This window comes from Erinaceus europaeus, chromosome 8, assembly GCF_950295315.1.
Source record: "Erinaceus europaeus chromosome 8, mEriEur2.1, whole genome shotgun sequence".
Taxonomy (NCBI): domain Eukaryota; kingdom Metazoa; phylum Chordata; class Mammalia; order Eulipotyphla; family Erinaceidae; genus Erinaceus; species Erinaceus europaeus.
Genome location: NC_080169.1, coordinates 99293624 through 99365474, shown reverse-complemented (window position 1 = coordinate 99365474; position 71851 = coordinate 99293624). Strand labels below are relative to the sequence as shown.

Genomic DNA, 71851 nt, shown 5'->3' with positions numbered 1-71851 from the left:
GAGAGAGTTAGTATCCCACCTCTTCAAAAGAAGAGCTCAAGGGGGCTCTGTAGAGGCAGCCCGTGTGCCTCCCACATAGCCTAGCTGAGAGGAAGGGTAACTCTCACTCCTGCAATGTCGTTCTAGAGCCAGTCTCTTTGGGGCTATTCTCAGAAGTCCCTGTGTGTTGCGGGGGTGGGGGAGCGGAGGTCAACTCCAAGGCCTGTCAGGTGAATCCCATTCTCTTACCTATAGGTGGGGCCCCAGGGGCCCCATGGAGGCTGCCAGTGTGCTGAGGAGTGAGAGGGGCTGTGGCCCAGAGGGGTTCTCTCTTTCCCACTCTCCATAGGTGAACGATTCCCTCCAGCTGAGGTCTCGGGTACAAGGGATGTGGTCTTCAAAGGGAGTGTCTTCCTCTGGGTCTATAAGAGAACACATTTGTTTGCACTTTAATTAATTAGTTAATTAATTGATGTATTGCCAGAGCTACTCAGATATGGCTTATGGTGGTGCTGGAGACTTGAACCTGGGGCCGTTGTTGCCTCAGGTATCAAAGTCCTTTTGCTTTTTTTTTTTTCAAGTCCTTTTTCATCACCATGATGCTATCTTCCCAGTCCCATTTGTTTGCACTTGAACATACAGAATATGAGCCACAGATGATGGCTGACATTTGTGGGATGCTTAAAATGTGCTAGGCACTGTTCCAAACCATTACATGCAGTAATGTCCTTTAAATTTTAAAAAATATTTATTTATTTATTTATTCCCTTTTGTTGCCCTTGTTGTATTATTGTTGTAGTTATTATTGTTGTTGATGTCATCGTTGGATAGGACAGAGAGAAATGGAGAGAGGAGGGGAAGATGGGGGGGGGGAGAAAGCTAGACACCTGCAGACCTGCATCATCATCTGTGAAGCAACTCCCCTGGAGGTGGGGAGCCAGGGGCTCAAACTGAGATCCTTAAGCCGGGCCCTTGCACTTTGCACCATCTGCACTTAACCCACTACACTACCGCCTAACTCCCAGTACTGTCCTTTTAATCATCACCACAACCCTGAGATGCCAGTGCTGTCATACTCTCTGTTTTCCAGATGATAAATCAGAGGCCCAGGGAGGTAACAAATTTGTCCTGGTCACTCACTGAGGAAGTAGGGTCAGAACTCTAATCCAGAATCCACTTTTTAAAAATTTAACAATTTTTCATTTTTTAAAAATATTTTTATTTATAGGATAGAGACAGCCAGAAATCAAGAGGGAAGGGGGTGATAGAGAGGGAGACAGAGAGACACCTGTAGCACTGCTTCACCACTTGCAAAGCTTTCCCCCTGCAGGTGGGGACGGGGGGCTCAAACCTGGGTCCTTGCGCATTGTAACACATACACTCAACCAGGTGCGCCACCACCTGGTCCCACCCGCCTTTTTCTTTTTAAATGAATTTTTTTTTTTTTTGCCTCCAGGGGTACTGCTGGGGCTTGGTGCCTGCACTATGAATCCACTGCTCCTAGAGACCATTTTCCCCCCATTTTGTTGCCCCTTTGCTCTTATTGTTATTTTTGCTGTTGTTGGATAAGACAGAGAGAAATCAAGAGTGGAGGGGACGACTGAGAGGGAGAGAGAATAGACACCTGCAGACCTGTGTTACTGCTTGTGAACAGACCCCCTCTCTGCAGGTGGGGAGAGCCAGGGGCTGGAACCCGGAGTGAGTCCTTGCACTTTGCGTCATGTGCACTACTGCCTGACCACCAAATGAAATATATTTTTTAAGTATTTTATTATTTATTGGCTAGAGTCAGAGAAATCAAGAGGGAAGGTGGGGGGGGGGTACAAGAGAGAGAGGGAGGGCAACTGTACTTGCCCATGAGAAAAAATAGAAACCTGCAGCACTGACTGCTTCACCGACCAGAGGTTTGACCTGGGTCTTTGCATATTGTAATATGTGTGCTCAACCAGGTGTGCCACCGCCTGGGCCTACACCCACATTCTTTTATTTATTTATTTATTTATTTATTTATTTTTAACCATGACATCTTATGAACCAGGCAAGACCTATGAAAGGAAGGATTTAACACGGCTTGGGAAGGTCAACTGAGTGAATTTACCTAAGAGGTTCAGTTAGTTATACTGAACTGGCAATGCCCTCGAGCCCAGATGGCCGTAAACCAGTGCCAACTCTTGGTGTACTTTACTTGTGCCACTGAAAGTCTGACTCATAAGCCAGCGGCTCTGGCACCACCCAGGAGTATGTCAGAAAGATAGTTTTTTTTTTTTTTCCAAACCCATTCAATCCCCAGGGGACCACACACTTGAGTTCAGGAAGCTCTGCCATGGGTCACACCACCCACTGCGGGGAGGTGAGAAGCCTGGTTCCACAGGTATCCTTTGGGATGCAGCTTCTCTCTAAACAGAGAAACATCTGGAATATATTTCCATTAGAAAGTTCCAAGAGTCTGGGATGTGACTATCCTTCCAAACCGGACAGGCATACTTCCTGCCTCAAAGAGAAAGCTAAGGTGGAGGTGGAGGGCTCTCCACCCTAGGATTATTGATTGAAATCAGCCCAGAGACATTTTGAGGGTGGTACTTCCTGGGGCTCCAGATGTTCCGTGACTCTTCAGGAATTCTGTTTTCTCAAGAGCCCCTGAGTAAGTCTAAATTGGTCCTTCTTTCTGTTTTCTTCAAGCCTATGCTCTTGGATATGTTGTGTGTGCATGTGCGTGTGCGTGTGCGTGTGTGTGTGTGTGAATGTTTGTGTGCCTATGTTTGAACATTTGTGTAAGAACAGAAGTGAATCGTTATTACCAGTCACACAATTCGAGAAAGCATTTATAGACTTGGAATAAGCAAGGTGCAATGTCAAATCTATTCATCATTTAGAACCAGGGTTCCAAACTGGCAACCTCCCAGGCTGATGTTGATCTGCAAAGAGGTTTCATTTGCCCATTAAATGTTAGCTTATACTGTGCTTTCATTTTTTAAAATTGTATTTAATGTTTATCTTCTCATGTATTTTTTTATTTTTAAACAATATTTATTCCCTTTTATTGCCCTTGTTGTTTTATTGTTGTAGTTATTGATGTCATTGTTGTTGGATAGGACAGGGAGAAATGAAGAGAGGAAGGGAAGACAGAGAGAGGGAGAAAAATATAGACACCTGCAGACCTACTTCACCGCCTGTGAACTGACCACACACACACACACACCCCCGCAGGTGGGGAGCCAGGGGCTCCAAGTGGGATCCTTAAGCTGGTCCTTACACTTATGCCACCTGCGTTTAACCCGCTGCGCTACTGCCCAACTCCCTTCATTTTTTTTTTAATGGAGCATGGTGTATGTCACATGAAAATTCAGATTTTGATAGAGAAAGAGAGACCGAGACCACACACTGAAGCCTCTTCCAGTGCAGTGGAACCAGGCTTGAGCACATGGCAAAGCCACACACTAGCCAAGTGAGCTATCTCCCTGGCCTTGAGTTTCCTTTGAGAAATCAGGATACCTGGGGGGCCGGGTGGTGATGCACCTGGTTAAGTGCATATGTTATAATGCACAAGAACCCAGGTTTGAGCCCCTGATCCCCACCTGCAGGGGAGAAGCTTTGTAAGTGGTGAAGCAGTGCTGCATCTCTCTCTCTCTTGCTTTTTATCTCCCTTTCCTCTCTCAATTTCTGGCTGTCTCTACCCAATAAATAAAGATAGTAAAAAAAAAAAAAAGACAAATCTGGCAGGGTAACAACTGAAGTTTTAACTGAAATCTTCACTTTCTTGTTGCAACTGGCCCCTTCACTCCCTATGACTTTCTTAGGGCCCAAAACAAGTGTCAGTGCAGCTGCTATTTTATTTACAGCAGTTGAGGGAGAAGCCCAGGAGGTAGTGCAGTGGGTAAGGCGTTAGACACTCAAGCATGACATCCTGAGTTCCATCCCTGGCATCTCGCATGTGCCAGAGTAATGCTCTGATTCTCTCTCTCTCCCTCTTCTTCTCTCTGTCTTCTCTCTCTCTCTCTCTCTCTTCTCTGCCATTAATGAATAAATCTTTTTAAAAAAGACAGTTGACAGAAGGTTAACCATTTCTTCCCTACTTGTTACTAGACCCTTTAGTTATACAACCTGCAGCTATTTGGGCTTATAATTCTTGGTTTGGGTGGAAAAGGGCTGGGCTTCTCTGGGACCTGTTATAAAAGTTTACTCTAACTCAATATTATAGATGCCTTCTGGACCCATTTTGAGGACTCATTCACTAGGATGCATAGATACTTGTTGAAAAAAAAAATGGTGTTGGTTGAAGAAAGAAGATTACTATCTATAGGACAGGAAATAATATGAGATTGTGGCAAAGGAAAGATTCCTTGGCGGTGCTGGAGATTGAATTTGGAACCTCTGTGCCTAAGACATGAAGGTCTATTTGCACAAACATTACCCAGCCCAAATATTCCCCCTTTTCTCAGGTGTGACTACAACAGAAGGGTTGTGCTGGAGAAGATGAGGCAGAGGGTTTCTATCTGAGGAGTGAGTGAGTGAGTGAGCAGAAAAGATAAAGTGGGGGTACTAGTCATACAGAATTGCAGGCATGCCAAACTGGGTAAATGTGGGGGTACTTCCGAACCAGGAAACAGAAAGTGGCTGTTGCTTCCCCAGAGACCCACCCTACTAGGGAAAGAGAGAGGCAGACTGGGAGTATGGACCGACCAGTCAACGCCCATGTTCAGCGGGGAAGCAATTACAGAAGCCAGACCTTCTACCTTCTGCAACCCACAATAACCCTGGGTCCATGCTCCCAGAGGGATAGAGAATGGGAAAGCTATCGGGGGAGGGGGTGGGATATGGAGATTAGGTGGTGGGAATTGTGTGGAGTTGTACCCCTCCTACCCTATGGTTTTGTTAATTAATCCTTTCTTAAATAAAAAAAAAATAATAATAATAACTACAACAATAAAAACAACAAGGGCAACAAAAGGGAATAAATAAATAAAATAAATACTAAAAAAAAAAAAAAAAAAGAAAGTGGCTGTTGCTTCCAGAATGTGCCATGCTTTCTCATACAGACTCTATTTCTACAATAGGATGGCCTGTTTCATCTGTTTTGACCAGCCTACTTGTATTCAGCCTCCATGATTCAGCTCAGGCTAACCCAGGGTGTCAAACAGTGGCAAGGAAATGAAGCTAAGTTTGGGAAGGGTAGCTGTGCTACCTGTCAGCCCTAGGGAAGTCACCTCAAGAGCTGGAGGGGACCTCTCTTTTCTCTCTCTCTCTCTCTCTCTCTCTCTCTCTCTCCCTCCCTCCCTCCCTCCCTCCCTCCCTCCTTCCAGGGTTATTTCTGGGATGCAGGGCTTACACTGAGAATCCAATGCTCCCAGTGACCATTTCACTCCTCCCTTTTTATTTCCTTCATTTTATTCAACATAACAGAGAGAAATTGAGAGAGGACAGGGAGATAGAGAGAGGGAAAGACCCGCTTCACGGCTTGTGAAGCAGACCCCTTACAAATAGGGAGTGGAGGCTTGAACCTTGGTCCTTGAGCATATTACTATGTGCATTTAACCCGGTAGCTTAACTCAGTGGAAACCACCCTTCCTCATCCTCATGACCCCCTTTGTCAGTAGAGAGAAAGTCCACCTTTATTTGGGGCACCCTCCCTTACCTAAGAGGTCCTTTATGGTCTTGGCCTTCTTGCTGCTCCTGGAACTCCAGCCATTTTAGGATCAAGGCAGGGCAAGTGGGAAGGAAAGAGAACAGAGTATGAAGCTTTCATCCAAACTGAGTTCTGACTCCAGATATAAATATGAAAAGGCCAGCTGGGGGTAGATAGCATAATGGTTATGCAAAAACACCCTCATGCCTGAGGCTCCAAAGTCCCAGGTTCAATCCCTTGTACCACCATAAGCTAGAGCTGAGCAGTGCTCTGGTAATAAATAAATAAATATATGAAAAGGCCCAGCTGTAGTTCTGTGGGGTGGACGGGATGCATATTAAAGAAACAGAAAAAAAAATGGAGGGCTGCAGGAGGTGGGATAGGATGCAGATTCCAGACTGCTGACTTTGCTGGGGGAGGAGTGGGTATGACTCCGTCTGCCTCTCCTGTGCCCCAGTCATTTCTCTTTGATTTGGTACAAGTTGCATATTGTCACCAAATGTGCAAAGATCTGACATAATTGTAACCAGAGCTAGAACCTGCCTGAATGAGGAGGAAAAGCCTGATCTCAAAGCTGCACTCTGGGGAATTCAAAGGGAGAGATTAAATGTGGGTACCCAGGAGTTACTGAGAGGCCAGTGAAGTGAGCTTGAATTCCCACCCCCACATGGTCTTCCTTGCAACCCTTTGATCTGCTTCGAACTTGACAGCCCAGGCTAGGTGGCCATAGCTGCCTGCCTGCTCTTTCCATGCCACTCCCCCACCTCCTGCCCCCTTCTCACGGAATCAGCTGTCAGTGCCAGCATGACCTTTTCAAAATGGTAACTGGATCACGTCACTTCCCCATTGAAAATGCTACTGAGGCTGCCATTAGACCTAAAGTCTAAATTCATTTGCCTCACTTCCCAGATCTGTCCTGGCCTGAACTCTGCCTACTTCTGCTTATGTCTTTTCTTTTCTAAAAAAAAGAACTAAAAAAACTAATTCTGGGGAGCCGGGTGGTGACACACAGTAAGTGCACATAGCACAAAGCACAGGGACCCACACAAGGATGCTGGCTCAAGCTCCTGGCTCCCCACCTGCAGTGTGTGTGAGTTGCTTCACAAGTAGTGAAGCAGGTCTGCAGATGTCTCTCTTTCCTTCTCTACCTCCTTTCCTCTCTCAATTTCTCTCTGTCCTACCCAAATAAAAAAAAAAATGACTGCCAGGAGCACCTGAATCACAGTGCCAGCACTGTGCCCCAGTGATAATCCTGTTGGCAATAAATATTATTTTTAAGGGGGCCAAGCAGTGGTGCACCTGGTTAAGCACACATATCACCAAGCACAAGAACCTGGGTTCGAGCCTCACCCCCACCTGGAGGTGGTTTGCTTCACAAGTGGTAAAGCACTTGTGCCCGTCTTTCTCCTTCTATTTCCCTTCCCTTTTCAATTTCTGTCTGTCTTATCAGATAAAATAGTAAGAAAAAAAAAAAGGAAAAAGAAATGATCATCAGGAGCAGTGGATTCATAGTGCTGGCACTGAGCCCCAGTGATAACCCTGCAGCACATACAGAAAAACAAAAACAAAAATACATATTTTTTAGATATACACTGAGAAATATCAGAGCAGTGCTCAGCTCTAGTTTATGGTGGTGCTGGGGATTGAATCTGGGACTTTAGAACATCAGGCATGAAAATTTTTTGCAGAACCATCATGCTATCTCCTCACTATGGTAAATTCTTTCCAACAGGCAGTTAGCAAGTCTCTTGTGTTAAAACTTTCTAGCTCCAATCCAGGTTTAAGTTAGTAATACAAGCTAGTATTTATTGCATGCTTATTTTTTTATTTAAACTTTCTAAGAGGCTTTTAAAATTATTTATTTATTTTTCCTTTTGTTGCCCTTGTTGTTTTTTATTGTTGTAGTTATTATTGTTGTTGTTGATGTCATCGTTGTTAGACAGGACAGAGAGAAATGGAGAGAGGAAGGGAAGACAGAAATGGGGAGAGAAAGACACCTGCAGACCTGCTTCACCACTTGTGAAGCGACTCCTCTGCAGGTGGGGAGATGGGGGCTTGAACCAGGATCCTTACACTGGTCCTTGTGCTTTGCACCACCTGCACTTAACCCACTGCACTACCACCCGACTCCCAATTTAAACTTTTTTTAAATAAATGCACTGCTCAGCTCTGGCTTATGGTGGTACAGGGTTGGGGGGGGATTAAATCTGAGACCTGGGAGGCTCTGGCATGAGAGTCTATTTGCATAACCACTATGCTATCTCCTCCGCCCCTTACAATTATTATTTTGTTAGGCACAACAGACTTGCATGCTTGAGTTCCCAGGGCCACTCCTCAGCACCACCAAAAGCTAGAGCTTTGGTCTCTATCTCTGTCTCTCACTCATCAAAATATATTTTATTTTAATGTCTGAATATTTACTTATGTATTAGGTAGTGACAGACACTGAGAGGGAAAGGGACATAGATAGGGAGAGAGAAAAAGAGACACAGCAGTGCTTCACCATTTGTGAAACTTCCCCACTGAAGGTTGGGACTGGGGGGCTTGAATCTAGGTCTTTGCACATGGTAATGTGTGTGCTCAACTGTGGGTGCAACCACCAGCCTAAATATAAATATATATATTTATTTGATAGAGAGTCAAATAATCACCAGGTCCTGAATTGGTACCTTGATGCCTGAATTTCCTTTTCCTTTTTTAAAAAAAATATTTATTTATTTTCCTTTTGTTGCCCTTGTTGTCTTTTTATTATTGCTGTTGTTGTTATTGATGTTGTCATTGTTGTATAGGACATAGAGAAATGGAGAGAGGAGGGGAAGACAGAGAGGGGGAGAGAAAGATAAGACACCTGCAGACCTGTTTCACTGCCTATGAAGCGACTCCCCTGCAGGTGGAGAGCTGGGAGCTTGAACCAGAATCCTTATGCTGGTCCTTGTGCTTCCTTTCTTTTTGATAGAGGGTGAGAGACACAGAGATGGAGCAGAAGGGGGAGAAAGATAGACAGAGTAAAGTAGAGATGTGTGCAGCATTGCAGGTAGGAACCGTAAACTTTTACCTGAGTTCTCAAGCATGGTAACATTTGTGTTCTACTAGAAAAAACCACTACCCAGTTCCTAATTTTTTTTTAATGAAAGATTCAGCCCTGAGTTATCTATCCATACAGGGACATTTCCCCCATGGGAAGTTAGATCTGTACAGTGGAGCTTTCCAGAGCCAAATCTATATCTGGATATCAACCAGAAAAGCTTCATGAAGTCCAGATAGAGGTTTGGCGAGCTGGTGAGTTAAGCCAATGGAAAGAACACCCCTTAAGCAATGATTTAGTTATTTCTCTGCCAGATTAGGATCTCAGTCAGAAGGTAGGTTTCAACATGCAGGTAGGTCAAGGGAGATGGTATCAGAGGTGGAAAAAGGACTTAGAAAGCTGCATCAGGGAAAAGAGTAGCTCCCAAATATGGGAAAAGTGTATAAATATTGTTAACTGTAAACCCCAATGATTTGATCTGGGACCCATATTCACTGCAGGAGCCTGTGTAACCTCTGCATCTCTGTAGGTCTGAGCTCACATTCTTTAGTCATAGCTAGGAACATTCTAGGCTGTACTAATCTCCAGGAATCATCTTCCTGTAGTGGTACAGTATATCGCCTACCCTCTCTTCAGAGAATGGAGCAGTCTCTACCATTGTTGATCCACATTGAAGACAAGGTCCTATAGGGTCCCACAGAGGGGTCCATTATGTTGTTCCTGATGGAGATGACCAGTGACCGTGGTGAGAGGGATCTGCTAGAGGTCTAGGCCCATCATGTCTTTGTGGGAATCCCAGGACTCCCTGACTAGGGCCCCAGCTGATGGGGTGGCCTGGCAGTGACCAAAGAGCCATATTTAAAGTATGGTGGTCTCTTGCCCTTATTCAGCTTTTGTAGTCCTTACTTTGTCTGACAAGATTAGCCTTGGAGTTGAGAGAAGTGAAATAGGTAGTAGGTGAGGAGGGTCTCTAGGTCTAAGTAGAAACTAATTAGGTACCTTCATGATAGCTGTCAGGCGCAGGCAAAAACTAGTCAAGTCATGTGCCCCTTGGAATATACCTAAAATAGACCTACTAGCTTTCTCCAAAACAGAGACCCCAAATCTCATCTGCTGTAATCTTAACTTTAGGTTCCTGACTATTCAACAATTTGTTCTGCCTTACATCTTAATGCTTCTTTAGCCACCAAGTTCCAGATGACACCATGATGCCAACCTGACTTCCCTGGACAGACAACCCCACCATCGTGTTCTGGAGCCTCACATCCCCAGAGCCCCGCCTCACTGGGGAAAGAGAGAGACAAGCTGGGAGTATGGATCGACCTGCCAACGCCCATTTTCCCATTTTGGAGAAGCAATTAAAGATGCCAGACCTCCCACCCTCTACACCTCATAATGATCTGGGGCCATGCTCCCAGAGGGATAAAGAATAGGAAAGCTTTCAAAGGAGGGGAGGGGATATGGAACTCTGGAGGTGGGAATTTTGGGGAATTGTACTCCTCTTATCATATGCTCTTGTCAATATTTCCATTTTATAAATAAATTTTTTTTAAAAAAAAAGAAGGGAAGTTTTACTTCCCCGCCTGTATTAGTTCTCTCTCGCACTCATCAAACCCCTTTCTGGAGGCAAGCTTATTCTGCATGCTGTGTGGCAGAGCAAAGAGAACCAGAAGGAGCTGTGCTGGGTGAAGGGTAAAAGACCCAGAGACACCTAGTGGCATGGATGGCATTATCTGGGCGACAGAAGCGAATGCCAGGCTGGCCAGATTAAAACCATGTACCTGATCTGAGGCCCCATGTTCAATTCCAATAAGCCAGAGTTGAGCAGTGCTTTGGTCTTTCTTTCTCTCTCTAAGTTTTTCTCTCTTAAAAGTTGTGGTCTGGGAGGGGGCGCAGTGGATAAAGCATCAGACTCTCAAGCATGAGGTCCTGAGTTCAATCCCTGGCAGCACATGTACCAGGATGATGCCTTGGTTCTTTCTCTCTCCTCCTATGTTTCTCATTAATAAATAAATAAAATCTTTTTAAAAAGTTATATATATATTTAGTACCTGAACTGGTTCTGCTGGTGCAAGTCGGCGAAAATCTGAGAGATGGCCTCGCTCTCCCCTTTGGCCATCAGCTGCATGAGGCTCTCACTTGGTTGGGAGGATTGAAGTGTCTTTTTTACTAACTAGATACAGAAAAAAGAAAAAAAAACATTGGATGCTTAAAGCTGTAGGGTTTCTGCATTTCCCTAGTATCAGGTAGCAACATTCACTCAAACTGTTCCATTGGGTTTCTGTGGCAGCTCCTCAGAGAGGCACTTCTGAGACCCTGGCTGTTTATTTACTGTCATAAATGTCCTTTGGAGTCCTAAGAATAAAATCGTCTTTATTATAGACAACATTTAAATTTTTTACTTTTCTTTATTTATTTGTTGGATAGAAACAGCCAGAAATTGAGAAGGGGTGATAAAAGGGAGAGAGACAGAGAGACACCTGCAGCCCTGCTTCACCACTCGCAAAGCTTTCCTCCCGCAGGTGGGGGCTGGGGGCTTGAACCTGGGTCCTTGTGAATTGTAATATGTGCACTCAAGCAGGTGTGCTACCACCTGCCCCAGATAGACATCATTTTGTAGATAACCTATTTTTATTACTATACCATGATATGTTATTAAATTGTTGGGGATAAGATATTCACCATAGGAATGTAATGAATGCTTAGGGAGATAGCATAATGGTTATGCAAAAAGACTTATATGCCTGAGTCTCTAAAGTCCCAGGTTCCCTGGTTAAATCCCCACCACCACCATAAACCAGAGCTGCAGTGCTCTGGATAATGTGTGTGTGTGTGTGTGTGTGTGTGTGTGTGTGTGTGTGCGTGTGCGTGTGCGTGTGCGTGTGCGTGGAGAGAGAGAGAGAGAAAAAAATTCTTTAAGAAAATATTGGAGGCCTACTCAATGGCAAAAAACTGGAAGCATTTCCCATATCAGGTACTAGACAGGGCTGCCCACTATCACCATTATTATTCAACACAGTGTTAGAAGTTCTTGCCATAGCAATCAGGCAGGAGCAAGGAATTAAAGGCATACAGACTGGAAGAGAAGAAGTCAAATTCTCCCTATTTGCAGATGACATGATAGTATACATAGAAAAACCCAAGGAATCCAGCAAGAAACTTTTGGAAATCATCAGGCAATACAGCAAGGTGTCAGGCTACAAAATTAACATTCAAAAGTCAGTGGCATTCCTCTATCCAAATATTAAGGTCGAAGAAGTTGAAATCCAGAAATCAATTCCTTTTACTATAGCAACAAAAAACAATAAAATATCTAGGAACTATACCTAACCAAAGAAGTGAAAGACTTCTATACTGAAAATTATGAGTCATTACTCAAGGAACTTGAAAAAGACACAAAGAAGTAGAAAGATATTCCATGTTCATGGGTTAGAAGAATTAACATCATCAAAATGAATATACTACCCAGAGACATCTACAAATTTAATGCTATCCTCATCAAGATCCCAACCACATTTTTAAGGAGAATAGAACAAATGTTACAAATGTTTATCTGGAACCAGAAAAGACCTAGAATTGCCAAAACAATCTTGAGAAGAAAGAACAGAACTGGAGGCAACACACTCCCAGATCTCAAATTGTATTATAGGGCCATTGTCATCAAAACTGCTTGGTACTGGAACATGAATAGACACACTGACCAGTGGAATAGAATTGAGAGCCCAGAAATAAGCCCCCATACCTATGGACATCTGATCTTTGACAAAGGTGCCCAGACTATTAAATGGGGAAAGCAGAGTCTCTTCAACAAATGGTGTTGGAAACAATGGGTTGAAACATGCAGAAGAATGAAACTGAACCACTATATTTCACCAAATACAAAAGTAAATTCCAAGTGGATCAAGGACTTGGATGTTAGACCACAAACTATCAGATACTTAGAGGAAAATATTAGCAAAACTCTTTTCTGCTTAAATTTTAAAGATATCTTCAATGAAACAAATCCAATTACAAAGAAGACTAAGGCAAGCATAAACCTATGGGACTACATCAAACTAAAAAGTTTCTGCACAGCTAAAGAAACTACTACCCAAATCAAGAGACCCCTCACAGAGTGGGAGAAGATCTTCACATGCCATGCATCAGACAAGAGGCTAATACCAGGATATATAAAGAGCTTGCCAAACTCAACAACAAGAAAACAAATAACACCACCCAAAAATGAGGGGAAGACATGGACAGAATATCCACCACAGACGAGATCCAAAAGACCGAGAAATACATGAAAAAATGCTCCAAGTCTTTGATTATCAGAGAAATGCAAATAAAGACAACAATGAGATACCACTTCACTCCTGTGAGAATGTCATACATCAGAAAAGGTAACAGCAGCAAATGCTGGAGAGGTTGTGGGAGCAAAGGAACCCTCCTGCAGTGCTGATGGGAATATAAATTAGGCCAATCTCTATGGAGAACAGTCTGGAGAACTCTCAGAAGGCTAGAAATGGACCTACCCTGTGATCCTGCAATTCCTCTCCTGGGGATAGATACTAAGGAACCCATCACACCCATCCAGAAAGACCTGTGTACACATATGTTCTTGGCAGCACAATTTGTAATAGCCAAAACCTGGAAGCAACCCAGGTGTCTAACAACAGATGAGTGGCTGAGCAAGTTGTGGTATATATACACAATGGAATACTACTCAGCTATAAAAAATGGTGACTTCACTGTTTTCAGCCGATCTTGGATGGAGCTTGAAAAAAATCATGTTAAGTGAAATAAGTCAGAAACAGAAGGATGAATATGGGATGATCTCAGTCTCAGGAAGAAGTTGAAAAACAAGATCAGAAGAGAAAAGTAGAACCTGAACTGGAATTGGCATATCGCACCAAAGTGAAAGACTCTGGGGTTGGGGGCGGGAGGAGAAAAGACTCTGGGGTTGGGGGGGGAGATGATAGTGGGGGTTGTATTGTTATATGGGAAACTGAGAAATGTTATGCATGTACAAACTACTGTATTTACTGTCAAATGTAAAACATTAATTCCCGAATAAAGAAATAAAAAACAAGGACAACAACAGGGAAAAAAATAAATATTTAAAAAATCAAAAATAAAATCTTAGAGGCAGAGCGATAGTATAATGGTTCTGAAAAAGATTCATTTCTGAGTCTCTGAGGTCCCAGGTTTAATCCCTGGCACCATAAGCTATAACTGAGCAGTGCTCTCGTCTCTCTCTCTCTCTTATAAAGATAAATAAAATACATATATATTTTTTTAAAGTCTTAGGTTTGCCAGAGGCTAAGCCTGAAGTAAAAAGTCTAAGTGGCTTCACTATCAGATTTTATCTAGTATCTAAAGAATGATATAGCTGTTTCATAAACTGAGAAAAGAAAGGAAGGAGTTACTTCCCAAGTCATAAAATGAAGCTAACATTATTCTGATTCCAAAGCCAGTGCATCATAAGAAAACTAACAATCAATTTCTCTAAGGCATATAGATATAAAATCATTAACAAAATGCTTAAAAGCCAAATGTAGAAATATGATCACACAAACCGTGGAGATATATGACTTCTTTAACCTCTAAATCAATTAATACACAATCTTAGTAGAATAGAGGACAAAGTACATTGTCATCTCAAAAGATACAAAATAAAAGCATTCAACAAAGTCCAATACCTGTGCATGATTAAAAAATAAAACAAATCTTTAGTAAACTAGTAATAGAAAGGAACTTCTCCAATTTGATAAAGGGTATGTACACAGAACAAACACACACACACACACACACACACACACACACACACACACACACACACACGATCCCATACTTAGCAACATCCTTAATGAAAGATAATGCTCAGAAGTAAAGACTGGAAGTAAAGCAAGAATGTCTGATTTTTCCAGTTCTATTAAACACTAGATTAGCAGTTTTAGAAAAATTATTTATTTTCCCTTTTGTTGCCCTTGTTTTTTTTTACTGTTGTTGTAGTTATTGTTGTTGTTGTTATTGATGTTGTCATTGTTGGATAGGACAGAGAGAAATGGAGAGAGATGGGGAAGACAGAGAGGGGGAGAGAAAGATAGACACCTGCAGACCTGATTCACTGCCTGTGAAGCGACTCCCTTGCAGGTGGAGAGCCGGGGGCTCGAACTGGGATCCTTATGCTGGTCCTTGCGCTTCATGCCACATGCGCAAGTTTAGCAGTTTTAACTAATCTAATAGGAAATAAACAAATCAATCCAAATTGGAAATGAAATGAAATGAAACTGTGTTTGTTTGCAGGTGACATGAATATACATACATATATACATATATATATTTCTAAGGAAGACACAAAAACTACAAATCTAATTAACAAATTTAATATGCAAAAATTATAGTGTGCTTATGTACCAGCAATGAATACTATAATCATGAAATAAAGAAAACACAATTTCAGGGACTGAGGAGACAGTATAAGGGTTATGCAAGTGATTTCATGCTTGAAGTTCTGAAGTCCCAGATTCAACCTTCAGCACAACCATAAGCCAGAGCTGAGCAGTGCTCTGGTAAAAATAAAATAAATAAATTCCGCGGGAGTCGGGCAGTAGTGCAGTGGGTTAAGTGCACGTGACCCAAAGTGCAAGGACCAGCTCAAAGATCCCTGTTCAAGCACCTGGCTCCCCACCTGCAGGGGAGTGGATTCACAGGCGGTGAAGCAGGTCTGCAGGTGTCTTTCTCTCCCCCTTCTCTGTCTTCCCCTCCTCTCTCCATTTCTCTCTGTCCTATCCAACAACAACGGTATCAATAATAACTACTACAATAAAACAAAAAAGGCAACAAAAGGGAATGAATAAATATTTTTTAAAGAAAGTCTTTAAAAAATAAATATATTTCTCATACATTAACTCAAAGGGGAAAAAAAATTAAAAAAAATAAATATATTCCATCCACAATAATATCAACGACAACACTTGAAAATAAATTTAACAGAACAGAGTAAGTGCAGAATTAGTATATCAAAAACTTCACAGATGATGAAGTAACACTGCAGGTGTTTCTTTTTCTCTCCCTCTCTAACTCTTCCTTCCCTCTCAATTTCTCTCTGTCCTATCAAATAAAATACTACTAAAAAATCAGGGCATTTGCTCAGTGACAAAATGCAGGACTTGTGTGCTGGAGGTCCTTGGCTTATACTATACTGCATATGTCGAAATGGCATGCTCTTTCAGTCTCTCTCTCAATCTCTCTCTCTCTCCCTCCTTTCTCCCCTCCCTCCCTCCCTCCCTCCCTCTAATAAAATAAATCTTGGAAAAAATGTGTAGGGGCTGGGCTATGGCAAACTCAATAGAATGCTCATGTTACAGCGCTCAAAGACCCAGGTTCCAGCCCCAGGCCTCTACCTTCAGGGAGGAAGTTTCATGAGCATTGAAAAGCAGTGCTGTAGGCATCTCTCCAGGTGCAACACTGCTTGGCCTCCCAGGTCTCTCTCTTTCTTCCTGCTTATCTCCTCCTCCTCTCTCATGTTTTTTCTCTGTCCTACCAATTTAGAGTAAATAATTAAAGGAATAAATGGTAACCAGGAACAGTGGACCCCTTGTTCAGGCACCAAGCCCCAGCAATAACCCTGTTAGGTTTAACCAAAACAGTAGAAAATAGTCATGTTGGAAAAGAGGGGGAGATTAGATTATTGCATAGACTGTATATTTGCTGAAAGTGCTGAACTACAATGTTCACAACAGGTGACTAGGAATTAGTAAAGGTGACGTAGGAAGTGACACTGGATAAAACATTGGACCCACAAACATGAGGTCCTGAGTTTGATCTCTGGTACTACATGTACCAGAATGACTCTCTGGTTCCCTTTCTCTCTGTGTTTCTAATAAATAAATAAATACTGAAAAGAAATCTGTGAGGGGGAAGGGGCATTGACACACCAGGTAGAGCACATGAGAGAGGATCCAGGTTCAGGCCCCTGCTCCCTACTCCCCACCTATGAGGTGGGGTGAAGTAGTTCTGCAGGTGTTTCTCCCCCCCCCCCCCACCATTTCACTCTGTATCTCTATGAAAAAGGAAAAAAAGAAAAAAAAAATGGCTACCAGTAGTGGTGGAGTTGGAAGTTGTGTGTGCACTTAGCTCAAGGCATTACCAGGTAGCAAGAAGGGGGAAAAAAAGGAGGAAAGAGAGGAAGGAAGGAAAGAAGGAATGGAAAGAGAGAGAGAGAGGGAGAGGAGGAGGGAGAGAGAGAGAGAGAAGTAATGAAGGAAGGAAAGAAAAAGAAAGGGAATCAGTGAAGGTGGTTAGAAAGGCCCAAGGCAGGGGTCATCTCCCCAGGTGCACATAAACTGACTCACTTAAGCTCTGCACCTGAGTCCTGACCTTGACCGGAGTGCCTCCCCATGCCCCACCCCTACCCTCAACGCTGCCCACTTACCTGAGAGTCTCCGGAGGGGCTGCAACAGCTCTTGGGGACCAGACAGTGAGTGACGGGAATCCTAGGGTCTTTGGTGGTGATGGACAGGCCCTGCTGCAGAATCTGAACCAGTCGGATCCAGAAGTAGAAGACAGCCTCGGGATGGTCCTGGTGGAGCCGCAGGTAGTAGATCTTTTCTGTGACCGTCCGCAGCCGTAGGACGCGCTGGGGGCGGTCACACACCTGCAGCTCCACGAACTTCAGTGGGAGAATCCTGAAGGCATCGGGGAGGCTCATTCTCACCACCCACTCCCCTCGCTTCTCAGCAGCCCCCTGTCTTCATGCAAATGGCGAGTGTCTCCAGTCTCAGAGCAGGAGTGTTTCGAGATGGAGTGGGGGTGGGGTCGGGGAGACGGTGCCGGGTATAGGGCTGTGCAGACTGGGAGTCTGTTGAAAATGCTGACACCGAGGGAAGGCGGTGGTGGCCCACTTGGTTTAGTTACATGTTACCATACACAAGGTCCTAGGTTCAAGACCTCTGGTCCCCACCTGCAGGGGGGAAGCTTCATGAGTAGTGAAGCAATGCTGCAGGTTTCTCTCCCTCTCTCTCCCTCTTCCCTCTGAATCTCTCTCTGTCCTGTCAAAAAAAGAAGAAAGAAAATACACCTGAAGACACCTACCACCACCACCTGGAACTCTGCAGTCTAACCTCCACTTTCCCTGCCTTGCTTCTCATGCAAGGTTTTTGTAATTTCCACCTCCCCCCTCCACTACCAAGGTTATTGCTGGGGCTCAGTACCTGCAAGCCTTCACTACTCTCTCTCCTTTCTTTCTTTCTTCCTTTCTTTCTTTTTTCCTCTCTTTCTTTTTTTGGTGGAGGGTGAGAGACAAGAGAGAGGAGAGCTACCTGCAGCATTGCTTCACTGCTTGTGAAGCTTCTCTGCTGCAGGTGCAGACCAGGGGCATGAGCCCTGGTCCTTGCACGCAGTGATGTGTGTACTCTACCAGATACAGCACTCTACCCATCCCCTGCAATCTCCTTCTTCTCCTTCCCCTTTTCCTTCCTCTTCCTGTTCTTCCACTTTTATCTAGAGAGGGATAGAGAGGCAGAGAAGGAGAGAGAGAAAGAGAGAAGAGACCACAGCACTGAGACTTCCTCCATTGTGATGGGGGCAGGGCTTGAACCGAGGTCCTACACATGACAAAGGAGCACACTACCCAAAAGAGTTATTTTCTTCTTGACAGCAAAAGGTAAGCTGCCGTTCTTGGCCACAGAAGTGGCCCCTTTGTCTGGTCTGCCCCTTCACTAACCTTAGTACCTCACCTCCTCTTTTCCATGAAATCTAGCTTCAAAGCTAGAGCTTTGGATGCAACATCCATCAACTGAAGCTGTGTTACACTTGCTATCAGGGAACACACTGGACAGGTTTGTCAATGAGCCAACATGGGGAAACAGGGGTTTCTCTGGATTTTCAGAAAGATCCTTTGGAGAGACTCAAACATCAAAAAAGACCACTTAATCCCAGGCCAAGTTTGATGTTCTTACACAGTACTAAGACTTAGGCCCACTCATTTTATTAGTAGAAAAATTGAGACAGTTGAGTAACTTGAGTTTCAAAGATTGACTCTGTTGCATACCAAGGACTGGAGAGAGTCACAGCTCACACCCAGTGCTCCCACTGCCAGACCCACTGCTTTCCTGCTCCAAGCCAAGGGTGAGAGAGTTCCCGAGAATTTGCTGAGGTAGGCTGGCAAAATAGCTCACTTGGACAGTGCACTGCTTCACCATATATGTGACCTAGGGGTGAGCCCAGCCCCCACCGTATTGAAGGAAGCTTTGGTGCTATGGGCTCTTTCACTCTCTTCCTCTGCCTTCTCTGTCTCTAAAAACAAACCAGCAAGCAAACAAACGAACAAAGAAGAACAAAGAAAAACAGAATTCATCAAGGTAAATAGAGTGAGAAGGCAAGTGGACAAACCCCATCAGCAGCCCAGACTGGACAAAGCACTGGCTCCAACCTCCTTCCTACACTCTAACTGGATGGAGCTCTCATTAGGGCTCAGATTGTAAAATGGCTTTAGTGTCTCAATCCAGGAAATTTGAGTCCAATTACTAGAAAAAATATCCAATCAACTATTTGATTCAGCTATGTGGCAGGAGTGTTATACAATCAGCTTCAAAGAAGGGTGTGCCAGGAGACCAGTACTAGCAGAGAAGGTCATGACCTTGCCTACTTGACCTTTGCCCCTCCATTTGCACTTGATGTTTCCAGTGTGAGGGCCGCTGTTACTCCATATTGTCTAAGGCAGCCAAGAAAAACCTCATAGTCCAACTGCTGCAGTACAATTGCACTTTACCCTTGAAAAACGTTTCTACCTATCTACCTAGTCTCAACGTTTCTACCTATCAGCAGTTGTTCTGTAAACAGAAGTCATGATAGCCCCGAAACCCAAAATTTGCTTAACTGACAAAAACTGCCAGGGACTGTGGTCAAAAATTCCCTGACAAACAGGTCTGAACTTTAAGTGACCCCTTAAGTCCCCCCACCCCAAGACCCCCCTCCTGATGTGGATAAAAGGAATCTCTCTGCATCTCTTCAGAGCTCACATGCTACTATTGGGAAGTGCATGGAGCCCAGGCTTAAGTTTCCTTCAATAAATGTTCTTTGCTTTTACATGTGATTCTGGCCTCCTCTCTGCGGGAGCGGGACCTGAAAACTTCGGGCATAACATCCAGTGCACCTCTTGTTTTGAATTACCAGTGCTTGGAAAAAATTGATGTAAGCAGTCCTGGAAGTAGCGATGTGGGTTAAGTGTTGGACTTGCAAACATGAGGTCCTGAGTTTAATCCCCAACAATGCCAGAGTGATTCCCTGGTTCTCACTCACTATTTCTCATTAATGAATAAACCTCTGGGGGTGGGGTGGGGAGAGAACAAATGATTCTGCAAAAGTCTTCCATGCGTGAGACTCTGAGGTCCCAGGTTTAATCCCTGGCACCACCATAAGCCAGAGTTGAGCAGTGCTCTGATTAAAAATATTAGGTGGGCTAGGCCTGGTTAAGTGTAAATGTTATAATGTGCAAGGACTTGGGTTCAAGCCTCTAGTCTCCACCTGCAGGGTGGAAGCTTCATGAGTGGTGACACAGTGTTGCAGGTGTTTCTCTTTCTCTCCCTTCCTGTCTATCTCCCTCTTGATTTCTCTGTCTCTACCCAATAAAAATAAACAAAAATAATAAATCATTTTTTAAACATTTAATGAGAGAAATACAGAGGGAAAGAGAGACCAGAGCACTATTCAGCTCTAATGGTGGTTCAGGGGTTGAATCTGAGACCTCAGAGCCTCAGGCATGAGAGTAACCATTATGCTGTCTCTCCAACCCAAATAATAAACTTTTTAAAATAAATTCTTTTTTATTTTTTAATTAATGTTTTTCTTATTTATTCCCTTTTGTTGCCCTTGTTGTTTTATTGTTGTAGTTATTGATGCCATTGTTATTGGATAGGACAGAGAGAAATGGAGAGGGGAAGACAGAGAGGAGGAGAGAAAGATAAGACACCTGCAGACCTGCTTTACCACCTGTGAAGCGGCTCCCCTGCAGGTGGGGAGCCTGGGGCTCGAACTGGGATCCTTATGTTGGTCCTTGCACTTTGCGCTATGTGCACTTAACCCGCTGTGCTACAGCCCAGCTCCCAGTAAACTTTTTTTTTGTCAATGTCACTGCTCTCGACTGCCCTGTTTTCTCCCTCACTTTGAGTTGAGTCTCAAGGTCACCATGACTTTGTGTGGAACCAGTACCCCATCCACCAACCTGCTCCCACCTGGCTGGTTTTACCTCTTCAAGATGATGTTTGGGACTGTGGATGGTCTGTTCCATGTCTGGCTCTGGCCCTGGTGCCACTTGACGCTGGCCATAAGGAGGATGTTGGGGAGGGGCAGGCAGGGCACGGAGGAGGTGACACCGAGGGCCATGGTGTTGGAGGCTTTGCAGATGTCAATCCAGTCCCTGCTCTTTTTAACCTGCAATGCAGCCCCAAGGGCAGTCTCAGCAGCTGGTAGATACATGGTGTGTGTGTGTGTGTGTGTGTGTGTGTGTGTGTGTGTGTGTATGTGTGTGTTTATTCAACAGAACAGAGAGACACTGAGAGGAGGAGTTAGGGAGAGAGACAGAGAGACACCTGAAGCATTGCTTTTACTGCTTGTAAAGCTCCCCTCTGCAGATAGGAAGCGGGGACTTGAACCCAGGTCTCTATTAATGGTAATGTATGCTTAACTGGGTGTGCCACCACCTGGCCTCTGTGCTGTGTTTTTTTACTCAGAACTTGAGCATTATCCAAGAGCTAGAATGGGTTTTTTTTTTTTTTTGTAATTTCTTTATTGGGGAATTAATGTTTTACATTCAAAAGTAAATACAATAGTTTGTACATGCATAACATTTCCCAGTTTTCCATATAACAATACAACCCCCACCAGGTCCTCTGTCATCCTTCTTGGATCTGTATTCTCCCCCCTACCCACCCCAGAGTCTTTTACTTTGGTGCAATACTCCAATTCCAGTTCAGGTTCTACTTGTGTTTTCTTTTCTGATCTTGTTTTTCACCTTCTGCCTGAGAGTGAGATCATCCCATATTCATCCTTCTGTTTCTGACTTATTTCATGTAACATGACTTTTTCATGGTTAGAATGGGGTATTTTTATTTTGGGGGTGGGGTGAGGGATGTCCTCTGTATTGTAGACTATCTAGCAGAGTCCCTGGTCTCTACCCATCAGATGACAATAGCAACCCTCCCCCCAAGTTATGACAACCTTCTATGTCTCTAGACATTGCCACATATCCCCTAGTTTGGGGAGGGAAGCAAAATGTCATCACTTTAGTGACCAGGCAAGGACACAACCAGTTAAGCACACAAGTTACCATGCACAGGGACCTGTGTTCAAGCCAAAGTCTCCACCTGCAAGGGGAAACATCATGAATCATGGGGCAAGCAGCAGGTGTCTCTCTTTCTCTCCCCCTCTTATTTTTAAATATATATATTATTTGTTGGATAGAGACAGAATGAAATTGAGGACAGAGGAGATGGGGAGAGAGAGACACCTGAAACACTGCTTCACCACTCATGAAGCCTCCCACCTGCAGCAGGTGGGGGCGAGGGGCTTGAACTTAGGACCTTGCACATAGTAATATGTGTGCTCCGGTGTGCCACTGCCTGGCCCCTTGAGTTCCATTGATTTAGCCTATAGGGATTAGACAACTGAAAAGCACTCATACTGCTTAGTGTTAACAGTTGTTCACAGAAACTACAACCAAATAATTCTCTGATGGGTATCACACTCTGGGGAGTCCTCCCAGACTACTCCTAGTTTTTGTTTGTTTGTTTTTGTTTTGTGTTTTAAACTTGTCCTGTGAACTTGTGCTCCTTTCTTGAACCATAAGGCTCATTTCAACTCCTAGTGTTGCCTATTCCAGCTTCCTTCTAGCCTGAGGCAAGTTCAGGCAGGGATACAGAAGTTCACTGAGGGGTCTGCAAATAGCTTGTCTGAAAGGCACACATGACCCAGGTTCCAAGCACGGCCCAGGTTTGAGTCCTGATATACCACTTGAGAGTACTATGGAATTGGGAGAAGCTTCAGCACTGTGGTAGGCCTGTCTGTCTGTCTATCGGTCAGTCTGTCTGAAAATGTTATCCTGGAACAGGGACCCCCATCAAGCCAAAAAAACATCCCAAAGAGCATTCTGGGAAGTAGCACCATGAATAAAACATTGGACTCTCAAGCATGAGGTCTTGAGTTCAATTCCCAGCATTCCACGTGCCAGAGTTCAATTCTTAGCATTCCACGTGCCAGAGTGGTGATTCTCTCTCTCTCTCTCTCTCCCTTGCCTTATTAGTAAATAAGTCACAACTAAAGATGTATCAAGTGTTTGTTGCAGGAAGGTCTTAACATCCTGTATGTGTGGGATCCTCAGGTCAATTCCACTCCCTTCACAGCTAAGAAACTCGGGTTCAGAGTGCTTTGGTTTTGCCCTCAGGAGAAAGCAAAGAATTGCATATACTCTGAGCCCTAGTTTCTCTGGCTCCCAGTCTACTATTCTCTCACAAAGCAGCATTTTTCTTCTTACCCCCCTCCAAAAAAAGGATTCTTCTTATCATTGCCCCTCAGTCACCTGCTTTGTGTGGGGGGGATAGCCCCAACTATAGGAGAAGCCCTGCTCAGTGCCCTGCAAGGTCAGGGTCAGGTGGGGATGAGTTTTCCTTGCCCCCTGAAACACTGCAGTCCCAGGGATAGAACTCCCTCCCCCTGCCTATGTCACTTCTTGGAAGGAGGTTAAAGGAACTGAGGATGGCTGGTCTGAGCAACCCACAAGTACCTGGACAAAGTTGCTCTCAAACACCGCGGAGTCTGGGAAGAGGTTGAACTCTGGAGAATGCAGTGTCTGGCTGAGCAGCCCCTCCTCTACCCCCAGGCCCACTCCAGGGTTAGGCTCCCTATCCACAGGCAAGAGGCCCTGGAATTCTTCCCAGGCATTCAGGGCAGGCAAGATGGGATAGGATCGTGTGACTTTGGCTGCCTTCTTCAGTCTCCAAGTCTTGCTAGGTGGAGCTGGTGATAACATTTCCACACATGCTCAGGGCCTGTTTCTTTTGTCTGTCCTGGGATCTCTCTCCTCCCTCCGGCCTGGGGCAGCTGGCCAAGCCCTGGACTGCTCAGCAGCTCACAATGATGAATGGATGACATCATGAGAAACCAGGGCCAGCTTGCAGGAAGGGAATGTGCAGGGAGGGGGGATGCCTTTCTTCTCTAGATGTTTCAGATGGCTGGCTTTTGCCCTGACATTCCCCAGCCCTGTTCAGGACCCAAGGATACAGCTTCCTTACCCTCAACCCCTCAACTTGAAGAAAACACCCTCCTCATGCCTTCCAAGACCTTCTTTCTTTCTTCTTCTTATTTTTCTCCTCCTCCTCCTTCTTATCCTCTTCTCCTCCTCTTTTAAATTGCCATCAGGGTTACTGCTTGGTGGGTGACAGCATGACACATCAAACTGCTCAGGTTGGCCATTCCCTCAGCCCCCTCCCTTTTTTCTTCTTTTTACTTGTTAGGACACAGAGAAATCGAGAGAGAAGAGGGGGCGATAGGCACAGAGAAAGAGAGGCACCTGCAGACCTGTTTCACTGCTCCTGAAGTGTCCCCTCTGCAGGTGAGGACTGAGGTCTTGAACTCGGGTCCAAACACAGGGTAACAAGTACACCACCGCCTGTAACCCCCTTATTATTTCTTTTCTTCTTTTCTTCTTCAGATGGAGACAGTGAGGCTGAGATGGTGGGAAGAGAACGTGAGAGAAAGAGACCATAGTACTTCCAATGTGGTGGGAACAGGGCTTGAACCTGTGTTGTACGCATGGCAAAGCAGCACACTATTCAAGTGAGCTATTTTGCCGGCCCCTGAGCTTCTCTTCCTGTTCTTGTTCTTTTAAAAATATTGTCTACTTTATTTAAAAAATATTTAATGAGAGAGATATAGGGAAGGGCACACAGAGAAAGAGAGAGAGAGACTACAGCACTGTTCAGCTCTGGTTTATGGTGGTGAATGGAATTGAACCTAGGACCTCAGAGCCTTAAGCACAAAAGTCTTTTTGCACAACCATTATGCTATCTCCCCAGTCCTTTAAAAAAAATTTATTTATCATTTAAATTTTTAAAAAATTATCTTTATTTATTTATTGGGCAGAGACAAACAGAAATCAAGAGAGAAGGGGGTGACAGAGAGGGAGAGAGACAAGAGACATCTGCAACACTGTTTCCCCACTGGCAAAGCTTTCCCCCTGCAGGTGGGGACCAGTGGCTTAAAAGCAGTTCTTTGCACATTGTAACATGTGAGCTCAACCAGGTGTGCCACCATGTGGCCCCTTATTATTTTAAAAATATTTTATTTTACTTTATTTTAGTGAGTGAGAGAGATACAGAGAGAAAGACTGGAACACTGCTCAGCTCTGGATTATGGTGGTGCACAAGGTTAAACTTGGGACCTTGGAGTCTCAGGCACGAATGTCTTTTGCATAACCACTGTGATGTCTTCCCAGCCCCTACTTATGTATTTTGGATCGAGACAGAAGAATTAAGAAGGAAGGAGGAGATAGAGAAGGAGAGACAGAGACACATAAGTAGCACTATTTCATCACTCATAAAACTTTCTCCCTACAGGTGGGAACCGGAAACTTGAGCCTAGGACCTTGTGCACTTTGCTGGGTGTACCACTGCCTGGCCCCAGTCCCCCTTATTCTTAATACAATAAATCCCTTTCACGTATTAGAGAAATAGATGTAGTTTTTTTTCATGTTATGCTTAGTCAGACTTCGAAGTAGCTGATGCAACTTAGTGAAATTCCTTCTAGCTACTCTTCTCAAATGATTTTTGCCAGAAGTGAAGGCTCTCTTTAACAATACTTATAAGCAAGGAAGAAAACTGAATTGACTTGGAGGGGCAAATAGCTTACCTGATAGGTGCACCTGCTTGGCCATGTGAGTGACTCACATTTGAGCCCGATCCCCAACACATTGGAGGAAGGTTCAGTGCTGTTATCTCTCCATTTGTGTCTCTCTTTCTGTATTTATTTCTGAAAAAAGTCGGCCCAGATTGGTGATAACCTGGCAATGACAAGAAAAGGAAGAACAAAAGAAAGAAGAAAATAAAAGGAGGGAGGAAGGGAGGTTAGGAAATAGGGCTAACTTTTAAGAAAGTAGGATTTAGGGCAGCCATAAATAGCATAATGGTTATGCGAAGAGATTTATGCCTGAGGCTCTGAAGTCCCAGGTTCAATCTGCTACACCACCATAAGCCAGAGCTGAGTAGTGCTCTGGTAATAAAACAAATAAAGTATAAATAAAGCAGGTCCTTAAGAATGACACAATTGAAGCTGGGAGACAGCTCCCCTAGAAGGGCACCACTTAACCATATTCAAGGACGTGGGTTCAAAAACTCAGCATTTCACAGGTGTACCACACACAGCAGGGAAATCTCACAAGTAGTGGAGCGGCGCAGTGGTGTCTTTCCTTCTCCCTGTCTCTCTTCCCTTCTCTTGTCTTTTCACTCTCTGTAAACGTACAGCCTCTGGGGAATGAGTGTGTATGTGTAGCACTGATAGAATAAACTCATTGCTTTGGCCATTCTGTGTATTCAGTGATGTTGGCACTGCCATCATTGCTCTTGGCACAGGTAGTGATGAGGCCTATGGTGGCAGTTTCCTCAGATGTGTTAGCTATTCTTTGGTCTGAGGTTGAAGTCACTTTGGACTGCAGAAAATGACTGGGATATCTGATTGTCAAGTTGGTCTGAACCTGAGATATACAGGAGTTAGTCTGTACAATCCTGGAGACTCTTAAAAGTAAAAAGATTGGAGGCTGGGTGATAGCACAACTGGTAAAGCACACAAGTTAGTATGTCTAGTCTACCGGTTCCCACCTGCAAAGGGGAAGCTTCACAAGCAGTGCAGTAGGTGTCCAGTTCTTTTTTTCTTCCTCCTCCTCCTCCCTCTCTCTCCTTTCCTTCCTTCCTTCCTTCCTTTTTTTTTTTTTTTTTTTTCTTTTACAGAACACTGCTCAGCTCCGGCTTATGGTGGTGCAGGGGACTGAACCTGGGACTTTGGAGCCTCAGGCATGAGAGTCTCTTTGAATAACCATTGTGCTATCTACCCTTGCCACCACCACAAGCCAGAGCTGAGCAGTGTTTCTTTGTGTTTCTATCATAAAAATAAAAAGTAACATGATTGGCCATGTGTATGACCAGGTTTCAGCCTGGCCTCATCACAAGAAGAAAGCTTCAGTACTGTGGTCTCTGTCTCTCTCCCTCAACAAAATAAAATATTGAAGGAAGGAGGGACTAGGAAATTAATGCTGAATTGGCAGACAGGCAGAGTTATAGACACAGCATCCAAACTTCCTTTAAGGTAGTGAGGGCAGGGTTTGAACTTGGGTTACACACACAGCAAAGCAGAGCGCTATCCAATGAGCTATTTTCCTGAACCCGCATAAATGCCTTCCATTTCTACTGTTTTCCATGTAGGCACTTTCTTCCTTTGCAGTTCTTGATAGGTTTCTGTCATCCACTCAAACCCATCATCTGCATCACTGTCTCAGTTTCTTGCCATAGCAGTTCTACTTCTTGTAGCTGTCAACATTTAGTGGTTTTTTGTTTTTTTTCCTATCTTTCCTTTTTTTCTAGTTCTCTTTCCATCTATTTTAACAACTCTTATTTGCATTGGTTTGTTTCTTCTTCCATCTTATTTTGGTATCTCTAATGTTTTTTTTTTTTTTTCATAAGGTCTCACTATGTATTTAATTTTCCCGAGAAAATTATGTGATGGTAGCAGAGAATGGGGAGGGGGCAGGAGAGAGGGGCTGGGTGTTAATGGGAATTCAGTGAATTAATGATCTTTTTCTTTCTCTTCTTTTTCTTTTCTTGATTCTACTTCTTGGAGTCTTTGTGTCCCCTCCCCCGCCCTTTCTGATACCATTTATTTATATATTTGTTTTGCCTCATCAGTGAATCTTTGGCCTTCATGATGTCAATACTCCTGGTGTAATCATTTTCTTTGTCTACCCCTCCTCTTACTCTTTCTCCTCCTTTTTCTTTTCTTTTTCCACCAAATAAAAAGTCAGAGACAAAGAGAGAAGAAATAACGTAGCACTGCTCAAGAAGTTTCCCATTTGTGTGGTGCTCCCGTGTAGCAGCTGAGGACTTGAAATTCATTCGTGAAAATGCAGCAAAATAATCTTAAAACTCTAAGCACACCAGAGTCACTAATTCCATAGGTTAGTCTTCTGAAAAAGAAAAATTAGATGAACCACTAGCTTATCCATTAGGTAGTAAAAAGGACCCCAAATGACTTAGAATTTTGATTCTCTCTTACATAGTAATCCAAAGGCAGTCCGAGTGCTAGTATAGTATAACAGTTAAACTGAACATGTGAATACCACCTCTGGGTTCCAAGGTGGCCGCTCCAGCTCCTGCCATCAAGTTCACCTCAGAGTCAGTGAGGAGGAAAGGGGAATGGAAGAGCACACTCATTCCTTTTGAGGCCATGATGGCATAATGACTTGCTCACACCCCATTGGTTGGAATTTAGTCACATGGTCACACCCAGGCTACCCAAGGGAAGCTGGGAAATGTAGTTTTTAATAACTAGATGGGTGTGTAGCCACCTGGAACTGGGGACCTCTGTTATATATGGTGGATAATTAGTAGTTTCACCAGTGAGTCTGGCGGTAGTGCAGCGGGTTAAGCGCACACATGGCGCAAAGCGCAATGGACTGGCGTTAAGGATCCGGGTTCGAGCCCCTGGCTCCCCACCTGTAGAGGAGTGGCTTTCCAGGCGGTGAAACAGATCTACAGGTATCTATCTTTCTCTCCACCTCTCTTGTCTTCCCTTCCTCTCTCTATTACTTTTTGTCTTATCCAACAACAAGGGCAACAGAAGGGAATAAATAAATTTTTTTTAAAAAGCCCAAAACTAGTAGCTTCACCAGAAAAACCACATTACCACATTATTCCCACAGATCAATAAATGCATAATAAATGAAATAAATGATAAAACTTAATGATTTATGAGACAGAGAAGTTAGAGTACCATGATTAGAAGTTAGAGTATCATGATTGAACTCAGGGCACCTGCACATACAAAGAATGTAACCCACCTTCTGTGACACCTCCCCATCTGGTCACACGATCATGTTTCTAATAGCAATTAAAAATACTTTGTCCATTTATTTTAGATAGAGGCAGAGAAATTGAGAAGGGAAGATAGAGGCAGAGAGAGAGAGAGACCTACAACACTGCTCCACAACTTGTGAAGTTTCTCCCCTGTAGGTGGGGACTGGGGGCTTGAACCTGGGTCCTTGTACATGGTAATGTGTGTGCTCAACTCAGTGTGTCCCCTTCACTGTTCATGAAGCTTTCTTCATTGTAGGTGAGGACCTGGGATTTGAACTTAGATCCTTGAGCATGGTAATATGATTCACCATCACCAAGACCTGGTAAACATTTTCTGTATCAAAATTTCTCCCTGTGGAGGAGCTTTGTAAAATGCAAAGCAAAGCAATAACCCAGGAGGTAGTGCAGGCATTAGAGTGTTGGGCTTAAAAGCATGAGCTCCTTGTCGAATGTAAAATATTAATCCTCCAATAAATAAATAAATAAATAAAAAAGCATGAGCTCCATAATTCAATCCCTGCTAATTGCACTTACAAGAGTGATGCTCAGGTACGTCCTCTCATTTAAAAAATAAAAATAAAAAAATAATTTAATGCAAAGCATTTGCAAATGAAATGTTCTGAGTGTGCATGTATGACAAACCCACAGCACTGGTTAACAAACTCTTCTTGTGTCCAGATGTGGCTCTGTGACAGGAATATTAGTTTGTTTGTTTATCAGAGCACTGCTCAGCTCTGGTTTATGGTGGGTTAGGGGGATTGAACCTCGGATTGTAGAGCAGATGTGGCTCTTGAGTGGCAGCAAGAGGAGGGGTAGATGTGACGTAAATTCCTTTCCTTTGTTCATGGTAATGTCAAGTGGAGTCTTTAGGAGACTACAAACCAGTCTAGTATAAATTGTGAATATTTTTCTGCCAGGTAAGGAGACACTGTTTCAGATGACTTTCACAACCATTACTGTTGCAGGGAGGAGCCGCAGGTTTCTACGCTAAGGAAACCAATGTGCTACCCAGTGCAGGAAGAGGTGGTAGGTAGTGTGTGTTGGGGGGGAGGGGGGCCGGTTTTGCAGAATCAGGTTCCCAGGTCCAGAGGTGTGTTCCAGCTTTCATTAGGAAGCCCATTGATCTGCCACAATAGTTGCCAAGAAACTTCAAGCAAGCTAAGCTTAGCTTCATTTGCATGGAAACAAGCAGGAAAGACACATATCTGTGCAAGACAACAAGGTGAGCCTAACTACTTACTTATCAAGCTGTTGGCAGACCTAACCAAGAGCAGGGTATCCCCTTCTGCTATTGGTTCCTGAGTCTGGTCAGCAGTGACTGGTCATTCCAGGATGCCTCATTTGCATAGGAATCTGTTACAGTCTACCCCATAATAGTTGCTTTTCTCCTGAACAGGATAGTATCATTCAAATGAAGTGTTTTGTGGGGAACATAATTTGAAAATTGATTTTTTAAAAAATTTTATCCATGTTCTACCAGGGAGCCAGCATAGTGGTCTGTCTACACAACAAAGTTTCAGGGTTGAGGCTCTGAGGTCCCAGGTTCAATCACTTGTATCATCATAAGCCACAATTGAGCAGTGGCCTGGTCCAAAACAAAACAAAGAAAGAAACAAAAACTATTTTCTTCAGGTGGCAGATAGAAGATGAAAAATCCTAACTTTTTTTTTAAGATTGTATTTATTTATTCATGAACCAGACATCACTTCTGTTACATGTGCTGCTGTGGACTGAACTCAGGACTTTATGCTTGAGAGTCCATTGCTTTATCCACTGCAACACCTCCTGGACCACAAAAAAAAAATCCTAACTCAATTTAGTAAAAATAGCAAAGCTTGGAAGGCAAAAAAAAAAAAAAATCATATTCCCAATTGAGAAACTTTTATCCCAAATCATCCAGGAAATCAGAGAGCAAAACCTATAATTGTCCCCTCTGAGAATCACTTTATTATATTTTATTCTTTAAATGAGAGAGATACAGAAAGAGTGAGGTCCTAGTGCCATGATACATAAACACAGAAGTAAATAGAAACAGTAACACACTAGAAATCTAAGACTAGGGTTTTAAAAGAGAGTGAGACACCTCTGTAAAACAAGTATGTTTGTTTGCTTGTTTACTGGATAGACACAAAGAGAAATTAAAAGGGAAGGGGGAGATAGAGTGGGAGAGAGAAAGATGGACACCTGCAGACCTGTTTCACCACTTGTGAAGCTTTCCCCACACAAGTGGGGACCAGGGCTTGACCTGTTACATATGTGCAATGTTACATATGTGCGCAACTGGGTGTGCCACCGCCTGGCCCCTGTTTTTTTTTTTTTTTAAGATTTTATTTATTTATTAATGAGAAGGATAGGAAGAGAAAGAGAAAGAACCACACATCACTCTGGTACATGTGCTGTCGGGGACTGAACTCAAGACTTCATGCTTGAGAGTCCAGTGCTTTATCCACTGTGCCACCTCCCGGAACACATCTGCTGTAAACTTCCCTGCAGGGAAGTTTACAGGGTTTGTTGTGTGTGTGGAGATAGGGCTGGCTTCCAAAGGTAGCAGGAGCAAGTAGGAATTTTTTTTCTTTTATCAAGGAACAAGGGGTCCAAGGAGTGAAGTTTAATAGGCAGAATATTGCTGGAAGGAAACAGCAGAGTTATAGGGGATTCTAGCTGACCTGACCTAAGAGGTTTATTGCAGAAGACTAGACCCCTGTCTTGTTTGCTTGGTAAACCAATAGTCTGTGGTTCTGAAGGTTCATTACTGAGTTTCTTGGGGTCTACTACCCCTTGGCAGGTCTGAGCCACTAAAGGTCCCATCTCTGCATTTCCACCATCCCCAGGTGCTCTGCTCCCCCTTACCTACCATCTCATTAACACCTCTAGTTTTTGTTGTTGTTTTATTTTGTTTTTGTTTTTCTGGATAGCTATAAGAGGTAAAGTGTGGGAGTCTGGCGGTAGCACAGTGGGTTAAGTGCACGTGGCGCAAAGTGCAAGGCCAGTATAAGGATCCCGGTTCCAGCTCCAGGCTCCCCACCTGCAGGGGAGTCACTTCACAAGCAGTGAAGCAGGTCTGCAGGTGTCTACTTTCTATCCCCCTCTGTCTTCCCTTCCTCTCTCCATTTCTCTCTGTCCTATCCAACAATGACGACAACAATAATAACCACCACAACAAGAAACAAGGGCAACAAAAGGGAATAAATAAGTAAATAAATATTTTTTTAAAAAGAGGTAAAGTGAGGAAAAAAGAGGAAGATGAGGGTGAGGAAAAAAGGAGAGAGAGAGAGAGAGAGAGAGAGACCTGCAGCACTGCTATACCACTCTTGAAGCTTGCCCTCTGCAGCTTGAACCCAGTTCTTGTGCACTATAATGTGTGCACTCTACCAGGTGCACCATCACGTGGCCCCTAACACTCCTAGTCTTAATTGACCAGCTGCTGGCTCTTTTTGTTAAGATTTTACAAGAGCATTTGTGAAGCTTTGATCACACTCCTTAAGCTGAGCTCACTTTGGTATTATTCCTTAATGAGTCAGTCTCTCTCTCTCTCTTTCCCTCCCTCCCTCCCGCCGAGCTCCTTTCCAGAAGCCTCTAAAAGCCATCTTCACACTCTTTGGAGTGGGAAGATTACTTTTTCAAATGTCAAATTCTGGTGGCCTCTGACTCTGAGTAAACTGCTATATTTATTTTCTTCCTTAAGTGATGTGTTTATTGACTATTAAAAGTGTTAGCAGTGTTGTTTTCATCTAAGCAAATAGTTTCTGGGGAGAGAATTCCAGTGAGAAACCCTTTCAGCTATATATTTATATTCTTCCCTAGTTTGGGGAAAGGAACCATGTGTGGGCAGCCATGGTAGAAGTGAGTTTCTTTTTTTCATTCTTCTCTCCTTCTAGAGACAGAGAAGGCAGAGAGGCAGAGAAAAAAAGGGAAAGAGACCACAGCTCCAAAGCACCCTTCAGTGCAGTGGGGGCTGGATTTGAACTTGAGTTACACACATAACAAAGCTGTCGTCAAAGTTCACGACGCTAATAGGCCAGGCTAGCTCCGCGGCGGTAGACAGACGACCAGGGACACAAGGCTGAGCAGAGAAGCTGTATTTCTTTATTCACGAGCCAAGGATTCAAAAAACTAAACTAATCTAATCACCACACATTCTGTCCTGCATCTTTCTCTTCCAGTGGCAGTATCAGGAACCCAGGAAGTATCTATGATAGGGGGCGGGGAGAGGCAAGAAGCCCAAAAAGACAAGGACTAAACCAAAATCTCTCTGAGGCAGGGGGAGTGAGACCAAACCAATGTAACAGAATGACCATGTAAATAGACCACAACGTCAAGCAATGTAACAGAAGAGATCACAGAAGCAGAACTAGAAGCATACCAACACAAAGCAGTACACTATCCAAGTGAGCTGTTTTGCTGACCCAGAAGTAAATTTGCCAGTTTTTCATTGACTGTCTAGCAGGAACCAGGCACTGCAGGACACCGGTGGCTGCCATGTTTGCTTACACAACACCCACTTTTCTGGGAACAGCACCCCCATCAATTCGACTTCCTAGTTCTAAGTGCAGGAAGTAACAGGCCAACCTAGACCAAAGGGACTTTGTTGGGAGACTACAGGGTAGGTGTAGGGGTTCTTGACATCAACTGAAAATTAGGAGAAACAGCCTTGGGGACAACTGAAAATTAGGAGACAGGAATCAAGAGAGGAATGATAAGCTGGATGGAACCTAGCAGCTGTCACAGAGTCAGAGCTGCTTTGTTAGGGCTATGGCCCACTGTCACCTTTTCCATGAAATGTCTTCTGCTCCAGATAGAAATTTCTAGAGAGGGAGTCGGGCACGCAGCGGATTAAGCGCACATAGCACGAAGCGCAAGGACCTTTAAGGATCCTGGTTCGAGCCCCGGCTCCCCACCTGCAGAGGAGTTGTTTCACAGATGGTGAAGCAGGTCTGCAGGTGTCTATCTTTCTCTCCCCCTCTGTCTTCCCCTTCTCTCTCCATTTCTCTCTGTCCTATCTAACAACAACAATAATAACTACAACAATAAAAAACAAGGGCAACAAAAGGGAAAATAAATAAATATTTTAAAAAATTTTTAAAAAACAAGGGCAACAAAAAGGAAATAAATATTTGTGGTCTGGGAGGTGGTGCAGTGGATAGGACATCAGACTCTCAAGCGTTAGGTCCTGAGTTCAGTTCCCGGCAGCACATGTACCAGAAAGATGTCTGGTTCTTTCTGTCTTCCTCCTATCTTTCTCATTAATAAATAAAATCTTTAAAAAAAAAAAAAAGAAAGTTCTAGAAAGGTAGAGAGGGGCCAAGTGCTGGTGCACCTGGTTGAGTGCATATGTTACAGTGTGCAAGGACCCAAGTTCCAGTCCCCAATCCCCACTTGCAGGGGGAAAGCTTCACGAGTGGTGAAGCAGTGCTACAGGTGTCTCTCTGTCTCTTTCCCTCTCTATTACCCCATTGCTTCTCAGTTTCTGGCTGTATCTATCCAATAAATAAACATACTTTAAAAAATTTTTTAGTGCTCAACTGTGGTCTGGGAGGTGGCACAGTGGATTAAGGCTTTGGACTAAAGCATGAGGTCCCGAGTTCGATCCCCGGCAGCACATGTACCAGAGTGATGTCTGGTTCTTTCTCTCTCTCCTCCTATTATTTCTCATGAATAAATAAACTCTAAAAAAAAAAAATTTTAAAGAAATTAAAAAAAAAAATTTCTAGAGACCAGGGAACAGATTGCTTTACTGGTAGAGCACAGAACCTGCAAGCATGAGGTCCCATAACACTCTGGTTCTGTCTCTGCAATACATACATCAACAAAATAAAAATAGAAAATTCGTGGTCCAGGAGGTGGCACAGTGGATTAAGTGTTGGACTCTGAAGCATAAGGTCCTGAGTTCAATTCCCGGTAGCACATGTGCCAGAGTGATGTCTGGTCCTTTCTCTCTATCCCTATCATAAATAAATAGAACACTAAAAAAAAAGAAAATTCTGGAAGGGGCATTCAGTTAGTAAGTCTATATCATGGTCCTGAAAGGTTAGAAAAGGGAATGTTTGTTGGAAGCAGCAAAGCATGTTGACAAGAAGGCAGGAAAGGAACAGCCATGCATCAAGGAGGGAAGAATATGTCATTGTTGGGACTTTACTATTGCAGGTTGGGGGATATATATATATATATCCTTCAGGGTTATCTCTGGGGCTGGGTGTCTGCACTACAAATCCACTGCTTCTGGCGACCATCTTTATTCCACTGTTGTTATTGCTGTTATTGTTGTTGGATAGGACAGAGAAATTGAGAGGAGGGTAAGACAAAGAGGGGAGAGAAAGACACATGTAGTACTGTTTACCGCTTGTGAAATAACCCCCCTGCACATGGGAAGCCATGGGCTAAAACCAAGATCCTTGCACCAGTCCTTGCACTTCACATTATGTGTGCTTAGCCCGGTGCACTACCACCTGGCATATATATATGGAGAGAGAGAGAGAGAGACAGACAGACAGACAAAAAGACAAAAAGAAAGGGGAAACCACAGGACCAAATCTTCCTTCAGTGTGGTGGGTACTAGACTCAAACCTGGTTTGCACAAATGGTAAAACAAAGCACTATCCAATGGAGCTATTTTGCCAGCCTAATAAAGGTGATTTTATTGTTAATGATATTCCTCCCAGAGATTACACAATGATCATGGTATTTCTCACAGCCCTGTATGTTTCTGATAGTTTGCTGGCATTGACCTGATTCAGATTAAAGAACAGAGGCCTTCCTTGATGTCAGATTGGAAAAGGCATTCTAAGGCTTAAGGCAGGGCCCAGAAGGTGGCACAAAGAGTAAAGTGCTGGACTTGGGTGCACAGGGTCCCTACTTTGATTCTTAGCATCCCACGTGCCAGAATGCTGCTCTGGTTCTCTCCCACCTTATCTTGCATAAACAAACAAACAAACAAATGGCTTGAGAAGAATGCTGACTTAGAGCTATAGTGTACATAAAGCCTTCCTCTCCCAGCTCTGCCCCTTTGAAAAGGCCCTGAACCAGAAGCTGGTGAAATAACTCACTTGGATAGTGGCTGCTTTGCTATGTCCTGGACCCAAGTTCAAACCCAGCTCCCACCACATAGAAGGAAGCTTCAGATCTGTGGTCTCTTTTACTCTCTCTGTCTGCCTCTCTGTCTAAATCATAAAACAAAATAAAAACAAAAATCCTGAACTTGTGAATCTCCGGGCTTTGAGAGAGCTCTAGAATGTTTAATAGGATGGTTAACATCACATGAGCTCTGTGATGTAAGCAGAGAAGAGAGAATCTCAAGAAGCACACAAGGACCAGAAGACAAGGTAAGCAGATCTGAGAATGGTTTGCTCTTTCAAAACCCGAATCAGTAGCTAATTCCTCAAAGAATTTTGGGGACATTTTGCTTACCTCCTACTGCTTGTGCTACACTGAACTTCTCTGTTCCAGTCTCTTGGAAACAGAGTTGGCAGTCAGCTGAGGTAAAGAACAAACACCTCATCACAGACCCCTGCAAGCGTCAACCCAGCTTTGACCTAGCACGTTATGATTGGGCCCTCCTCAATCGCTATCGAACAGGCCATGGCCGGTGCGCCGCTATGTTCCATCGCTGGGGAGCCAGAGACGACCCGAACTGCCCCTGCGGCTCCAGACAGACTATGACCCACATAGTCAACGACTGCCACCTCTCCAGATTCAAAGGAGGTCTCGAAACTTTACATCAGGCTCAACCTGATGCTGTTGACTGGCTACGGAAGAAGGGCAAACGCTAGAAGAAGAAGAAGAAGAAGGAGAAGGAGAAGGAGAAGGAGAAGGAGAAGGAGAAGGAGAAGGAGAAGGAGAAGGAGAAGGAGAAGAAGAAGAAGAAGAAGAAGAAGAAGAAGAAGAAGAAGAAGAAGAAGAAGAAGAAGAAGACTGCTTGTGCTTTTGTTGGGGGTGGGGTGGGGGGCGTATTGCTCACTTTGAATCCTCCCTGTCTGTGAAGGAAGACAGACCTTACTCTCCCAGCCTCCCTTTTACACACACACACACACACACACACGATTTTTTTTTTGATAGAGACAGAGAAGTTGAGAGGGAAAGGGAAGATTGACAGGGAGAGAGAAAGAGAAACACTTGCACACTTGCAGCATTGCTTATCACTAATGAAACTGTCCTCCTGCAGGTGGGAAGTGTGGTTTGAACCTGGGTCCTTATGCATTGTAATGTGTGCTTTTAACCAGGTACATATATTATTTTCATGAGAGAGAGAGAGAGAGAGAGAGAGAGAGAACAGAATAGAACACTGGTCAGCTGTGGCTCATGGTGGCATGTGGGATTGAACCTGGGGCTTCAGAGTCTCAGGTATAAAAGTCTTTGTGCACAACCTCTAAATTATCTCTCTCAGCTTCCCTTTCAGTTCAAGTGTATCTTGTCAGTTGGGTCCTTCTAAGGGGGCTTGCCTAGATGAGACCTCAACCTGGGAGTAACAATACAAAAAAGCTAGCACAGCTCTACCTCCATCCTGTGCAGGTGCTTGAACCTGGGTCCTAATACATGGTCAAGTGTGTTCCCTGGGTGGGGGGTAGATAGCATAATGGTTATGCAAAGAGACTTTCATGCCTGAGGCTCCAAAGTCCCAGGTTTAATCCCCTGCACCACCATAAGCCAGAGCTGAGCAGTGCTCTGGTAAATAAAATAAATAAATTTTTTAAAAAGTGTGTGCCTTACCTGATGAGCTATCTCCCAGACTTTCTATCCCCCCCCCTTTTAAATCTTTTCAATTTGAACTTTTTAAAAATTATCTTTATTTATTCAGGAGGGGAGTGGGAGAGAGAGAAAGGGTGTGAGACAGAGAGACACTTGTAGGCCTGCTTCACCACTCGTGAAGCTTTCGCCCTGCAGGTGGGGGCCAGGAACTTGAACCTGGGTCCTTGTGCACTACAGTGTGTGCAGTCAACCAGGTGACCACCACCCAGCCCAGTGCACATTTTTTTTGAATATTTTATTTATTAATGAGACAGGAAGAGAGAGAGAACAAAAGCATTCATCATGTTGATATATATACTTCTCAGGACTAAACTTGAAACTTTACGCTTGCGAGTCCAATGCCTTACCACTGTGTCACCTTCTGGACCACTAAAATAAATCATAAAAAGGGGCAGGGGGTAGATACCATAATGGTTCTGCAAAGAAACTCTCATACCTGAGGCTCTGAAGTCCTAAGTTCAATCCCCCACACCACCATAAGCCAGAGCTGAGCAGTGCTCTGGTAAAAAATAAAAATAAAAAAGTAAATCATAAAAACCCATTTTATTTATTTTAATGAGATAGAAATGGGCTGGGGAGACAGCACAATGATTATTCAAGAGACTCTTATGCCTGAAGTTTCCAGGCTCAATTTCCAGCACCACCATCAGCCAGAACTGAGCAGTGCTCTGGTATCTCTATCTCTCTCTCTTTAAAAATATTTGATTTATTTTTTAAAATATTTAATTTATTATTATTATTATTTTAATATTTACTTATGTTCCTTTTTGTTGCCCTTCTTATTTTATTGTTGTTATTGATGTCATTGTAGTTGGATAGGACAGAGAGAAATAGAGAGAGGAGGGGAGGACAGAGAGGGGGAGAGAAAGACAGACACCTGCAGACCTGCTTCACCGCCTGTGAAGCGACTCCCTTGCAGGTGGGGAGCCGGGGTTCGAACAGGGATCCTTAGCGCCAAGTGCACTTAATTCGCTGCGCTATCGTTCGACTCCCTGATTTGTTTTATTTTAATGAGTTTTGCATCACCGTTATGCTGTCTCCCCAGTCCTCTTCTCCTTTTGAAAGAGGAAGTTGAATTTCTTTTCCCCCCATTTTTTTATTAGATAGGACTGAGAGAAACTGAGAGCGGAGGGGAAGATAGAGAGGGAAAGAGAAAGATAGGCACCTGCAGACCTGCTTCCCTGCTTGTGAAAGCGACCCCTCTCCCAGTGGGGAGCCAAGGGCTGAACTGGGATCCTTCCGCAGATCTTTGCCCTTCGGACCATGTAGGGTAAACCCGGTGTGCTACCTTCCGTCTCCTTGAAGTTGAATTTCTTTCCAGAATCTTTCCTCTGGTGTTGCTGAGGAATTAGACCGCCACAACAACACTCTGGACCTGCTTCCTTGCTTTTGTCTTTTGCTCTTGGCATTTCAACAGAAGCAGGCAGGATCTTTTCCCACGGAGTGCACTCCTGTCCTAGCTACTTCATCCGCAGCCCGCAGCCCCACAGAGCACCAACTGCCCGGACTAGGAACTCACTTGGAGGTTTATTGGTGGAAGTACATAAGCACCTTGCTATAAAAACCATCTGCCGGCTGACTCCCATGGTCTTGAGGCCCACAGGTGGGAAAACAGCTCCGGGCGGGGAGATTGCAGCAGGTGCCCTGGATGAAGAAGTCAAGGACGGTCACTCTGTCAGGGTCCCAAAAAGTTCTGTCCCAGGGAGCTGGCGACGGGGGTCTGCAGGCAGGGCTCTTCAGGATGCTCTTGCTCCCAGAGGCTGTGGCTCAAGGCAGCTCTCATGGGTACCTTCAAACTCATCGGAGATGCCACTTTTGAGGGTATCGTATCAAAGCTTCTGCAACTTTCTATTTCGATGACAGTGTTGATATTTCTGGTGGAACCCCCAGGAATCGAGCACAGAAAACAATCGAAGGAAAAAGAGAGAGAACACACTGTTAATGCAATTTCAAAAAAGGTCTCTAATTATGTCTTTTCTGGCACGAGTGCCTTGAACACAGGTATGACCATAGAAATGAGAAACAGTGTGGCCTGGGAGGTGGCACAGTGGCTAAAGTGCAGGGCTTGCAAGCATGAGGTCTTGAGTTTGATCTCTGGCTTGGCATGTACAAAGTGATGGTCTGACTCTCTCTTCTCTCTCATAAACAAATCAATAAAAAAGGGAGGGGAGGGGACTGGGAAGACAGAATAATGGTTCTGTGAAAGACTTTCATGCCTGAGGCTCTGAGGTCCCAGGTTCAATCCCCACTATAGGTCATAGCTGAGCAGGGCTCTAGAATCTCCCCTTCCCAATCTCATAAAAATTAATAAAATATTTTAGGATGTGCATAAATAGCATAATGGTTATGCAAAGAGAGTTTTATGCCTGAGGCTCCAAAGTCCTAGGTTCAACCCCCTGCACCACCATAAGCCAGTGCTGAGCAGTGATCTGGTAAAGAAAAAAAATTCTGTAAAAAAAAAAAATTTTTTTTTTTAATGATAGGCAGTGACAATGCATATACTTGGTATGATGTATTTAATCTGTGATTGGAGCAGAGAAAGTCAAGCAGGTGACTTGGTAGAGTGAAGTCCTGCTGTGCTAAAGTGTGACAGACACCAAGGCTTCACCACTCTGGACAGACTTTTCCAATAAGTAGATAGACAGACAGACAAAGATAAATAGCATTGAAGCTTCCTCCAATCTGGTGGGGGCCAGGCTCAAACCCGGCTTATCCACACTATCCAGGTGAGCTGCTTTGCAGGTCCTCCCTTCCAAATCTTAAGCATTGCTTTCATGTGTCAGGAACCTAGTGTGTTAGGACTCCAAGGTGAAAGCTGAACCCACTGGGCTCTGATGCCAACTCTCACCTGTTATGCTTTAGTACAAATTCAAGGGAAACCTTAAACAGGTCTCTCCAAACAATGACAACTAGAAAACATCACAACTCAGTGTGTTCAAAAAAATACAGTGAGGCTAAAATTTATTTCCTTAAAAAATTTTTTTTATTTATTAGAGACAGAAGTTGAGAGAGTAAGGAAGATGAGTGAGAGAGAGAGAGAGCGCACTGCCCTCCTACTCCACTGCTGTAAAGCTTCCCCTTGCAAGTGGGGATTAGGGGATTGAACTCAGGTCCTTGCACACTATAATATGTGGCTCAACCAGGTATTCCACCTCCCAGTCCCTAATAATTCTTTAAAAAAAATAAAAGAGTTTAAGTCTCTAGTCCCCACCTGAAGGGTGAAATCTTCACAAGTGGTGAAGCAGTGCTGTAGGTCTCTCTCTCTATCTCCCTATCTCACCTTCCCTCTCAATTTCTCTGCCTTTATCCAAAAACAAACAAATAAATAGCTATTAATGTATTTATGGAAGAGGGACATTAGAAGGAAAAAAGAAGCAGACATTATTCTGACATATGTCATGCTAGGGAATGCACTCAGGAATTCTTACTTGAGAATTCAACTTTATCCACAGCACCATCTCCACAGCCACAGCTGAAACCTGCTTCATTAACAATACCCTTCACTGAATTAAGAGAACTCATCTTTGGTTCCTGTTATTGAGGGTTTTGTTTTTGTTTTTCAACAGAGTCCTGCTAAACTCTGGCTTCGGGTGATCCTGGGGTTTGAATCTGGAACCTCTGGTGCTTCAGGTGAAGGTCTTTCTACATAACCATTATGCTATCTCCTCAGTCTTACTGAGCATTTTCTATACTATAAAAAACTGGGATTTGCCAAGAGAATATTTAGATCAATCAGCCACAAGCCCTAGTTTCAATAACAAACAAAATGGAGATTCGACTTCCAGAGGCGGAGCTACGAGCAGCATATCATTTTCTCTCATCTCCTTTCCTCTCCTCTCCTGTCCTCTCCTGGATCAACTAGGAATACCAAAGGAGACCACCCGGGTCCAAAACAAGACAGGACTAGAATGACCACAGGAACCCAGTAAATCACTGGTGAGTACAAACATGTGTGGCTGGTGACAGAGAGGAGAGAGGGGCCTAGGGAGAGATTAAGTGACTGCTAACAGTTCAGCAGTTTATCAGTTGAGACACCACCTCCAGTCTGCTCCACCAACAAGGGGACAGCTTAAGGGAGGAGAGGACTCCCCAGAGACTCACCAAGTGCAACTCTGAGTCTCCATTGCTACTATCCTCAGAATCTGGAGCAGCGACAGGAAGGGACACCAGGGGACAGAGATCTAACTAGGAAACTCAGAGATGTATACCTCCTCGGTGTCATAGCTGAAGGGCTGTGAAAGTCTCTTTGCATAACCACTGGATTATCTCTGCCACACCCTGCTTTATCTCTTGGTCTGGAGTCAGTGATTAAGCTAAGAAGCCTATTGATAGTTTAAAAGCCCTCAGGCTCCCATAGCCTACAGTGAAGGAGAAAAAAAAAAAAAGAGGCTTTTAAACCACTGAGCTCCAACTCAGGGATTGAAATAACTGTTAACTTCCACCACTGTGAACCCTTTAATTAACTTACTTAGACACAAGTCAATCCAGACAATAGTGATCAATAATTTGAAAAGTACTGATAAAGGGAACTCATAACATAATATATAAAATGGTTAAAACAACAAGAAAAAATATTGGAGAATTGAACCAGGACAAGAGTCCAGCTAAAAGTCCTCCAGAGGGTGAAGCACAAAATGACGAGTTCAACATCAAAACATTAGCTAAGGAAATAATAACAGGAGTGAGTAAAGAAATTTGAAAAAAATTGTAATCAGAAATGCAGGAACAAGAAATGAGAATATGGAAGAAAATACTAATTATCTCATGGTTATTAGAGAGCTGAAAGCTGAAATCACTGAGCTAAGAATGCAACTAGCTGAACAAGCTAAAACAGTATCAGAGCAAGGCAACAAAATAGATGAACTCCAGAAAACAGTAGAGGGCAGAGAGAATAGAATCTATGAGGCTGAAGACAGAGTTAGCAAGATCGAGGATGAATTAGAGACAACTAAAAAAGAAGTAAGAGATCTCAAAAAGAGATTAAGAGATGCTGAAAACAACAACAGAGTCCTATGGGATGACTTCAAAAGAAACAATATAGGCATTATTGGCATACTAGAGGAAGAAAGACAAGGAGAGGAAGAAAGCATTTTCCAGGCCATAATAGCTGAAAATTTCTCTAGTCTAGACAACATCAAAGACATAAAGATTCAAGAAGCACAGAGGGTCCCAAACAGAATTAACCCAGACCTAAAGACACCAAGACATACCATACTTAGAATGGAAAGGAATAAGGATAAAGAAAGGATCCTCAAGGCTGCAAAAGAAAAACAAAGAGTCACCTACAAAGGAAAACCCATAAGATTAGCAGCAGACTTCTCCATACAAACACTACAGGCAAGAAGAGAATGGCAAGATATCTATCGAGTGCTCAATGAGAAAGGCTTTCAGCCAAGAATACTATATCCTACTAGACTGTCATTCACACTAGATGGAGGCATCAAAACCTTCTCAGACAAGCAACAGTTGAAGGAAGCAACCATCACGAAGCCTGCCATGAAAGAAGTTCTGAAAGGTCTCCTATAAACAACCAGACCACCACAAATAGGACATATATCAAAACACTCTAAAACTCTACAAGAATGGCGATAAAATATCTTCAATCTTTGATATCAATAAATGTCAATGGCCTGAATTCACCTATTAAAAGACACAGAGTAGGAAGATGGATCAGAAAACACAACCCAACAATATGCTGTCTACAGGAAACCCACCTAACTCAACAAGACAAACACAGACTTAAAGTGAAAGGATGGAAAACTATCATACAAGCCAATGGCCCACAAAAAAGGGCAGGAACAGCTATTCTCATATCTGACATGATAGACTTTAAAATAGATAAGATTAAAAAAGATAGGAATGGACACTACTTAATGCTCAGAGGATCAGTCAATCAAGAGGACTTAACAATTATTAACATCTATGCACCCAATGAGAAGCCATCTAAATACATCAAACTTCTACTGAAAGAGCTACAGCAATATATTAACAGTAACACAATCATAGTAAGGGACTTCAACACCCCACTCTCTCAACTTGACAGATCATCCAGGCAGAAAATCAATAAAGACATAAGGGAGCTAAATGAAGAGATCGATAAACTAGAACTATTGGACATTTTCAGAGTCATTCATCCCAAGAAACTGGAATACACATTTTACTCAAATCCACATGGGTCATTCTCAAGGACAGACCATATGTTAGGCCACAAAGACAGCATCAGCCAATTCAAGAGCATTGAAATCATCCCAAGCATCTTCTCAGACCACAGTGGAATTAAACTAACACTTAACAATCAACAAAAGATTAGTAACAGTGCCAAAATGTGGAAGCTCAACAGTACACTTCTTAACAACTTCTGGGTCAAAGAGGAAATCAAGGAAGAAATCAAAATGTTTCGAGAGTTCAAAGAAAATGAAGACACAAGCTATCAAAATATTTGGGACACAGCTAAAGCAGTCCTAAGAGGGAAGTTCATAGCTATACAAGCACACATTAGGAAACAAGAAAAAGCACAAATAAACAGCCTGATCGCACATCTTAAAGACCTAGAAGAAGAACAACAAAGGAACCCTAAAGCAACGAGAAGGTCAGAAATCACTAAAGTTAGGGCAGAAATAAATAACATTGAGAATAGGAAAACCATACAAAAGATCAACAAAAGTAAATGTTGGTTCTTTGAAAGAGTAAACAAAATCGACAAACCTTTAGCCAGACTCACAAAACAAAAAAGGGAGAAAACCCAAATAAATCGGATAGTAAATGAAAGAGGAGATATCACAACAGACACTGCAGAAATTCAACATATCATGCGAGGCTTCTATGAACAACTATATGCCACCAAGCTAGAGAACCTGGAAGAAATGGATGATTTCCTAGATACCTACCAACTTCCAAAACTAAGTAAAGAGGAAGTGGATAACATGAACAGGCCCATCACAGCTAATGAAATTGAAACAGTTATCAAAAATCTTCCCAAAAATAAAAGTCCTGGACCAGATGGTTTTACAAATGAATTCTACAAAACCTTCAAAGAAGAACTAATACATCTACTTTTAAAAGTCTTACAGAAGATTGAAGACACTGGAATACTCCCTGCCAGCTTCTATGAAACCAACATCACCCTGATACCAAAAGCAGACAGGGACACAACCAAAAAAGAAAACTACAGAACAGTATCTCTCATGAACATAGATGTGAAAATATTGAACAAAATTCTAGCCAACCGGATACAGCAGTATATCAAAAAGATTGTTCATCATGACCAAGTGGGGTTTATCTCAGGCATGCAAGGTTGGTTTAATATACGTAAATCAATCAATGTGATTCACCACATCAATAAAAGCAAGACCAAAAACCACATGGTCATATCAATAGATGCAGAGAAAGCCTTTGACAAAATACAACATCCCTTTATGATCAAAACACTACAAAAAATGGGAATAGATGGAAAATTCCTGAAGATAGTGGAGTCTATATATAGCAAACCTACAGCCAACATCATACTCAATGGTGAAAAACTGGAAGCATTTCCCCTCAGATCAGGTACTAGACAGGGCTGCCCACTATCACCATTACTATTCAACATAGTGTTGGAAGTTCTTGCCATAGCAATCAGGCAGGAGCAAGGAATTCAAGGGATACAGATTGGAAGAGAAGAAGTCAAACTCTCCTTATTTGCAGATGACATGATAGTATACATGGAAAAACCTAAGGAATCCAGCAAGAAGCTTTTGGAAATCATCAGGCAATACAGTAATGTTTCAGGCTACAAAATTAACATTCAAAAGTCAGTGGCATTCCTCTATGCAAACACTAAGTTAGAAGAAATTGAAATCCAGAAATCAGTTCCTTTTTCTATAGCAACAAAAACAATAAAATATCTAGGAATAAACCTAACCAAAGAAGTGAAAGACTTGTTGTATACTGAAAATTATGAGTCACTACCCAAAGAAATTTAAAAAGACACAAAGAAGTGGAAAGATATTCCATGTTCATGGGTTGGAAGAATTAACATCATCAAAATGAATATATTACCCAGAGCCATCTACAAATTTAATGCTATCCCCATCAAGATCCCAAGCACATTTTTTAGGAGAATAGAAAAAATGCTACAAATGTTTATCTGGAACCAGAAAAGACCTAGAATTGCCAAAACAATCTTGAGAAAAAAGAGCAGAACCGGAGGCATCACACTCCCAGATCTCAAACTGTATTATAGGGCCATTGTCATCAAAACTGCTTGGTACTGGAACATGAACAGACACACTGACCAGTGGAATAGAATTGAGAGCCCAGAAATGAGGCCCCACACGTATGGACATCTAATCTTTGACAAAGGGGCTCAGACTATTACATGGGGAAAGCAGTCTCTTCAACAAATGGTGTTGGAAACAATGGGTTGAAACATGCAGAAGAATGACACTGAATCACTGTATTTGACCAAATACAAAAGTAAATTCTAAGTGAATCAAGGACTTGGATGTTAGACCAGAAACTATCAGATACTTAGAGAAAAATATTGGCAGAACTCTTTTCCGCATAAATTTTAAAGACATTTTCAATGAAACAAATCCAATTACAAGGAAGACTAAGGCAAGTATAAACCTATGGGACTACATCAAATTAAAAAGCTTCTTCACAGCAAAAGAAACCACTGCCCAAACCAAGAGACCCCTCACAGAATGGGAGAAGATCTTTCCATGCCATACATCAAATAAGAGTTTAATAACCAACATATATAAAGAACTTGCCAGACTCAACAACAAGACAACAAATAACCCCATCCAAAAATGGGGGGAGGACTTGGACAGAATATTCACCACAGAAGAGATCCAAAAAAAAAAAAAAAGAAAAAGAGATCCAAAAGGCCGAGAAACACATGAAAAAATGCTCCAAGTCTCTTATTGTCAGAGAAATGCAAATCAAGACAACAATGAGATATCACTTCACTCCTGTGAGAATGTCATACATCAGAAAAGGTAACAGCAGCAAATGCTGGAGAGGGTGTGGGGTCAAAGGAACCCTCCTGCACTGCTGGTGGGAATGTCAATTGGTCCAACCTCTGTGGAGAACAGTCTGGAGAACTCTCAGAAGGCTAGAAATGGACCTACCCTATGACCCTGCAATTCCCCTCCTGGAGATATATCCTAAGGAACCCAACACATCCATCCAAAAAGATCTGTGTACACATATGTTCTTGGCAGCACAATTTGTAATAGCCAAAACCTAGAAGCAACCCAGGTGTCCAACAACAGATGAGTGGCTGAGCAAGTTGTGTTCTATATACACAATGGAATACTACTCAGCTGTAAAAAATGGTGACTTCACCGTTTTCAGCCGAATTTGGATGGTCCTTGAAAAAATCATGTTGAGTGAAATAAGTCAGAAACAGAAGGCTGAATATGGGATGATCTCACTCTCAGGCAGAAGTTGAAAAACAAGATCAGAAAAGAAAACACAAGTAGAACCTGAAATGGAATTGGCATATCTCACCAAAGTAAAAGACTCTGGGGTGGGTATGGGTGGGTGGGGAGAATACAGGTCCAAGAAGGATTCAGAGGACCTAGTGGGAGTTGTATTGTTATATGGGAATCTGGGGGATGTTATGCATGTACAAACTATTGTACTTACTGTTGAATGTAAAACATTAATTCCCCAACAAAAAAAATAGTACTAAAAAAAAAAAAAACAGAGGAAGCGTGGCAAGGGGGGGATGAGGAGGGAAGAAGGAAAGAGAGAAGGAGACCTGTAGCACTGCCTCACCACTTGTAAAGCTTCCCCTCTGCAGGTGGTATATATACCACAACTTGCTCAGCCACTCATCTGTTGTTGGACACCTGGGTTGCTTCTAGGTTTTGGCTATTACAAATTGTGCTGCCAAGAACATATGTGTACACAGATCTTTTTGGATGGATATGTTGGGTTCCTTAGGATATATCCCCAGGAGAGGAGTTGCAGGATCATAGGGTAGATCCAGCTTCCTTTGTTTTTATCCACTAAATAATAAATAAATAAAACAACAAAACCCAGTAGGTGGGCGGGGCTATTACTGGCCCCACCCCCGACCTCTATGCTGTGGGCGGGGATTCTTGGCGCTGCCTGGGCGGAGGACCCACCTGTCATCTGAGAACTGGGACCTGGTGAGATGAGAGAAGCTGCCACTGGTCTGCTCTGCCGCCAACAGCATGACACTTTCGCTGGGCTGGGAGGAGCTTGGGGCGCTGCTTTCCGGCTGGATGGAAAGAAATTAACAGTTCACTAGGTCTGTTTCCACTAAGTCCTCGCCTCCTTGAGCCAAGACCTGGTAAAAGCCCACAGGAGACTTCCTGCTTGGGAACCTACCTGTTCTTTAAGCACCAACCACCGAAATCATCACCAGACCAAAATCAGGGCCCCTCAATAGGTGGCATCCTCAATGGGGGTGGGACTAGGGGCATATCCAGCCACTCTACCCATAACACAAGGTCTGAAGCTTAAGAACTTTTTTCAGAAAAGCTCACTTTCCAAGTTGGTGACAGTGAGCTCAGGGATAGAGTATAGTGATCATACAAAAAATTGTTGATGCCTGAGACTCAGGTCCTAGGTTCAGTCTTTCACACCACCATAAACCAGAACTGAGCAGTGCTCTGTAGGGGAATATATATATATTCCTGAAAGGAGTATTCTGGAATGTTCCATATAATTTCTCAGGTCTGAAAAAGAAGTATGGGCTATTTTTTTCTGTATATTTCTGATTGTTATCAGTATTAGTGTTCTGCAGAAAAAAACAATCAAAATGAAAAAAAATTTTTTTGATTGCCACATTGAGGCTTTGTGAGTGCACCACAAACCCACCACCACTCCTGTTGGTCTTTTTTCCCTTTATTTTTTTAGGACAGAGAGAAACTGAGAGAGGAGGGAAAGACAGATAAGGAGAGAGACAGAGAGACACCTCCAGTGTTTGTGAAGCTTCCTCCCAGCAGGTGGGGTGCGAGGTCTTGAAGCCAGGACCCGGTGCATGGTAACATGTGCACTTAACCAGATGTGCCACTACCTGACTCCCCGAAAAAAAAAAACAAAAAACTATATATATAGTTTTTGCCTCCAGGGTCTTCTCTGGAGCTCGCTGCCTGCACCACAAATCCACCGTTCCTGGAGGCTATTTTTTCCCCTTTGTTGCCCCCGTTGTTCATTGTTGTTGTTGTTATTACTGGCGTTGTTGGATAGGACAGAGAGAAATTGAGAGTATGGGAAGACAGGAGAAAGATAGACACCTACGGACCCCCTTCACTGCTTGTGAATCGACCCCCTGCAGGTGGGGAGCTCGGGGTGAGGGGGTGGGTTTCGAACTGGAATCCTACACCGATCCTTGTGCTTTGAGCCATATGTGCTTAGGTCCACTACAGTACTGCCCAGCTGCTGAGAAAATAATTTTTAATTGAGCATTTTTTTAAAAAAGTTTCATTTTTAAAGAAATATTTGTTTGTTTAATGAGAGGGGGAGAGAGACAAGACTAGAGGGGGTCAGGCGGTGGCACACCTGGTTAATCGAATAAGCCTTTGGAGTGCGCAAGGACCCAGGTTCAAGCCTCTGGTTCCCACCTGCAGGGGGAAAGCTTCACGTGTGATGAAGCAGGGCTAGGTATCTGTCTATACCTCCCCTTGCCCTCTCAATTTCCCTCTGTCTCTATCTAATAATAAATAAATTAAAATATTACAAAGAGTAAAGGCCAGAGCACTGCTCAACTCTGACTGATGGTGGTGCTGGGGATTGAACCTGGTCCCTCAGAGCCTCAGGCATGAAAGTCAGCAAACTATCATGTTGTTGCCCCAACCTCCCCACCCCACCCCACCCCCTTTTTAAGGAGAGTTGAATGAATGTTCTTTCCATGTCTGTAGTCCTCATTCTACTGTGTTACTGACCTTTGAAAGTGAAATTTGCTGTCCCCTCACAGCACTGGATCCTAGTACCCATTACTTTTTTTTCCTTTGCCCCCAGGGTTACTGCAGGGGCTCAGTGCCTGCACCATGAATCCACTGCTCCTGGAGGCCACTTTTTCCCTTTTGTTACCCTGGCTGTTTCACTATTATTGTGGTTATTATTATCGTTGTTATTGATGTCATTGTTGTTGGATAGGACAGAGAGAAATGGAGAGAGGAGGGGAAGACAGAGAGGGAGAGAGAAAGACAGACACCTGCAGACCTGCTTCACCGCCTGTGAAGCTGCTCCCCCGCCTGTGAAGCTGCTCCCCTGAGGGGGCTCAAATCGGAATCCTTCCGCAGGTCCTTGCGCTTTGCGCCACGTGCGCTTAACCCACTGCGCTATGGCCCGACCCCCATACCCATCACTTCTAACAAGGTAACTTAACTCTGGTTCTCCAACTCTTCAGATGCTAGAAGAGGCAGGGGAGGGGGTGGAAAACCCTTACTTACTGTTGTTTCTGTGGAGGTTTTGGGCATCTTGGGCACGAGGCAGTGAGTGAACTGGATTCTTGGATCTTTGGTGGTGATGGACAGCCCTTTCTGCAGGATTTTTACCAAGCGGACCCAGAACTGAAACACGGCTTCGGGGTGTTTGTCATGGAGCTTTAGATAGTAGATCTTCTCCGTCACTGTGCGGACTCTCAGGAGGCGCTGGAGCCGGTCACAGATTTGTAGCTCCACATACTTCAGGGGGAGAATCCTGGGCATGGGCAGGAAATTCTCAGAGTGGGGGAGCCCACGATTTGCCTGTATTTATTTACTTATTTAGATAAGACAGAGAAATTACGAGGGGAGGGGGACAGTGAGGGAGAGAGAGACCTGCAGCCTACTTCACTGCTTATGACGCTTTCACCCCCTACAGGTGGGAACTGGGGCCTAGAACCCAGGTCCTTGTGCATGGTAACACAAGCACCAGGTGCACCACCGCCTGGCCACTTTTATTTATTTTTTTTTAAAGATTTATTATGGGGTCAGGCGGTGGTGCACCTGGTTAAGTGCACACATTACAGTGCACAAGGGCGTGGGTTCAAGCTCCTGGTCCCTACCTGCAGGGGGAAAGCTTCATGAATGGTGAAGCAGGGCTGCAGGTGTGTTTCTGTCTCTTTCCCTGTTTATCTCTCCCTTTCCTCTCAATTTCTTTCTGTCTCTACCCAGTAATAAATAAAATATTTAAAAAATATTATTAATTAATGAGATATTGAGGATAATGAGGTTACTGAGGAGAGAGAACCAGAACATCACTTTGGCACATGCAATGCTGGGGATCAAACTCTGGACCTCACACATGTAAGTCCCATGTTCTAGCCACTGCACCACCTCCTGGGTTACAAGGAGCCCATAATTTTGTTTATTTATTTAGAGAGGCAGAGGGAGAGAGAGTGTGGAGAGAGAGAGAAACAGGGACCAAGACTGTAACATGGAAACTTCCTTCAAAGTGGTGGGGGCCCAGGAACAACCCTGGGTTTGGCAAAGCAGTGCTATGTCCAAGTGAGCTATTTCTTCTTTTCATCCTGGACCTCTCCCCCAAAGATGTTTCAAATGTACATTCATTGTTAAAAGTGCTAGAAAATCTTACTGATTGGTGAAAACAGAAACCATCATTCAGAGGGTGAGGGAGACAGACTCTCATGCCCGAGGCTCCAAAGTATCAGTTTCAACCCCACACACTACTATAAACCAGAGCTGAGCATTGCTCTGGTTAAACGAGGGAGGGAGGGAGGGAGGGAGGGAGAGGGAGAGAGAATGTGAGGTTTTTGTTTGTTTGTTTGTTTGTTTTTTACAAACAGCATCCCTCCAAGCTGCAGAGACTCTCAGTCAGTGCCTTAGGCTCCAAAGTCCCAGGTTCAGTCCTCTGCCCAAGTAAGCTATTTTTGATAAACAAATATCATACTTGTGGAATGAATGAACCCTTCATAGGCCTTTCTTTCCTTTCAAATTTTTTTATTTTTAAAATTTATCTAATTTGATAGGAGAGGAATTGAGAGGAATGGGAGAGAGAGAGAGAGAGAGAGAGATACATGTAGCACAGCTTCAATGCTTGTGAAGCTTTCCCCCTGCAGGTGGGAACCAGGGGCTTGAACCCAGATCCTTGTGCATAGTAACATGTGCACTTAACCAAGTAAGCCACCACCCAAACCCCCTCATAGGCCTTTAATCTGATTTTAAATCTGACTGTCCCCAGGATGCTCAGCTGCTCCCTCACCCCCACCCCCTCCCCACCTCCTCCTGCTTTACCTGCTCAGGGTGATAACTGGAGCACCGCTGGCTTTGGTCCATGAGCAACATTGATCCTGGGGCCAGGTGACATTAGCCATCAGGAGCACGTTGGGGAGTGGTAAGGAGGGCACTGAGGAGGTCACTCCAAGGATCACAGTGGTAGGCCTTTCACACACGTCTATCCAGCTCCCAGGTTTGGGAACCTAGAAATTGGTCCCAAGCATAAGATTCAGGCCCATGACAAGGGTGGATAGGAGACAGGTGTGGATGGTGGCACTCTTAAGTTGGGTGACAGATTTGGGCACCTGAGCTTCCTGCAAGTAGGCAGTATGCCCAGCGGGGCCATAGTCTGCACCCATCCTCTTTGTGGAATTGCCCTCCCCACTCCCCAAATAAGCTTGTCTGTTGACATTGTAAATCCTGTGTTGTCCTTTTTTTTTTTTTGTCTTGGGTATTTTTTTTTTTTTTTAGAGAGAGAGGGGAGGGGGAGATAAATAGCTACATAATGGTTATACAAAGAGATTTATGCCTGAGGCTCCAAAGTCCCAGGTTCAAACCCCCCCATACCACCATAAACTGGAGCTAAGCAGTGCTCTAGTAGGAGAGAGAGAGAGAGAGAGAAAGAGAGAGAGAGAGAGGAAGCTGCATTACTGCTTCACTACTTGTGAAGCTTCCTGCCCTTTGCAGGTGGGGGTCTGAAAACAGGTCCTTGTGCACTGTAATATATATGCTCAACTGGGTGCCCCACTACCCGGCCCCTTTGTTTTGGGTAGTGTTTGAAGGTTGCCCTAGAATGAAAATTTGAAATTTGAAATTTTCAAATTTCAAATGTTCAATTTTCAAATTTTCGGCGTTGAAATTTGATTTGTCTGAAACTAGGTAGTGGCACACCTGGTAGAGCATACACAATCACAATGCACAAGGACCTTGGGAGGAAGGTAGATAGCATAATGGTTATGCAAACAGACTCTCATGCCTTAGGCTCCAAAAGTCCCAGGTTCAATCCCCTGTACCACCATAAGCCAGAGCTGAACAGTGCTCTGGTTAAAAAAACGAACAATGCACAAGGACCCAGGTTCAAGTCCCTGGTTCCCATCAGCAGGGGGTGAGTAGGTGGGAATGCTCAGTGGTAAAGCAGTGGTGCAAATCTCTTTCTCTCTGTTCCTCTCTGTTTTATTGGGTCTGTTGACAGTTATCCTTTTTTGTCTTTTTTTCCTCTTTTTTTCTTTATTTTTGGCTGAGACAGAGAGAAATTGAGTGCTGGGAAATTATACCGATACAGTCACATCTGCCATGTTGTCTCCTTAGGCTACTGCTAGTTCCCGCAAGAGTTGGGGCATTCTCGGAGTGCCTGTTCAGCCATGTTATGCCCTCAGGGCATTGTCTATATCCCCGCAATATCCGGAGTGCTTTGGTTACTCCTCCCCCCTCCCATTCTCACGAGAGTTATCATCCTATCCTGGAGTGCTATGGTTACTCCTCCCCCTTCCCATTCTTGCGAAAGCTGCTCCTATAAAAGCATTTCTTCTTCCACACCTCTCTCTCTTGCCAGCGCTTCACTCTGGTGTTCAGATGCAGGAAAGGTTACTGCGTGAGGCGGCCATTTTCGTTACCTCCACGTGGCCCAACCTGCTTCTCTAGCACCCAACTCTGAGGTGCCAGCGCAAATAAAGATTTGTGTTTCCTCTTTGCTCCGGACCTCCTCTCTCTCATCTCTGCCGCCCGTGCACAGCAACATCTGGCTCAACAACATCTGGCGCTCAACGTGTCCCGCACTCACGCCCAGCCTGAGGTCCAGAAAGGCCGCCCAGACACAGGTAAGTGGCATCCGCCCGCCTCTGTGGCCCCGCGTTTCCCTCCACCATGGGAATTTTTTCGTTTTATGAGGAGGTGTTCCAGTTATTATCTCCTTCTGCCCTGGGACAGATTCGCGCTCTCACAGACGGTTTAATTTTCGCTACCCCTTGGATTTTTATAACTGTGGTCGCCACTTACAAGATATGTACAACGTGGTCTGCCATGAGGATAAGTGACCTTGAGGCTGAGATATGATAGTTAAAGCACATGTGCTTAAGACTCAGTTGCCCTCAGCGATCAGCAGATAGACCCAGAACTTCCATTCCCACAGACACGTACACATGTTCGGAAGCTCCTCCGACCCCGCCCCCTGCTGCCCAGGGTTCAGCTTCTCCTGAGATACAAGAGTTAAGAGATATGTGCTTACAACCTAAACGCCCTAAGCGATTTGAAGTCAGCACCCAAACTTCTGTCCCTGCAGACACGTGCTCAGTTCCTTCTGCGGCTTCCATGACCCCTTCACCCGCTGTCCCTGCAGACACGTGTTCGGCTCCTGCAGACATGTGTTCAGTTCCTTCTGTGGCAGACAGGTGTTCAGTCCCTTCTGCTTCTCTGGCCCCGCCCCCTGATTCCCCTGAGGCTTCCTGTTCTCTAGCCCCTCCTCTACCGCCCCGGTTTTGGCTTCCCCTGAGGCTTCTGCTTCTCTGACCCCACCCCCTGCTGATACGTCATCATTAAGAGACCTAATGGCTGAGGTACGGGAGTTAAAGGCAGCATTTAAGGACTTTAAACCATGTGCAGTCCACCCCAAGAGCTCCGTCCCCGTAGATATGTGTGCAGTTTCCCCTGCGGCCACTACAGCAGTTTCCACGGCCCCTTCCACTTCTGTAGCTCCCTCTCCCACGCCATCGGACCAAATCCACACCTTCCCGGTAAACATGGCCCCTTCTAAACAAAACCCTCAGCCGTGGCAGCCATACTCCTCTGAAAATATCGGAGCACTCAGTCAAGTGGTCAGGGAGGATGGTATGCACGCTCGATGGACCAAGTCCGTTTTAAGGAGTTTTTACCACCATCTTAACATGCCCCAAGATTGGAAAGATCTGGCTCGTGCTGCACTCCCAGACCCCCTCTACCTACAGTGGAAGGCATGCTTCCATGATGAGTGCTCTAGACAGTCACAGGAAAATAGTAACAAACAGGTAGAATGGGATTCTGATGCTTTGTTTGGAGAAGGAGCTTATGAATCTGGAGCTCAGCAGACAGAAGCCAGGTTTCCAACTGGTTATTTTGAACAGGTACGCATCTGCGCAACACAAGCATGGGAAAGGGTGACCCCACCTGATGTAGATTCGTCAGTTCCCATTAACTCTCTTCGCCAAGGCACTGATGAATCATTAGCGAGCTTCATCTCAAGGGTGAAGACAAGTTTAGAGAGAAAGGTTTATAATCCTGACGTCCGCTCACTACTCCTGCGCTCTATTGTCTGGGAAGGCATGATACCACAATTCTGTCAGGTATGCCTTAATCTTAAATACCTACACCCAGATAATTGGATTTTAACGACACAGGAACTTACATCAGGCAATTATGGGGCATCCGCTACGACACAGGTTTATGCAGTTACCCCACGTAATCAAAACGGGGCCTGCTTTCAGTGCGGTCGCCAAGGACATTGGCGTAACCAATGTCCTGATAAGCTGTGATCACGCCTCCAGTCAGGGAAACCCTACCTCCAGTTAGAGCGACCACACCTCCAGTCAGAGCAACCCCGCTTTCAGTCAGTGAGCCAGAGGCCACGTACTGTTTGTCCAAGATGTCGTAAAGGGTTTCACTGGAAGAGAGATTGTTGGTCCCAATTTCATAAAGATGGCACGCCCCTGAATGGTACAAATTTGGGGCCTGAGATTTTGTGGACCACTCCTGTTTTAGAATAGGGTCACCCTTCTATGACAGTAAAGATTGGCAATATTCCTTTTAAATTCTTTATTGACACGGGGGCAGCAAAGACGATTTTAAGGCAAGAAGAGGTTCCCCAAGATTGGGAACTCATCCCTGGACCCAGTTTACATGGAATAGGAGGGGTGACCCAATCATTTCGCACACGAGATTCGCTCATGTGGGAAGACCCAGAAGGTTCTACCAGACACTTCCGCCCTTTGGTAGCTAATATTAGCACCAACCTATTGGGCAGGAATATTCTGGAATGTCTTGATGTTAGGATATACACAGATGCCTCTGCAGAGTGTAACACTCGTTCCCGTGAGACCAAGTCTAATCAACACTGCCAATACTAAATGCCACTGTTCGTAGCCAAACACCCCGCTTAAGCTGGCTTTCTAATGAGCCTGTCTGGGTGGAACAGTGGCCTTTACCTAGGGATAAGCTAGAAATTTTAAAAGAGCTCATCCAAGAGCAATTGTCCTTGAGACACATTCGTCATTCTCGAAGCCCATGGAATACTACTGTCTTTATGATTAAAAAGCGCTCGGGAAAATGGCACCTCCTCCAAGATCTCCGTGCAGTTAATAAAACCATGCAGGTCTGGGGCTCTCCCAAAAGGGGTTTGCCTCTTGCTTCTGCAATTCCCACAGGAATTCCAATCATAGCTATTGATATACAAGATTGTTTTTTCTCTATTCCCTTGCATCCGCAAGATTGTAAATGTTTTGCCTTCTCTGTTCCTTCAATTAATAACGCCAATCCTGCTGACAGATTTGAATGGCTGGTGCTGCCCCAGGGTATGGCCAATAGTCCTACAATTTGTCAAGAGGCTGTTAAATCTGCCCTTGTCCCATATATTAATAAAGGCCTTAATGTTTTTCATTATACAGATAATATTTTAATATGGGGAAAATCAGATACAGATATCTATGCCTTACGTGATTTTCTCATTCCTGCATTAAAGAAAAGTGGCCTTAATGTAACCCCTGAGAAGATACAGCTAATCCCTCCAATATCTTTCTTAGGTTCAGAGATTTCTTTAATGCAAATTCATCCCTTAAAACCTAATGTCACCTTTCCTTCTAACCTTACTCTTGCTTCTTTACAAAGTTTTCTAGGAAATTTAAATTGGCTTAGGCAGTATCTCTATCTGCCTACAAGCTGCCTCCAACCACTGTTTGACCTGTTAAAAGGAAACAAACAGCCCTCCTCAAAACGTAAGTTAACTCCTGAGGCCTCCTCGGCACTGGAAAGGGTTAACAAGGCCCTCTAGGACATGCACCTTGTTCGATTCTCTCCCTCCTCTCTGGTAAACCTTCTAATCTTCAACTCCACCCCCACAGTAGTAGGGGCATTGTGGCAAGACCATGGGGTTCTTGAGTGGCTTCACACGCCAGTAGGAGGAGCTCCAAGACTCCTCACTGAGATAGACGCGTTAGCATTCATGGCTCGCCAAGGAAGAACTAGGTCTGTGCAGGTCTTAGGGAAAGAACCGGATTTAATTATTGTGCCCTTTTCTCTCACAGATACAGAGTAGCTCACATGCCATCATTCCCGCTTTGCCATAAGCTTCATGGGGTTTCCAGGACAAATAGATAACCATTTTCCTTATAATAAATTGATAGCTTCTTTACCTCTTTTGCCTCTACTAGCACCTAAACTTTTCTCTCGAGATCCCATTCCTTCTGCTCCTACAGTCTTCACTGATGGTGGGAAAAAGGGAGCTGCTGCCCTTATATATTACCCAGACAAACAATCTCCTAAACCTCTCTTTACTGAGCTTCCTGAGAATTCCCCTCAATACAAAGAACTTTATGCTGTTTTTCTTGCATTAAAAGCTGTACCAGAGGCCCCACACATATGGACATCTAATCTTTGACAAAGGGGCCCAGACTATTACATGGGGAAAGCAGAGTCTCTTCAACAAATGTTGTTGGAAACAATGGGTTGAAACATGCAGAAGAATGAAACTGAATCACTGTATTTCACCAAATACAAAAGTAAATTCCAAGTGGATCAAGGACTTGGATGTTAGACCACAAACTATCAGATACTTAGAGGAAAATATTGGCAGAACTTTTTGCCGCATAAATTTTAAAGACATTTTCAATGAAACTAATCCAATTACAAGGAAGACTAAGGCAAGTATAAACCTATGGGACTACATCAAATTAAAAAGCTTCTTCACAGCAAAAGAAACCACTACCCAAATCAAGAGACCCCTCACAGAATGGGAGAAGATTTTTACATGCCATATATCAGATAAGAGTTTAATAACCAATATATATAAAGAGCTTGCCAGACTCAACAACAAGACAACAAATAACACCATCCAAAAATGGGGGGAGGACTTGGACAGAATATTCACCACAGAAGAGATCCAAAAGGCCGAGAAACACATGAAAAAATGCTCCAAGTCTCTGATTGTCAGAGAAATGCAAATCAAGACAACAATGAGATATCACTTCACTCCTGTGAGAATGTCATACATCAGAAAAGGTAACAGCAGCAAATGCTGGAGAGGGTGTGGGGTCAAAGGAACCCTCCTGCACTGCTGGTGGGAATGTCAATTGGTCCAACCTCTGTGGAGAACAGTCTGGAGAACTCTCAGAAGGCTAGAAATGGACCTACCCTATGACCCTGCAATTCCCCTCCTGGGGATATATCCTAAGGAACCCAACACATCCATCCAAAAAGATCTGTGTACACATATGTTCTTGGCGGCACAATTTGTAATAGCCAAAACCTGGAATCAACCCAGGTGTCCAACAAAAGAATACTACTCAGCTGTAAAAAATGGTGACTTCACCGTTTTCAGCCGATCTTGGATGGACCTTGAAAAAACCATGTTGAGTGAAATAAGTCAGAAACAGAAGGCTGAATATGGGATGATCTCACTCTCAGGCCGAAGTTGAAAAACAAGACCAGAAAAGAAAACACAAGTCGAACCTGAAATGGAATTGGAGTATTACACCAAAGTAAAAGACTCTGGGGTGGGTGGGTGGGTGGGGAGAATACAGGTCCATGAAAAATGATGAATGAAATAGTGGGGGTTGTATTGTTAAATGGGAATCTGGGGAATGTTATGCATGTTCAAACTATTGTATTTACTGTTGAATGTAAAGCATTAATTCCCCAATAAAGAAATAAATTATTTTTAAAAAAAAGCTGTACCAGAATCCTTCAACCTTTTTTATGACAGAGTGTATACTGTTAACTTACTTCCATGGCTTGTTCGTTCCTATGTGAAAATTGATGACAACCCACTTTCCCCTCTCTTGATTCAAATCACCTCTATGCTCTCTTCTCAAACCCAACCACTATATATTCAGCACCTTCTTTCCCACAGCCCTCTTCCTGGTTCCCTGTCCGAAGGGAATGCTGCAGCTGACTGCCTTGCCCCCACAGGAGCCCTCCTAGTCTCTGTCTCTGATCCTGCTGACTTTCATTCCCTAACCCATGTTAATCTTAAAGGCCTTTGAGCTCGATTTCCTGATGTTCCGTTACCACAATTAAAACATATCCTAGCTACATGCTCTTCCTGTGCAAGTCTCATAAAAACACCTGCTATTTAGACTCTTGGTGTTAACCCCTGAGGCTTAAAAGCTAATGCTATTTGGCAAATTGATGTCACCCACATACCAAACTTTGGCAAACAAAATATGTGTTTGTCTCAATTGATACCTTTTCTAAATTTATGTGGGCAACAGCTCAGACAGGAGAAAGCTCTAAAAAGCTTATAAGCCATATGCTCTCCTGTTTTGCTGTGATGGGCTTACCTCTTCAAGTGAAAACTGACCATGGACAAGCGTTTACCAGCAAACAATTTAAAGATTTTTGTTCCCTCTGGAACATTACTCATACCACTGGCATTCCCTATAATCCACAGGGACAAGGCATTGTTGAGAGGGCCCATCAAACCCTTAAGGCTCAATTAAATAAAGATACAGGAGGAATTGTACCCCCCCAACATCCAGCTAGCAAAAGCCTTAACTACATTAAATCTCTTTAATATTTACAATAACTCGGACTTACCTCCTATTATTCTTCACTGCCAAACACCATCTACTCTCCCATCTATTAAGGTCAAATGGAGAGACCCACTCGATAAAATTTGGAAAGGGCCTGACCCTCTATTTACCATGGGAAGAGGTTTTGCATGCATTTTCCCTCATAATTACTCTAAACCTGTCTGGGTTCCTGCCCGCCATGTCCGACAATACCCTCATGATGGCACTGTTATCCCTGAAGAACAAGAAATACAAGAGGACTAGATGCAGGATACATCCCAGGATCCATAATATGACATGGCAGAACCTACAAAAGTTGGCTCAAAGAGCCCTCTCTCCTACCCCTTCCCTGAATGTCTTATGTTATGACTGGCCAGTTGTGTTTTGTGAGTGAGTGTGTTGAATGACCAAAAATTTTTGTATGACCCATCTGCTCAGAGTACTCTAAATGTTAAAACCATTGTCACTAACATGCGTTAACTCTCTAAGTAACCTGAGTCTGCTTATAGTCCAAAGTCAATTATAGTAAACCTCTAACTTGTTACAAGTTTTATTTTTTTTTCACAAGTAAGTGATTACAGCTATCAAGCCTTCATATGAGAAATCATCTGTTCATATGGTAAGGTATTAAACTGTAAGAAGTTCCTCCATATCCAACCTATGTGAATTAACAACATTCACATATTCTTGTACACTTAACTGGTGTATCTTGTCTTGCCACCATAGGCCTGCCTTTGTCAGCCAACAATTTAAAGATGTTTCCCTTTATAATATCATCCATGCCACAGACATTCTTTACTACCCCCAAAGACAAATGGCTGTTCCCCTAGACATCACATACACTGACTGCTTCCCTTAGACTTGAGATATGATCCCACCTCTTCATACAATAGATACATTCCCCCTTCCTTACCTGTCTACCCTTAGTTGTAGGACCCTAGTTTGTTTTACTTCTTCTGCTCACAATAGGCCCTATAATTTTTTAAAACATTCTAATTAATTTATTAATGAGAAAGAGGAGGAGAAAGAAAGAACCAGATATCTTTCTGGTACATGTGCAGCCAGGGATTGAACTTGGGATCTCACGCTTGAGAGTCTAACGCCTTATCCACTGCGACACCTCCCAGACCATGGTCCTATAATTCTTAACAAGCTCATGGCCTTTTGCGGCAACAGATTGATGCCATAAAGATGCAACCTATACAAACTCACTATCATAGGCTGGACATGGCAGAATATTGAGTTGCTGTGGAGGATTTGCCCCCTTCCATCAGAACGTCCACCATATAGAGGGCTGGCTAGCCAATGACGGGTAAGAGGAAACTAGCGCTATCCAGTCAACCTAAGACAGGGCACCTGGTACTACTGGGCAAAAATGACCAGATGTTCCAATGACGGGTAAGATGGAAGGCTGATCCCCAACCTAAGACAGGCACAGTCCACCCTGCCACAAAACAAAGTCCGCCAAAAATCAAAACATGACATAAGACAGGGGGACATGTGGGGAGCCACATGTGCCCTCAAGGCTGCTATTGGCATGGCCATAGAGTTTATGTTAAAAGATAGTTCCTGGGAATCGGGCGGTGGTACAGCAGGTTTAGCGCAGGTGGCGCTAAGTACAAGAACTGGCTTGAGGATCCCAGTTTGAGCCCCCGGCTCCTCACCTGCAGGGGAATCACTTCACGGGCGGTGAAGTAGGTCTACAGGTGTCTTTCTCTCCCCCTGTCTTTCCCTCCTCTCTCCATTTCTCTCTGTTCTATCCAACGACCACAATATCAGTAATAACAACAATATAATTACATACAATAAAACAACTAGGGCAACAAAAGGCAAGATAACAAAAAAAAAAAGGGGGGGATAAGATAGTTCCCGCTTCCCTACACCTTAGAGTCTTTGTTAAAAGATAAGTTCTTTTTCCCCATGAATCACCCAGGACCTTCCAGATAACAGCTGACTACCATGACAAATAATATAAAATATAAACATATGTTGGTATGCATGAGACCCCTTCTGTTTCATTTGGTTTAAATCCCCCCTGCTTAACACTATTCTATTTACATAACCACTGCATTCTATTTACATAACCACTGTTAACAAGCACCTCCCTCTTCCAGGGCATTGGTGGTTCAGTGATAGGATTCTCGCCTGCTCCACCCCCTCCTTGTTACACTCTGATTTTCACCGGTCACTTTTCTCTCCACCCTCTCTATGTCACATCCTGTTTCCACCCTACTTGGCAAGTATATATAAAGACAGCATTGTGAGTTTTAGGGTACTTTTTAGTTTAGCTTAGCTTGGCTTAGATTGTGCTGCATCCTGCATGAATAAAGAGATACTGCCTACAGCTCAACCATGAGTCCCTGGTCGTCTGTTACCCGCCCATGAAGCCAGCCCGGCGAAAACAACATAGCCCGGTGAAAACAACAATCATAAATGAACAGGAAAGATACATCCCCCAATACTCAGTTGGTCAAGGCACCAAACCTCTTTTTCTATAAAGCATTCAAATCAGATGCCCTGCTAACCACGAGAAGCAGATTGTTTGTGTTTCTTCCACAGGAATCCCAGAAAAAAAACATCTGGACCCCTGTACACCCTGACATCACCCACTAGATGGCATGACTACAGTGGCAAACCCCCCGAAACCCTAGATGTCACCTGACGCGATCTGAAGAACCTGATTCACAGACTCCAAGGACAGAACTTTTTTACTGCCTGTCTGCCTTTCCTGCTTCTGCTTTGACCTGTCACGTTTTGGTGGTTCCAGCTCACTCTCTACAGAAAAGCAGAATTCCAGAGGCTGACCTTCCTCATGCAGCATTTCATCCCCTGCCATTTCTCACCCTAGTCACCTACTTTGGACTGAGACTTTTATCGGACTTGCTGGTATACCCTTTGGACACTTTAGACAATTTTACAGCAGCTTTCTTCCCTTCACATTGCTGGCTTTTCCATAGACTGACCCTGAGTAGTTCACAGACTTTACACACTGTTGCCCTGGGCATTAGATAAAAGGAAAGGGGGAGATGCTGGGAAATTATGCGATGCAGTCACAACTGCCATGTTGTCTCCTCAGGCTACTGCTAGTTCCCATGAGAGTTGGGGCATTCTCGGAGTGCCTGTTCAGCCATGTTATGCCCTCAGGGCATTGTCTATATCCCCACAATATCCGGAGTGCTTTGGTTACTCCTCCCCTCTCCCATTCTCACGAGAGTTATCATCCTATCCTGGAGTGCTATGGTTACTCCTCCCCCTTCCAGTTACTCCTCCCCCTTCCCATTCTCCCGAAAGCTGCTCCTATAAAAGCCTTTCTTCTTCCGCACCTCTCTCTTTTGCCAGCGCTTCACTCCGGTGTTCAGATGCAGAAAGGGTTACTGCGTGAGGTGGCCATTTTCGCTACCTCCACGTGGCCCAACCTGCTTCTCTAGCACCCAACTCTGAGGTGCCAGCGCAAATAAAGATTTGTGTTTCCTCTTCGCTCCGGACCTCCTCTCTCTCATCTCTGCGGCCCGCTCTCAACAACATCTGGCTCAACAATAATTGAGAGGGAAAAATGAAATAGAGTTAAAGCGGGTAGGGGGAAGATAGTATAATGGCTATGCAAAGAGACTCATTCCTGAAGTTGAAAAACAATATCAGAAGAGAAAACACAAGTAGAACCTGAACTGGAGTTGGTATGTATTGCACCAAAGTAAAAGACTCTGGGATGGGAGGGGGAGGGGAAGAGTACAGGTCCAAAAAGGATGACAGAGGACCTAGTGGGGATTGTATTGTTATGTGGAAAACTGAGAAATGTTATGCATGTACAAACTATTGTATTTACTGTCGAATGTAAAACATTAACCCTCCAATAAAGGAATTAAAAGAGAGAGACTCATACCCGAGGTTCCAAAATCCCAGGTTCAGTCCTCCACACCATCATAAACCAGAGCTGGGCAGTGCTCTGGTTTAAAAAAAAATGAGAGGGAGAGACCTGCAGTGCTGCTTCAGCAGCCCCGCCTGACAGAGGCTTGGGGAACTTTCCCTATACACTCCCCCCAACCACCACCAAGATGAGGGAGAGTAGAGGTCAGTGCCGGGTCTTGAATGTAGTAATGGCCCATCCTCTTGCACACCTGGGGCTGTTGAAGGCACGCAGACCAGATGCCCAGCCTTGGGCCTGGGCCTCCTCTAACACACTCCCACCACACTGTCAGAGTGGGCAGAGAAGCACTAGCAGTGGCCTCTGAGTCAGCACAGAGATGAGGGTAAGGAACATTTAAAGGGTGACCCCACATGCTCCCAACACCATCAGGCCTTCACTTAATATTCTAGACCTTGTCACAATGTTGGGACCATGTCATAGCCTCTGTTGGAAAGCTCCAACAATCATGTTCATTGCATTCCCACAAATCTGACCATAACCTCCAAGAAAATGGATTTTAATTTTGAGTGATTTTACTGGCCCATAGAAAGTTTTTCTTTTGTTCTTTTTATAACTGTAAATTTCTTTAATTTTTAAAAATTTTAAAAAATATTTATTTGTTCCCTTTTGTTGCCCTTGTTGTTTTATTGTTGTAGTTATTACTGTTGTTATTGATGTCATTGTTGTTGGATAGGACCGAGAGAAATGGAGAGAAGAGGGGAAGACAGAGAGGGGGAGAGAAAGATAGACACCTGCAGACCTGATTCACCACCTGTGAAGCAATTCCCCTGCAAGGGGGTAGCCAGGAGCTTGAATCGGGATCCTTACACCAGTCCTTGAGCTTTGCGCCACCTGAGCTTAACCCACTGCACTTACTGCCTGACTCCCAACTGTAAATTTCTTAAAGCCACCTTGTGTAATGGAATTGTTTGTTGGTATTGTTTTGATCATAAGCAGGGCTTCACCTCTCTGAATAGACTCCCCTCTCCCAGAAAAAAAGAGACAGGAGGGGCCAGGTGGTGACTCACCTAGCTGAGTGTACATGTTACAATAATCAAGGATCTGGGTTAAAGCCCTGTTCCCCATCTGCAGGTGGAACGCTTTGCAAATGATGAAGCAGGATTGTAGGTCTCTAACTCTCTCCTTCCCTCTCTTTCTCTCCTTTCTCTCAATTTTCTCTGTTTCTATTCAATAAATAAATGGAATATTTAAAGAGAGTATGGAAAAAATACCACAGCACCAAAGATTCCTCCACTGTAGTGGGAGGTGGACTCAAATCTTGGCCGTGTGTGTGGCAAAGCAGGTGCACTGCTGAGCTCTGGAAGTTCCCCTTTGCATGGTGCTTCCATGTGGTGGCTGGCGGCTTGAACCCAGGTCCCCATGCATGGTACTATGCTGTGCCAGGTGAGCTGTCTCCCAGCTTCACTGCAAATGGATTCTTTTATTATTTTTTATTATCTTTACTTATTGGGTAGAGACAGCCAGTGATTGAAGGGAAGGGGAAGATAGAGAAGAAGAGAGACAGAGAGATACCTGCAGCACTGCTTCACCATTTGTGAAGCCTTCCTCCCGTAGGTGGGGACCAGGGGCGTGAACCCAGGTCCTTGTGCATTGTAACATGTGTGGTCAACCAGATGCGCCACCAGCTGACCTCTCAAATGGATTCTTGATACACACACACACACACACACACACACACCACCCTCCTTGGAACTAACTCCCCAGCCTGCTGCCTTTGCCAAGGCCCCTCTGCCTGAAACAGAGCTCTCCCCTGCTCTTTTATATATTTATTTATTTATTCCCTTTTGTTGCCCTTGTTTTATTGTTGCAGTTATTGTTGTTGACGATGTCGTCGTTGTTGGATAGGACAGAGAGAAATGGAGAGAGGAGGGGAAGACAGAGGGGGAGAGAAAGACAGACACCTGCAGACCTGCTTCACTGCCTGTGAAGCGACTCCCCTGCAGGTGGGGAGCTGGGGCCTTGAACCGGAATCCTTACACCAGTCCTTGTGCTTTGCGCCACCTGCGCTTAATCCGCTGTGCTATGGCCCGACTCCCTCCCCTGATTTTTTGATTACCAACAGCTCAGCAGTGCCTCAAAGAAGGTCTTAAGATCTGGGGAAATTTCAAGGGCCAACATCCAGATAATGCTACGAATTCCCTTACCACCACCTCCTCCTCCTCCTACTCTTCCTCCTCCTCCTCCCTTCTCCTCCTCCCCCTTCCCCTCCTCCCCCTCCTCCTCCTCCTCCCCCCTCCTCCCCCTCCCCTCCCCTCCCTCTCCCCTCCCCCTCCTCCTCCTCCTCCTCCTTGTTGTAGGGATCAGCTGACCCAAACCAGCAGGCATAGAATTTTATTTTTATTAGGGCACTGCTCAGTTCTGGCTTATGTTGATGCTGGGGATTGAACCTCAGCCCTCGGAGTCACAGGTCTGACCATCTTTTGCATATCCAGATGCTGTGTTATGATCAGCTCTGGCTTATTGTGGTGCTGGACACTGAACCTGGGACCTATGAAACTCAGGCATGAGAACCTTTTGCAGAACCATTATGTTATCTCCCCAACATAGAACTTTCTTAACATCTCCTTTTGAAACATACAAATTCACAAACTTTGTGGCCAGGGATACTCCCTGCTTTACTCTGCACAGGGTACGTGATTAAAGCATTAGGCCACGCCTGCCAAGGAATACAGGAGTGCACATCCCAGCTAGACCACTAGAGGGAGGCAGGCAGCAGCAGGGAAAGCAGGCAGGCAGATTAAAATAACCAGCTCAGGGCTTCCTGGTTGCACTGCCAAGGGCTCCATGCTTCCCACACCACCAATGGTTGCTTGCGTTGGTCAGGTCCCTATCCTTTTTATATGTATGTATGTATGTATGTATGTATGTATGTATGTATGTATGTATGTATGTATGTATGTATGTATGTATGTATGTATGTGTGTGTGTATGTGTGTGTGTATGTATGTGTCATAATTTAACCAGATCGCTGCTCAGCTTTGGCTAATGGTGATGCTGGAGACTGACTCTGGGACTTCACCTCAGGCATGAGAGTTATTTTGCAAAACCATTACCCTGCCCCCCCCTATCCTTTCCATCCTTTTAGAGAAGAATCTGGGCAATGCATCCAGGGCTCTTGCAAGAGCCAGGCTGCTTCAGACCAGCCCACACCCATCCCCAACCCCACCCCCACCCCCAATCTGGATTTCAGAACAGGGATTCTGGTGGCCCACTCCACTGCCTGGATGATGCCTCCACACTGCCTGGTCTCAATATGCCTCAGAGAAGGGAAGACAGTTGGCCCAGAGCTGCACAACGCTGAGTACCTGGATAAAGGTGCTTTCGAACACTGCAGAGTCAGAGAACAGGTTGAATTCTGGAGAATGAATCAGTTGACAAAGGAGGCCATCTTCCACCCCTAGTTCCACTCCAGGGCCTGGCTCCCTGACCTCAGGTGGGAGGCCCCGAATTTTACTCATTGGTTCTTGGGAAGAATTTGCTGGGGAACATCTCTGGGACTCCAGGCGGACCCAGCCCAATTCCAAGGTGTTGGTGTGACCGCTACTTCCCCCCACCTCCACAGCCCTGCCTCCCCCTCCTGACTTAATGGGCTGCCCCCCTAACCCCCAGGCTTGGGAGAGCCTGTGGGCTCACAATGGAGGGGTGACATCAATGGGCATGTTGGCAGGGATGGCAGAAAAGGGGGAAAGGCAGGACTAGGGAGTATGCAACCTTCTCCCCCATTCTACTCTCTACAGATTGGAACTATACTTGTTTGCCAGCTGCAACTATAAATTCGCTCAGATTACAAGCATGTGACAAAAACCAAAGGATGGTTTCTGTGGCAGTCAACTTGGCTATGTGAAAGTTATAATAAAAGATTATATATTTTATTGTCCAGCTGTAATAACAATTATGTTATACATACCTTAGATAAGCAAAACTGTATATACCTTAAACAAGCAAAACTATGTGTTATATTTTACGTCAGTAACATTGTGAAAACACACACACACTCTTTCTCTTCCTCCAGGAAGACAAACTGTTAAACACGTACTCTGCACCATCTCCTTCCGGCCCCCTGCTACCATCTCAGGTGTCAGAACAAAAAACTTTTCACTCAAAGATAATTATTTTAGGTCACCCAAAGTCGAAGAGGGAGGAAGTATTAGTTTTCTGATACTGTGGCTGGATTGTTAGCAGGCTGTTTCAAGAACTTTGGTGCTTGTTCAAGAAACATGATGAAGTGTTAAATCTGTTTCTTCATGTCTTTTTAAGACAAACTGCTGTAGTTTCCCTTTTGCCCTTTTGGCTGGAGTGTTGTGGTGGTTTTTTTTTTTTTTTTTTCTTTCTCTCTCTCAGCCCAGGAGTGAGCCAGTAGCCCCCACATACACACAATGTATTAGATGCAATTAAAGCAGTACTTAGAGGGACAATTGGAGCTCATCAGCTTTTAAATCACTCGTCTAAGTTTCCATCTAAAAGAATTTAGAGTGGTGGGGCTGCGCAGTGGTGCACTGGGTTAAGAGCACATAGTATGAAGTACAAGAACCCATGCAAGGATCTGGGTTCAAGCTCCTGTGTCCCCACTTGCAGGAGTGGCAAAGCAAGGGTGGGGTAAATAGCATAATGGCTATGCAAAGGGGCTCTCATGCCTGAAGCTCTAAAGTGCCAGGTTCAATCCCCTGCACTGAAGCCAGAGCTGAACAGTGCTCTGGTATTAAAAAAAAAAAAAAAAAAAAGGCAATGAAGCAGTGATGTTTATCTTTCTCTCCTTTATCTTCCCCTCTCAATTTCCCTGTCCTACCCAAAAAAAAAAAAAAGGCCACAGAAGCGGTGGATTCGTAGTGTAGGCACTGAGCCCCAGCAATAATCCTGGAGGCAAAAAAAAAAAAAAAAAAAAAAATCCAAAAAGGATGACAGAGGACCTAGTGGGGGTTGTATTGTTATATGGAAAACTGGGAACTGTTGTGCATGTGCAAACTATTGTATTTACTGTCGAACGTAAACCATTAATTTCCCAATAAAGAAGTTTTAAAAAAATTTAGAATGGTCCAAGAGATAATTAATTAAAACACCAGCGCCCTGTTCAACTCTGGTTTATGTGGTGCTGGGGAATGAACCTGAAAACTCAGTTGCAGGCATGAAAGCCATTTGCATAACCATTACGCTATTTCCTTCACTTTTTATCACTTTGATCATTTTGACTGCAGTAGATTTCCTTAGAAAATGTGCTTACTGTGTACTGCACCAAAGGACCCTGGTGTGTGTGTGTACACTGGGGTGGGGGGGGGGTCAGGTCCTGGTGTATAGTGGTGGAGGAGGACCTAGGCTGGGGGTGAAAGTGTTTTGCAGAAAATTGAGAAATTTTACACATGTAACAATAACTATGTTTACTGTAAGCCATTAATATCCCAATAATAATAATATGTTTACATAAGAATTTACCAGGGGGACTTCCGGAGGCGGAGCTACAAGCAGCAGATCGCTTTCTCTCCTCTCCCGGATCAACTAGGAATACCAAAGGAGACCACCCAGACCGAAACAAGACAGGACTAGAATGACCACAGAAACCCAGTAAATCACCCGTGAGTACAAACACGCGTGGCTGGTGACAGAGAGGAGAGAGGGGCCTAAGGAGAGATTAAGTGACTGCTAACAGTTCGACAGTTTGTCAGTGGAGACACCACCTCCAGTCTGCTCCACCAACAAGGGGACAGCTGAAGGGAGGAAAGGACTCCCCAGAGACTCACCAAGTACAACTCTGAGTCTCCATTGCTACTACCCTCAGAATCTGGAGCAGCAACAGGGAGGGACACCAGGGCACAGAGATCTAACCGGGAAACTCAGGAGAAGACCTATACCTCGGTGGCATAGCTGAAGGGCTGTGAAAGTCTCTTTGCATAACCACTGGATTATCTCTGCCACACCCTGCTTTATCTCTTGGTCAGGAGTCATTGATTAAGCCAAGAAGCCTATTGATAGTTAAAAAGCCCTCAGGCTACCATAGCCTACAGGGGAAAAAAAAAAAAGGCTTTTACACCACTGAACTCCAACTCAGGGATTGAAAAACCTCTTAACTTATATAAAATGGTTAAAACAACAAGAAAAAATAATGGAGACTCGAACCAGGACAAGAGTCCAGCTAAAAGTCCTCCAGAGGGGAAAGCACAAAACAACGAGTTCAACATCCAAACATTAGCTAAGGAAATAATAACAGGAGTGAGTAAAGAATTTGAAAAAATTGTAATCAGAACTGCAGGAACAACAAATGAGAATATGGAAGAAAATTCTAATTATCTCATGGTTATTAGAGAGCTGAAAGCTGAAATTGCTGAGCTAAGAAGGCAACTAGCTGAACAAGCTAAAACAGTATCAGAGCAGGGCAACAAAATAGATGAACTCCAGAAAGCAGTAGAGGGCAGAGAGAATAGAATCAATGAGGCTGAAGACAGAATTAGCAAGATTGAGGATGAATTAGAGACAACTAAAAAAGAAGTAAGAGATCTCAAAAAGAGATTAAGAGATGCTGAAAACAACAACAGAGTCCTATGGGATGACTTCAAAAGAAACAATATACGCATTATTGGCTTACCAGAGGAAGAAAGAGAAGGGGAGGAAGAAAGCGTTCTCCAGGCCATAATAGCTGAAAATTTCTCTAGTCTAGACAACACCAAAGACATAAAGATTCAAGAAGCCCAGAGGGTCCCAAACAGAATTAACCCAGACCTAAAGACACCAAGACATGTCATACTTAGATTGGAAAGGAATAAGGATAAAGAAAGGATCCTCAAGGCTGCAAGAGAAAAACAAAGAGTCACCTACAAAGGAAAACCCATAAGATTAGCAGCAGACTTCTCCATACAAACACTACAGGCCAGAAGAGAATGGCAAGATATCTATCGAGTGCTCAATGAGAAAGGCTTTCAGCCAAGAATACTATATCCTGCTAGACTGTCATTCAGACTAGATGGAAGCATCAAAGCCTTCTCAGACAAGCAACAGTTGAAGGAAGCAACCATCACCAAGCCTGCCTTGAAAGAAGTTCTGAAAGGTTTCCTATAAACAACCAGACCACCACAAATAGGACATATATCAAAACACTCTAAAACTCTACAAGAATGGCGTTAAAATATCTTAAATCTTTGATATCAATAAATGTGAATGGCCTGAATTCACCTATTAAAAGACACAGAGTAGGAAGATGGATCAGAAAACACAACCCAACAATATGTTGTCTACAGGAAACTCACCTAACGCAACAAGACAAACACAGACTTAAAGTGAAAGGATGGAAAACTATCATACAAGCCAATGGCCCACAAAAAAGGGCAGGAACAGCTATTCTCATATCTGACATGATAGACTTTAAAATAGATAAGATTAAAAAAGATAGGAATGGACACTACTTAATGCTCAGAGGATCAGTCAATCAAGAGGACTTAACAATTATTAATATCTATGCACCCAATGAGAAGCCATCTAAATACATCAAACTTCTACTGAAAGAGCTACAGCAATATATTAACAGTAACACAATCATAGTAGGGGACTTCAACACCCCACTATCTCAACTTGACAGATCATCCAGGAAGAAAATCAGTAAAGACATAAGGGAGCTAAATGAAGAGATAGATAACCTAGAATTATTGGACATTTTCAGAGTCATTCAGAGCAAGTTGTGGTATATATACACAATGGAATACTACTCAGCTGTAAAAAATGGTGACTTCACCGTTTTCAGCCGATCTTGGATGGACCTTGAAAAAATCATGTTGAGTGAAATAAGTCAGAAACAGAAGGATGAATATGGGATGATCTCACTCTCAGGCCGAAGTTGAAAAACAAGATTAGAAAAGAAAACACAAGTCGAACCTGAAATGGAATTGGAGTATTACACCAAAGTAAAAGACTCTGGGGTGGGTGGGTGGGTGGGGAGAATACAGGTCCATGAAAAATGATGAATGAAATAGTGGGGGTTTTATTGCTAAATGGGAATCTGGGGAATGTTATGCATGTAAAAAAAAAAAAAAAGAAGTAGAAACGCAAAGCAGAAATTGACTGAGTTTGGAGTATGGCACCAAAGTAAGAAAGCAGAAGTATACTAGAGTTTGCAGTGAGTACCTCCCTAATACTTCCTCTCCACTTTTCCAAGCTTTGGGTCCATGATTGCTCAACAATTTGTTTGGCTTTGTATGTTAACTCTCTTTTCAGTCACCAGGTTCCAGGTATCATCAGGATGCCGGCCAGACTTCCCTGGATTGAAGATACCACCAATGTGTCCTGGAGCTCAGCTTCCCCAGAGACCCATCCTACTAGGGAAGAGAGAGGCAGACTGGGAGTATGGACCGACCAGTCAACGCCCATGTTCAGCGAGGAAGCAATTACAGAAGCCAGACCTTCTACCTTCTGCAACCCTCAATGACACTGGGTCCATGCTCCCAGAGGGATAGAGAATGGGAAAGCTATTGGGGGAGGGGGTGGGATATGGAGATTGGGCGGTGGGAATTGTGTGGAGTTGTACCCCTCCTACCCTATGGTTTTGTTA

At 44.0% G+C, this 71851-nt stretch overlaps 2 protein-coding genes across 2 annotated transcripts in view; both read right to left on the bottom strand.

The window, feature by feature from the left end:
* The window catches only part of GARIN1B (golgi associated RAB2 interactor 1B), a 27527-nt gene extending 3596 nt beyond the window's left edge, over positions 1-23931 (bottom strand). The window contains exons 1-6 of the mRNA XM_060196532.1: positions 23392-23931; positions 20860-21044; positions 17047-17299; positions 10679-10800; positions 5612-5649; positions 229-401 (exon numbers count right to left, since the gene is read on the bottom strand). Of these exons, the coding sequence (XP_060052515.1) occupies positions 229-401; positions 5612-5649; positions 10679-10800; positions 17047-17299; positions 20860-21044; positions 23392-23637 (1017 nt within the window). The 5' untranslated portion in view covers positions 23638-23931. The remainder of the gene's footprint in view (positions 1-228; positions 402-5611; positions 5650-10678; positions 10801-17046; positions 17300-20859; positions 21045-23391) is intronic.
* A 15045-nt stretch (positions 23932-38976) lies between these two features.
* GARIN1A (golgi associated RAB2 interactor 1A) lies at positions 38977-66886 on the bottom strand. Its single transcript, XM_007526298.2, has 5 exons — positions 66630-66886; positions 51667-51851; positions 49882-50131; positions 47587-47702; positions 38977-39342 (listed from the first exon to the last, which is right to left on the bottom strand). The coding sequence occupies exons 1-5, from the start codon at positions 66780-66782 to the stop codon at positions 39144-39146; spliced, it is 903 nt and encodes a 300-aa protein (XP_007526360.1). The 5' UTR covers positions 66783-66886; the 3' UTR covers positions 38977-39143.
* Positions 66887-71851: the final 4965 nt, after the last annotated feature.

Excerpts from the sequence above, each read along its gene's own strand:
- GARIN1A (XM_007526298.2), bottom strand. The coding sequence starts at position 66,782 with ATGAGTAAAATTCGGGGCCTCCCACCTGAGGTCAGGGAGCCAGGCCCT. Across the intron at positions 50,132-51,666 it reads CCAGTTATCACCCTGAGCAG|GATTCTCCCCCTGAAGTATG; the intron begins GTAAAGCAGGAG and ends GCCCATGCCCAG. Across the intron at positions 47,703-49,881 it reads AAACCTCCACAGAAACAACA|CCGGAAAGCAGCGCCCCAAG; the intron begins GTAAGTAAGGGT and ends CTTTCCATCCAG.